The sequence below is a fragment of the Hibiscus syriacus genome, unplaced genomic scaffold (assembly GCF_006381635.1).
Source record: "Hibiscus syriacus cultivar Baekdansim isolate YM2019G1 unplaced genomic scaffold, ASM638163v2 tig00116962_pilon, whole genome shotgun sequence".
In the NCBI taxonomy this organism is placed as follows: domain Eukaryota; kingdom Viridiplantae; phylum Streptophyta; class Magnoliopsida; order Malvales; family Malvaceae; genus Hibiscus; species Hibiscus syriacus.
The window spans coordinates 6,904,795-6,971,263 of record NW_024063488.1 but is presented as its reverse complement, the minus strand read 5'-3'; the positions used below and the strand labels follow the sequence as shown (position 1 = coordinate 6,971,263).

Sequence of the window (66,469 nt, the reverse complement as noted above, 5' to 3'; positions counted from 1 at the left end):
GTTGGGTTCGGGTTTAGGGTGAAAAAAACCGGACCGACCCGAAAATATATATAATTCGGGTCGGGTCGGATTAAGTCACTGTTTTTATTAAATAAAAATAAATTTTTATTATTTCGGGTCGAGTGGGATTTCTAATTCATATATTCGGGTTGGATCGGATGAAACTTTATTTTGTTTGGGTCGGGTTTTTTAAGCGTGATATTCAGGTCGAGTCGGGTCGGTTTTTTTAAGTGTGATATTTGGGTCAGGTCGGGTCGGTTCGGGTTTAAGGTGAAAAAAATCGGACCGACCCGAAAAATATATATAATTTTACCTTATATATTTAGGAATAATTACAATAATACCCCTCTCTATATATATATTTTTCAATTAAGTCAATGTTTTTAATGAATAAAAATAATTTTTTTATTATTTTGAGTTGTGTCGGGTCAAGTTTCTAATTCATATATTAAATAAAAATAGTTTTTGGTATATTTTTTGGTAACTAATTAACATACTCCGATTGGAATGTATCGAAATATTGCTCTATCTTTTGGTAACTTATTAACATATTTTGATTGCTATGATTTTAACTTATAATGTTTATTAGCATGCTTTTTATAATTTATTGAAATGAATAATCAATCAATAAAATAAAAATTTAATTTTTTTTAAATTTTTTTATAATATATTACTACATGTAAGTGGTAAAATAAACTAAAATAAAGCAAAAAAACAAGAAGGGCAATTATGTCATTTTATATTACTGAAACCAAATTCATCTGATATGTCTACGAACCAAACAGAATATGGAATTGGATTCCAATTCCATTTCCTGCCAACCAAACAAAATATGAAATTGGATTTCAATTCCTACAGATTTCAATTCCTTCACATATTCCAATTCTCTCATAAACATTCCAGCGAACCAAACGCCACCTAAGAGTAGATTGATATCGTTTGGTATGAACATTAATAATATGAGTGTCCCATATTTAAATGAGATTGAATCTAGGTATCACTTATTCTTTGATTGTTATTATTCTAGACGGGTTTGTAGGAGCATCTTATCGGCTTGTAATGTGACGAGGCAGGTCATGGATTAGAGGCATTATCACATGAGGTCGGTTGGGCTTGTTGCAATGCTAAAGGGAAAACTATCTCTGTTTATATGTTCCGTTTGGCTTGAAACTGTGTCATTGCGTTGATTTGGAAGGAAAGGAATGCCAGTATTTTTCAGGGAAAGCAATGCTCGGAGGAAGTATTGATAGACAGTTTAATGGAGATGGTTCGGGTAAAAGTTGAAGGTATGTGTAGACACAATTTTTCGTCCATAGTATATAATATATATATATATTATGTTCATACTATATTATATATTACAAGTATATATTAATTTATTTATTATTTTATTTACAGGGGCAGATCTTAGGCCCAAATGTAAATAAAAATACAAGTTACACCCCACGTGACCCAAGGCTAGGGTTTCCAGATCGCCTTATCTCGTCCAAACGTCACGTAGTCGCCTCCAGCACATCTCATGCCCGAGTTTCACGGCTGAGTCCCTCGGTCCAACACCCGAATCCTCCGACGCAAGTACCAGCACACCAACAAACACATAACATTAGTGTTTCATTCGGAGTAAAACTCCAAAAAATAGGCATTGTAAACCTTATAAATAAGCATGTAATCAATGATATTGTACACACAGTTGAGACGAAATACAAGCAAATTTTTTCGAGATACACAGAGTTTCGAATCATCCAAACTCAGAGCAACCAAAGTATTTTTTTCCCGATGTTTTGAAAAGGATAAAGGTAAAAAGTTTGTACCTTTTCTTTGTTGTGCATGCGTGTAACCTTGTGGGGTTTCGATTTTGGTTGTTTGGTCATCCAATAAACCCAAAAAATAGAGTCTGGTCGATGAACGGGGGGTCAAGATAGTTTTTCATAGATCTAGCCCCCCGAGGCACCTTTTTATAAAATTCGTTTTGATTTTTGAAAGTAAGGTTTAAAAAGCTTTCGAGATTTTAAAAAAATAAAAATAAATTTTTTGCTAATGATTGGCGGCGCGAAGACCGTGTTCTGGGAATCATGGTGCCTGTTCATCATTTGGATGAACAAGGCAGAGAAAAAGATTTGGGGGGGAGGGCTTCAACGAGAGAGAAGAGAACAAATGAATGTTTTAAAAATAATAATTTTTATAGTGCACCCGTGGACCCTTGGTGACCCGTGCATGGACCCAACCCGCTTTGCTGGATTCGCGTGTTTTCAACGTTTAGGTGGCAAATCCCATTTCGGTCCTTTGTGGTGTAAAAACTTCCATTTTGCTCCTTCAATTGATTTCAAACCCAGATTTTCTTCTGAATTTGACCCCCCCAATTTGGTTTTCATTTCAATTTGGTCTCATTCTGAGTATTTTTACTTTTTTTATTTTTTATTATTGTAACTATTAGTATTATTTTTTTATATTATTATTTTTTCCTGATATATATATATATGTATCTTTTTATTTTGATCCTAATGTTTATTCATATATGTATATATTTATTTATTTTCATATATATATTTATTATTTTTTCGTATTTTACTAAATACTATAACTTACTATATATCTATATTATTTATATTTTATTATTATTATTATTCTTTTACCTTTTTATTTTTATTTTTGTTTACGTTTCTTTTCTATTTTCTTTTTAGCTTTATTTTTTGTCTTCTTATTTTTTTATTTTATTCTTTTTCTTCATTTTTTTCTGTTTTATTTTATGTATGTTTGCTTTATCTTTTCATTTGTTTTCATTATATTATTTATGTCCTTATCATTTTCATTTTTTCGTGTTTTTTTTATTATTTTTTAAGCATTTTATGTCATAATCCAATTCGACTTCTCATTTCAAACTTAACATTTGATTCTTTCTAAGGATTTACGTTCGGTCAATCAGAGGTAAGCAATTCGGATCATATTTTTACCTTTTAATTAAACTTACAATTTTCTTAATTAAAGACAACTGGAAATTACGTAGTACCAAAAGAGCAGTTCAAGGGTGCTAACCCTTCCTTGACTGTAACCGACTCTCGAATCCGACATGTCTTTGGTAAAACGCAGATCAGGTAAGAAATAAGGTATCCGATCAACCCATTTACTTTGAAATAAATGATCGGTGGCGACTCCAAATCATTTTTCCTAAGTCGAAGCCCAATTCCGGGCCAACCCGAAAGACGGTTCTGACAGCTTGGTGACTCTGTTGGGGACATGTAAGTGAGTCAGACTAAGGTAGTTTCCAGTTGTCTTTTTAACGAAAAGGGTAAGTTTAAATTTTAAGTTAACATTTCGATCCTTATTGCTTACTTTTTATTATATTTTCAAGTAAATAGTTGTATTAACCGTTTTCTAATGATTTCAGCCTTCCAAACTTGTTTTTCATCTAAGGCTCCATACCGAGCTCTGAACCCTATTTAAGTGGGGGTAAAAGTGACACCTTCGTGTGAATTTATTCACCGCATAGGCCTAGCAAATAGCCTTCGGGATTCATATATCTTATGTCTTCATGTGAATTTATTCACCACATACATAAGGGAATGTGTCCTATCGAGTTTAACTTAGTTCACACAAGCTTGTAATAGGCTTAAGACTAAGGGTCTGACAAGCCCAAGGGGGCAACAGCAAGGAAAACTTGGGTACCTTTTTTAGAACTTAAACCGACAAAGTACAGGGAATTAGAGCCCACCCCAAAACCTCATTTCAAGCCCTAGGATGCATGAGTTATTTCCTGCTTTACTTTTTGTTCAAAGCATGAGAACTAGACAAATATGCAGTTAGGATTTGTTTGAAATTAGCATGCGGGATAGAGATCATGTCCGGGCAGGAATAATAAGCATGTGGGGTAGGATTTTTTTATTTTATTATTGTTTTGATTTACCTCACTAACTTTTTTTATTTTTGTCCTCTGTTATTTTGTTTTCATCATTCGCATCATTTAAAAGAGGTGTTGGTCCACCAAAAACATGTTTGCTAAACTTGAATAGTCTACATTAATGGACAAAGGGGTTATAATACAAAAGATGTAAAACTCAGATGTCCAACTATGGTCAGATAATACTCAAGATCGACCAGGATGAGCTGACAAATGTTGCAGGTGCAAGACGGTCCTTTCAAAAACTTTGAGAACAATATGACGAAACCCTAGCTAAGCTGGAGACCATTATTGAGGAATTCAAGAAACAAGCCGATAAACTTCGGATGGAGGGCTGCAATAGCACTTTCATTAGAAACAAGCCCGACAGAGAGTGAAAGTCGAAAATGCAGTCCTTCGAGACCTTTTTTGGGGTAAGCAACTTGTCACTTGTACAACTTAGCTAGAGGAGCCGAAACAACTCGACAAGGTGTTCAACCGGTGACAGAAATGACAGAAGATGAATCAACTTGTTAGAGGCTGTTCAGAGTCTATACTATCAAAAAGTTTTTTTGTCTTTTCATACGTAATACTTTTTCCCCCAATGAGGATTGTTTATAATAACAGATACATTTTTGGATCAATGCATCGAACATTTCATGCATCATGCATTTAGACATATTTTGCATTTTTGTTATTTTTCTTTACGTTCGCGTTAACTAATAAGAAGCATGTCTCATCGAAAGAAACACATACTGGATACACCACCTCAAACATTGCACACACCCCATCCGCATAATACCTGTCTGAAAAAGAAGAAGATGGAAGCAAAAATTGCTCAACTCGAGGAAATTATGATGAAGTTACATAGAGAGCTAGAAGATAAGATAAACCATAGCACTTTGAGCCATATGGATACAATCACGAAGAACCAAGAGTCCTTGGTCGATCAGATTGTTACCAAGCTAGCTGTCCTATGTCAAACAAGTGCACCTGGGGCAGGTTCATTGGGAGAGGTAACTATGCCACCTACCCCGCAAGTGGTTGTCTCATCTAGAATCTCACCAAAACTTCAAGAGGACTTATCCACTGCAAAAACAAAGACCCCATATACTACAAAGATACAAACTACTGTATCTAACCCTGAGAATAATCCGAGTTATTACCATATACCGGATTTGGACGAAAAGGACAAAGAAAAGAAGATGAAAGAAAAAATTAAGCGATTGGAGGACCAAATGAAGGTAGTTAAATGATACTATGACTACCATGAAGTCGATGTTGCAGAACTTAGTCTAGTCCCAAACTTGGTTCTTCCTCCGAAATTCAAGTCCCCGGAGTTTAAGAAGTTTGATGGAAATAGCTGCCCATTTGCCCACATTACCATGTTCTACCGAAAGATGACAGGATATAGAGGAAATGATCAACTCCTAATCCATTGCTTCCAGGAGCGTCTGTCGGGCTTAGTCATCCGATGGTATAATCAGCTAAGCTGATCCCATATCAGGACTTGTAAGAACTTAGCCCAGTTATTTCTAGAACAATACAAACACATCAATAACATGAGACCCGATCGAGTTATGCTACAAAGTATGGAAAAGAAGCATAACGATAGTTTCAGACAATACGCACAGAAATGTAGGGATTTAACTATGCAAGTTCATCCACCCATAGATGAGAAAGAAACCAGGAAGCTTTTTATGCAGACGCTAAAGGCTCCTTATTTCAGACACCTGATCGCAATCACATCTTGAAATTTCGCTGACATAGTAATTGCCGGAGAAATGATAGAAATGACCATAAAGCAAAGAAAAATCGAAGGAGTGGATGTTGCTCAGAATCCTTTGCCTAACCACCAAGAAGGCAGGGTCAATGTGATTATTGAGAAAATAGCTGAGATCAACCTAAGGGGATCGCACCTAACTAATATATGGGGATAAGACCTCTAATGTCTTCTATAAAAAGACTCGCATCAATCTAATCCCAATGACATATGAAGAGTTGATCCTAACTCTAGTTGAGAAAAATCTTGTGACTCTAGTTCAATCCAATCCTAGAGAGGCCCCATGTCATGAAGGCCATGATATTAACGTCATATGCAACTATCATATTGGGAGCTCATGACACACCACTAAGAACTGTGGGGCATTGAAATGTAAGGTCCAAGATCTGATCGATTCAGGGGCATTGATTTTCAATGTGTAATGGGGCATTCTGATCGAGAGTCGGATGGGGCATTCATCAGGAATTTTGTTGCATTCTCAAGCATATCATCTTGTTTAAAATTGTTTTTCTTTTGTGCTTCTTATGTTTAAAAGTCACTTGATGTTCAAACATTTTAAATAAAATACTTCCTTATGAGGAAATGAACAAATTTTAATATTGAATTCCTTGAATATCACCTTAATTAAAAGCTTTTTAATAATTGAGGTTATAAATCTTTGATAAATGACAAGATTGAACCCTGCAAAACAAAGACCTCTTGATCCTAATTTAAAAGATTCACCAGACTATATGCTCTTCTCTTACGGGGACCGAGCTAGTTTTCTCTTCTCATGAAGAGTCCATCAAGGGTTTGACATTCGGACATGTATTAGAAACGGATAAAATGGGGCATCTAGTACCTGAAATTGAAAAGCTAATTGGTTTATACTTCTGTTAATGACATTCAATGATGATCATAATCTTCTCAGATGGAATGGTCAAGTAGGTGAATCTAGTTTAGGCCAGTTGCTTGGGAATTGAACTCTAACGATGAGATTTTTTGACATTCAACAAACACTTAGACTATAACAGGTTCTCCTTAACAAACTTAAGAAATTGGACCCGTATACCCATTTTATAATATTATATATATACAATAAAGCTTGAGCTGTCTCTCTAAAGCAATTAGTTAAACTCCCCGACTTTATGGATAATATTCAGCTAGCCTGATAAAGGTGATTATAATGTACGATAAAGCTTGAGTTATCCCTCTAGAGTAATTGGTTAAATGCCCCGGCTTTATGGATAATATTCAGCTAGCCTGATAAAGATGATTATAATATATATACAATGATATTAAGTTGTCCCTCTAGAGCAATTGGCCAAACGCCCCGGCTTTATGGATTCAGCTAGTTAGCCAATGGCAAAATTAAATAAGGAGTTTCGGTAAAAAAATGGACTAAGGGAGTTAAGGAACACCTGTTATAGTCAATTTCATACGAGCACTCAAGAATTTCATTTTTAGACCGATATTTCTGCACTGCCTTTGTTAGATGAGCCTACGAAGCTTGAACAAATGGAAGATATCAGAGAACTGAAACAGAAGTATTCTGAAAGGTCTAGCCATTTATTTTGCTAGTTGTTTCATTTTGTTCGCCTCCGATTAAAATATAAAACCAAGAAAGAGGGGCGAACCATGACTGAATTGAGGAAAAAAACCTTAGGATTTAGGTAGCCCACCTCTAAACCAACTTTTTGATCTTGATATTTGTCAAAGATTTGCAGCTATCAAAGCTTAAAAGGGAATTTGATTCTTTTAATAACCAATGAACTCCTGTTTTATGATGCTTCAATTGTGAAACCTAGAATGAGGAAATATTTTTCACAATTCCTTTTGATATTTTTCCAAAATTTTGAAAATTCAAAGGAAGAAAAACATTTTAAAAAAAGATAAGTTCTCTGGAAGCATATCTTGGAATTCAACAAAGATCTCTCCGAAGCTCAAGATCGAAGTTGAGGCAAAGAAAGCCATTTTTAGGGGTAAAATTTGATAGTGGAAGAAAAACAAAATGTCTTAGGTTTAGGTTTGCAAGAGTACACCCTAGTGGAAATGAAGACAAACTGAGTCAGGGATAGATTGAAGACTGATCACGCAATTATTTCCTTCACAGGTCAGCATTTTTAAGCATATTGAAGAATCCAAGATCAACAATCAGAAATTCAAGATTTCATAATCGAATTTCTGATTCAAGAAGACTGACAATCAGATATTAAAATTTCTCTCCAAATCGTATATACATTTTAGGCACACATAAGAGCATTGCATCCATAGCATCGCATATGTGCATAATTTTGCAGATTCATGCTAGAGTCAATTTCAACTTCACTGCGAAATATATTGAACTTAAAAGAGATGCAATTTACAAGTGTTGATTTTAACTTCACAATGAATGACGTCCAATTAAAAGCTCAATTTCACAGCGAATGAGACATCCATGATTTCAACTTTACGAATAAGGATATCGTAACCGATGAAATGATTTAGCGTCTCAGCAAACATGTCATCCACAGATTTGAGTTCCTTAAAGTCAACGATTAGAATTTCTGAAAAGATTTCTTTAACATGCATGAACAAGTAGATTATTGATCGCCTTTGAGATTGTTTCTCTTGAAACAAGGGGTCGTCTCGCTTTAGACTAAATTACTTAAAATAAAGTTTTGTCTCTGTTTAGACAGTTCCTCTTGAAACAAATTTTGTCACTCTTGAGATAGTTTCCCTTAAAACAAATTTTGTCTCTCTTGAGGCAGTTTCTGTAAAATCCTCAACATCGGGCTAGTGACTTAAAGGTGAATTTTGAAAGTATTGTGTTCAATTTCGAAATAAGTTAAAAAGTTCAGAATTTTAATTGGAGAATTTTGAGGTTGGATTTAATAGTAAAGTTTGAAAGTAATAAGGGTATTATGGTCTTTTCAAAGAGAAGATTTTTTTTCTCTTTTGAGGGATATAAAAAAGTGGGAATGAGGGGAAATGAGTTTCCAGAGTTTTCTTCTTCTCATTTCTTCTTCACGCATGGAAGCCAAGAGCTAAGGTGAGAATTTTTATTAGTTGATTATTATTTGAATTCTAAGTTGGTTTTAGTTCTTTGGAAAGTAAGAAAGCTTAAGGAAGTCTAAAGATAAGTAAAAACTCAAAGATGAAGATGTTAGAAGAGATTAAAGAATATGGGGTTTTAAGTGAAATTTTGAATAAGAAGGTTTAAACAAATTTGGAGGATGAATTTGACTTGTCATCTATAAGAATAAGAAGTTAGAAGTGTTATAATTAAGTTTGGATAACATGGAAACTTTGGTGATTATTGATTTCCATAAGAAAGATGGAATTTTTAGGTTAAAGATGAGATAAATGAATATTAATGAGTTTAAGTATGTATATGTAAGTTAAGAATATGAAAGGGGATGAAAGATAAAGCGTTTGAATTGAATCAAGTGGATTTTCGAGCTCAAAAATGATTTATGGGCTAGGGGGAATCGGTACCCATTCAAAGGGGTACCGATACCCTCTCAAACGAGCAGAATTCCAGAATTCCATGAGGGTATCGATACCCCCAGTAGGGTATCGATACCCCCTAAATGAAAATGGAAATGTTGATTTCTTAAAGTCATTTAAGCTATTAGTATCAAGTTATAAGGTTAGATTTTGATAGATTGCCTTAAATTGTATATTTGTGTAGATACCGAGCATAAATCAGTTCCGAAACATTTGGAAAATAAGATCGATCAAGAGAAATATGAGAGATCGGTATTAACTTAGTGAGGCCCAGGTGAGTGCATCTTATTTTATAGGATTATAAGGAAATTGGACTTGTGATAAGTCTATTTCTGATAGATGTTTTATTATGCATGAAGGGTTGATTATAAGTAGGTGAATGACATGAAATGTATGTATGATTGATTATATGAGCTGATATGTTCTTGTATGTGTTATAATTTAAGTAAGTATAAAGAATAAGTCATATGATAAGATCTACGTAATATATAGAATGAAAAATATATGTTTATGAAGAGTTATAAGAGAACCTACATAAATCATATGATAAAGGGAGTATAGGATTATGAAATAAAATATGCAAAAATAAAAGAATATGATGAAAGTGAATCCACGAGAAACGATAGAAACTAGGTAATTATGTGGAAAAGTTATATGAATAATGGGATTATGAGTGTACATAGTGGTATAATTAATTATGAGAATTTAATATAATAGCGTTATATGATTTAATGTGAATTGAAAGAAACTAAATAAGATTGAGTTATAGAATGAAAGGAGAATAATGTATAAATTAGGAAACTTGAATATGGAGTGATATGAGAAAATTATAGGAGTTATATGAAATTGAATTAAGTAAATTGATTAATTTGTATATAAAAGAAATAATAGAAGTAATATATATGTTTATCAGTATAATATAGGTTATGTAATATAAGTGCATACCAAGAAATAAAGAATAAGATAGATGATGCGATGTAAATTATATTATGAATTAGTGATATATGAATGTGATATAAATATGTAATAAAACTTATGTGTTGTATGATAAATATGAACATATGAGAAGAAGAGATAAGATAAGTGACTTGTGATAGGAACTATATGACCATAAATTATGTAAATAGGAATAATTTAAGTGATATGTATCTATGAATATTTGGATATGTATATATAATTGATGTGATATATGAGGTCATATGAAATATTATATTCTATGACTATGTGAGTATATGAAAAATAATATAAGTACATGTGAATTATATAGAAATGATTTATGTAAACATGTTTGATATGTATTACATGTATGTGAATATAAGAGAATAGAACATAAACCATATGAAAAGATATAAGTCCTATGATATTACCTATGTGAATATATGAGAAAGTATAGAAGTTATATGTATTACATGATATGTTTTGATTTCACAAGAAATGACATGAGCTATGTGATTACATAATTATAAGAGATCAGACATGCGATAAGAGATAAGTAATATGAATGTGTGAATATGAAATGAAATAAATGATAATGCCCATGTTATGTGTCATGAGAGCTAGGGGTATAGTTGGCATGCCAAGAGTCGAGGGTGTCTACGCGGTCCTTCGGGACATATATGTATTATTTGGAATATGTATGGGGTCTGTTGAGACACCTATGTGATCCTTGGCATATGTATATGGTTCTTAAGGAATGATATGTGGTCCTTATGGACATTATTATATGGCACTACGGTGCAATTCTACGTGGCACTACGGTGTAATTCTACGCGGTACTTCGATGCATTTATACGAGCTGTGGTGACAGTATTTGTGCACAACCTCAATGCACTCAAATATCTTTAGTTCTCACTAGTGTATCATGGGCTAATAAAGAAACAATAACAAATACAATATATATATATATATATATATATATATATATATATATAGATTTTTGATTATACGAAATGTTATATGAATTGTATGATGTTATGGGTGTTTCTAGGTGAAATGATATATATTTTATATGATATGCAGAAATGATAAATACAAGATCATGTGATAAATAATTTGATGATAATGATATAAATAATGATAATAATATATATAATAATGCTAAGAAAGTAGATGATGATATATGTACATGAGTGTATTTGTTATATAAAAAGATGTGTGATTTTGTATGAAATTGTTATATGATTTTGTATGATAAGTTAGTATTAAATGTTCATGTGTTTTGTTATATGGAATATTTTATGATTTCTATTATATGTTTTATTTGTCTCACTAAGTCATCGACTTAGCGTGTGATTGTTTCACACGTAGGTTCGAAAAGAATATAGAGAGCAATGTGGAGCTAGACAGGTCAGTATCTCCTTTACAAAGTTCAGATCAGAAAATATATGTAATTGGTATATAGAGGTAGTTGGCATGTAAATAAAGTTTTAGAATTTGATATGCTCTAATTGGTTTGTAAAATCATATGATACTAATTTATGTAAACTAGTCAATTGTATTTAGTAAAAGTTTTAAAATTATTTAATATTTTGTTCAAGTAAAGGTTTTGAAAAGTCAATGTGACATCTCAGATTCGTAGCCGGATCGGGTACGGGTTGGGGGTGTTACATTTAATGGTATCAGAGCTACGCTTTAGCCGATTCTAGGCTTAAATCGAAGTCAACAGTATTTGTTTTAAAAAAAATGTACATGCTAACACGAAGTGAAAAAGTTTATGGTCTGAACGGTAAGGAGTGTGCTGTCTTGTTAATAGAGTTCAATAGTTATATTATATTAGATGTGTGATATTGAGAGCTTCAAAAGTGAAGCACAATGCGATAGACCTGAAGGTAATAGCATTCACCTGCCCTGGCCAGGCAGGGAGAAGAACGAAAATCCTCAGGGAATGCCTGTACAAGATTAGAAAATGTCTTCATGATGTTGAATAATATTTTGATGTGTTTTCAATTTTCCACTTCTTTAACTCATAGAATGAATGTATCGAATTAGTTGAAAGAGTTAAGAGCACCCGAGTTTAAGGGTGGATTTGAGGAAGATTTTGTTGTTACAGACCTTTGGGTTAAATGATATGAAGATAATGATTAGAAGGTTTCCATTTCTGAAAATGGAGAAGTTAAATTGAGTAGTTTCGTTACTAAGTGGACAAGTTAGAATATGGTGAACAAGTGTCACCATAAGAACGTTAAAGGATCGAATGATGTGGTTAGAGTTGTAAAAGAGTTCAAGAATAAGTGTATCAGTGATATGTTTATAAGATGAATAAAATCAGAGTTATGGATTTGAATCAAATGGGTAGTATTGTGTATAAGTAAGATTGTGGATATGATAAAGGTTTGTATTCCAGATGGAAAGAGTTAGCGTTGACTAACAAGATTGTGTGATGAAATATATTGGAGTTATAAGATTTTAAGATATTGTCAGGATATGATAACTAAATATGAAGTGAATCTGGATACAGTTGTATACTGTGATCATAGTAAAGTGATATAGTGAAGGAAGTGAGGATTTGTATGTTTGAGTAAAGCTAAGGATTGATAAGAAGAATTTAAGAATGGATACATCATTAATCAGTTTATAAGATAAAGAAGTTAGAATGTTAAGTATGAATAATGAAAATTGCATGGTGTATGAGAATAAAGGTGGATTTATAAGTTAAGTAAATTATTGTTGAGATAATTTCGAATAGAAATGATGTATATAATTGATTGATTGATTAGGGCTTGTGCCCTAGATTGAACAGTTGCTATTGATGAGTTGTAATAGTAAAAGTGATAGAGTTGTAAGATTTGGAAAAGATGTAAGGTTAAGTCAATCAAGTCCGATGTGGATTTAGATATGGTAGTATATTTTGATAATGTAAATGTGGTATAGTTAAGAAGATACGGATTTGTGTATCTAAAGGAAGCTAGAAGAGTATGAGAGTCTGAAGAAAAGATATGACCTATGCTATAAGAAGATTTTAAATTAGGGAAAAGTAATTGAATAAGGAAATGAAATGATTGAGTTTAAAGGATCAGATATGATAAAGGTTATGTTGAAGTATAAATTATAAGTTGATTAGAAGTAAGAAAGGTTTGTCAGATGATGTGAAAGATTGTTTGATTCTGCAAGATGTATGTTTTAATTATCTATGATGAAGATTTAAAGTTATGTTTCTTGGTCAAGTAGAAGTAGTCAGAGAAACAAAGAATGATTTATATGATTAAAGAAGTTAAGAGACAGTAAAGTGATGATAGAATGAAGTTGGAGTATGATTGCAAGGCAATTAGAGATTGATGAGTAAATTGATTGATTTATTATTTGAAGTAATAAGAACTGAAAGTTAGTGTATACTTGATAAGTGATATGATATGGATGTATAAGGGAAGAAGGTAGATGAAGAACTAAAGGAATGAAAAGTAAGTTTTCTGATGGCGACAGGAAAGATTAAGTAAATGAAGCAACATGAAAACATTAGAACATATGTTCTTATCAAGATGTATAGTGAAAATTCGAGGACGATTTATCTTTAAAGGGGGGGAGATTTGTAACATCCTCAATATCGGGCTAGTGACTTAAAGGTGAATTTTGAAAGTATTGTGTTCAATTTCGAAATAAGTTAAAAAGTTCAGAATTTTAATTGGAGAATTTTGAGGTTGGATTTAATAGTAAAGTTTGAAAGTAATAAGGGTATTATGGTCTTTTCTAAGAGAAGATTTTTATTTCTCTTTTAAGGGATATAAAAAAAAGTGGGAATGAGGGGAAATGAGTTTCCAGAGTTTTCTTCTTCTCCTTTCTTCTTCACGCATGGAAGCCAAGAGCTAAGGTGAGAATTTTTATTAGTTGATTATTATTTGAATTCTAAGTTAGTTTTGATTCTTTGGAAAGTAAGAAAGCTTAAGGAAGTCTAAAGATAAGTAAAAACTCAAAGATGAAGATGTTAGAAGAGATTAAAGAATATGGGGTTTTAAGTGAAATTTTGAATAAGAAGGTTTAAACAAATTTGGAGGATGAATTTGACTTGTCATCTATAAGAATAAGAAGATAGAAGTGTTATAATTAAGTTTGGATAACATGGAAACTTTGGTATGATTATTGATTTCCATAAGAAAGATGGAATTTTGAGGTTAAAGATGAGATAAATGAATATTAATGAGTTTAAGTTGTATATGTAAGTTAGGAATATGAAAGGGGATGAAAGATGAAGCGTTTGAATTGAATCAAGTGGATTTTCGAGCTCAAACATGATTTCTGGGCTAGGGGGAATCGATACCCATTCAAAGGGGTACCGATACCCTATCAAACGAGCAGAATTCCAGAATGTCATGAGGGTATCGATACCCCCAGTAGGGTATCGATACCCCTTAAAGGAAAATGGAAATGTTGATTTCTTAAAGTCGTTTAAGCTATTAGTATCAAGTTATAAGGTTAGATTTTGATAGATTGCCTTAAATTGTATATTTGTGTAGATACCGATCATAAATCAGTTCCGGAACATTTGGAAAATAAGATCGATCAAGGGAAATATGAGAGATCGGTATTAACTTAGTGAGGCCCATGTGAGTGCATCTTATTTTATAGGACTATAAGGAAATTGGACTTGTGATAAGTCTATTTCTGATAGTTGTTTTATTATGCATGAAGTGTTGATTATAAGTAGGCGATTGACATGAAATGTATGTATGATTGATTATATGAGCTGATATGTTCTTGTATGTGTTATAATTTAAGTAAGTATAAAGAATAAGTCATATGATAAGATCTACGTAATATATAGAATGGAAAATATATGTTTATGAAGAGTTATAAGAGAACCTACATAAATCATATGATAAAGGGAGTATAGGATTATGAAATAAAATATGCAAAAATAAAAGAATATGATGAAAGTGAATCCACGAGAAACAATAGAAACTAGGTAATTATGTGGAAAAGTTATATGAATAATGGGATTATGAGTGTACATAGTGGTATAATTAATTATGAGAATTTAATATAATAGCGTTATATGATTTAATGTGAATTGAAAGAAACTAAATAAGATTGAGTTATAGAATGAAAGGAGAATAATGTATCAATTAAGAAACTTGAATATGGAGTGATATGAGAAAATTATAGGAGTTATATGAAATTGAATTAAGTAAATTGATTAATTTGTATATAAAAGAAATAATAGAAGTAATATATATGTTTATCAGTATAATATAGGTTATGTAATATAAGTGCATACCAAGAAATAAAGAATAAGATAGATGATGCGATGTAAATTATATTATGAATTAGTGATATATGAATGTGATATAAATATGTAATAAAACTTATGTGTTGTATGATAAATATGAACATATGAGAAGAAGAGATAAGATAAGTGACTTGTGATAGGAACTATATGACCATAAATTATGTAAATAGGAATAATTTAAGTGATATGTATATAAGTGATGTGATATATGAGGTCATATGAAATATTATATTATATGACTATGTGAGTATATGAAAAAGAATATAAGTACATGTGAATTATATAGAAATGATTTATGTAAACATGTTTGATATACATTACATGTATGTGAATATAAGAGAATAGAACATAAACCATATGAAAAGATATAAGTCCTATGATATTACCTATGTGAATATATGAGAAAGTATAGAAGTTATATGTATTACATGATATGTGTGATTTCACAAGAAATGACATGAGCTATGTGATTACATGATTATAAGAGATCAGACATGCGATAAGAGATAAGTAACATGAATGTGTGAATATGAAATGAAATAAATGATAATGCCCATGTTATGTGTCATGAGAGCTAGGGGTATAGTTGGCATGCCAATAGTCGAGGGTCTACGCGGTTCTTCGGGACATATATGTATTATTTGGAACATGTATGGGGTCTGTTGAGACACCTATGTGATCCTTGGCATATGTATATGGTTCTTAAGGAATGATATGTGGTCCTTATGGACATTATTATATGACACTACGGTGTAATTCTACGTGGCACTACGGTGCAATTCTACGCGGCACTTCGGTGCATTTATACGAGATGTGGTGACAGCATTTGTGCACAACCTCAATGCACTCAAATATCTTTAGTTCTCACTAGTGTATCATGGGCTAATAAAGAAACAATAACAAATACAATATATATATATGATGGATATGTTTTTGATTATACGAAATGCGTTATATGAATTGCATGATGTTATGGGTGTTTCTAGGTGAAATGATATATGTTTTATATGATATGCAGAAATGATAAATACAAGATCATGTGATAAATAATTTGATGATAATGATATAAATAATGATAATAATATATATAATAATGCTAAGAAAGTATATGATGATATATGTACATGAGTATTTGTTATATAAAAAGATGTGTGATTTTGTATGAAATTGTTATATGATTTTGTATGATAAGTTAGTATTAAATGTTCACGTGTTTTGTTATATGGAATGTTTTATGATTTCTATTATATGTTTTATTTGCCTCACTAAGTCATCAACTTAGCGTGTGATTGTTTCACACGTAGGTTCGAAAAGAATATAGAGAGCAATGTGGAGCTAGACAGGTCAGTATCTCCTTTACAAAGTTTAGATCAGAAAATATATGTAATTGGTATATAGATGTAGTTGGCATGTAAATAAAGTTTTGGAATTTGATATGCTCTAATTGGTTTGTAAAATCATATGATACTAATTTATGAAAATTAGTCAATTGTATTTAGTAAAAGTTTTAAAATTATTTACTATTTTGTTCAAGTAAAGGTTTTGAAAAGTCAATGTGACATCTCGGACTCGTAGCCGGATCGGGTATGGGTTGGGGGTGTTACAGTTTCCCTTGAAACAAATTTTGTCTATCTTGAGACAGTTTCCCTTGAAACAAAATCTTTGAATATGTTTTACATTAAACAAATTTCGTCTCCCTTGAGACAGTTTCTTTTGGTACTAAGTTTTGTCTCTCTTGAGACAGTTTCTCTTTAAACAAATTTTATCTTTGTCTCTCTTGAGACAGTTTCTCTTGAAACAAATTTTGTCTCTCTTGATCCAGTTTCCCTTAAAACAAATTTTGTCTCTCTTGAGATAGATTCCCTTGAAACAAAATCTTTGAATATGTTTTCCTTGAAATAAATTTCGTCTCCCTTGAGACAGTTTCTTTTGGAAGTAAGTTTTGTATCTCTTGAGACAGTTTCTCTTGAAACAAATTTTGTCTCTCTTGAGACAGTTTCCCTTGAAACAAATTTTGTCTCTCTTGAGACAGTTTCCCTTGAAACAAAATCTTTGAATATGTTTTACATTAAACAAATTTCGTCTCCCTTGAGACTGTTTCTTTTGGATCTAAGTTTTGTCTCTCTTAAGACAGTTTCTCTTGAAATAAATTTTGTCTCTCTTGAGACAGTTTCCCTTTAAACAAATTTTGTCTCTCTTGAGAGAGTTTCCCTTGAAACAAAGTTTTGTCTCCCTTGAGACAATTTCTCTTGAAACACAAAAAAACCTTTGAAATTGTTTCTCTTGAAACACAAAGACCTTCGAGTTTGACTACGCTCAGCTCCAAGGCACATCATGTGCAGCATAACTCAAGGCTAGAAGGGTTATCTGTCAACAAAGACCTTTGAGTTCGATTTCATTCAGCTAGAGGGCCTATCAACGACATGGTGGAGTCGAAGAATTATTTTCTAGTCGAATTTTTAAATCAAGGTCTTTAAATCCAAAAGAAGACCGAAGTGGACTACAATTTGGCAATAGGAAGCCATATTCTGATCCAAATTCTGAACTGCGACTTTAATTCCATATTATTTTGAGATGGACTCGACTTTGCGCCGGAAGAGCCATCCATATCTCAATTCGACAGGGAGTTATTCTTATACCAAAGTCAATTTTTAACCCATGAGCAAAAATTTGTGTCATTTTATCTTTGTCCTATTTTTCGTTCCACGAAAAAATATAAAGAGGGGCAGCTGTAGACACAATTTTTCATCCATAGTATAATATATATATATATATATATATATATTATGTTCATACTATATTATATATTACAAGTATATATTAATTTATTTATTATTTTATTTACAGGGGCAGACCTTAGGCCCAAATGCAAATAAAAATACAAGTTACACCCCACGTGACCCAAGGCTAGGGTTTACAGATTGCCTCATCTCATCCAAATGTCACGTAGCCGCCTCCAGCACATCTCATGCCCGAGTTTCACGGCCGAGTCCCTCGGTCCAACGCCCTAATCCTCCGACGCAAGTACCAGCACACCAACAAACACATAACATTAGTGTTTCATCCGGAGTAAAACTCCCAAAAATAGGCATTGTAAACCTTATAAATAAGCATGTAATCAATGATATTGTACACACAGTTGAGACAAAATACAAGCAAATTTTTACGAGATACGCAGAGTTTCGAATCATCCAAACTTATAGCAACCAAAGTATTTTTTTTCGATGTTTTGAAAAGGATAAAGGTAAAACGTTCGTACATTTTCTTTGTTGTGCATGCGTGTAACCTTGTGGGGTTTCGATTTTGGTTGTTTGGTCATCCAATAAACCCAAAAAATAGAGTTCGACCGATGAACGGGAGGGGTAAAGGGGCGGTCAAGATCGTTTTTCGTAGATCTAGCCCCCAGAGGCTCCTTTTTATAAAAATCATTTTGATTTTTGAAAATAAGGTTTAAAAAGCTTTCGAGATTTAAAAAATATAAAAATAAAATTTTTGCTGTCGATGACCGGAAACCGACACCGATCAACGGCGCAGCGACCGTGTTCTGGGAATCACGGCGCCTGTTCATCATTTGGATGAACAAGGCAGAGAAAAAGATTTGATGGTGGCTTCAGCGAGAGAGAAGAGAACAAATGAATGTTTTAAAAAAAAATTAATTTTTATAGTGCGCCCGTGGACCCTTGGTGACCCGCGCCTGGACCCGACCCGCTTTGCTGGATCCGCGTGTTTTCAACGTTTAGTGGGAAAATCCCATTTCGGTCCTTTATGGTGTAAAAACTTCCATTTTGCTACTTCAATTGAATTCAAACCCCGATTTTCTTTCGAATTTGACCCCCCAATTTGGTCTCGTTCTGATTATTTTTACTTTTTTTTATATATTATTATTGTAACTATTAGTATTATTTTTTATATTATTATTATTATTTCCTTATATATATATATGTATTTTTTTATTTTCATCCTAATGTTTATTCATACATGTATATGTATATATTTATTCATTTTCATATATATTTATTACTTTTTCTTATTTTACTAAATACTATACCTTACTATATATCTATATTATTTATATTTTTTTATTATTATTCTTTTACCTTCTTATTTTAATTTTTGTTTTTGTTTACGTTTTTTTTCTATTTTCTTTTTAGCTTTATTTTTTTGTCTCTTTATTTTTTTATTTTATTCTTTTTCTTCATTTTTTTCGTTTTATTTTATGTATGTTTGTTTTATCTTTTCATTTGTTTTCATTATATTATTTATGTCGTTATCATTTTCATTTTTTCCTTGTTTTGTTTATTATTTTTTTAGCATTTTATGTCATAATCCAATTCGACTTCTCATTTCAAACTTAACATTTGATTCTTTCTAAGGATTTACGTTCGGTCAATAAGTGGTAAGCAATTTGAGTCATATTTTTATCTTTTAATTAAACTTACATTTTTCTTAATTAAAGACAACTGAAAATTACATAGTACCGAAAGGGCAGTTCAAGGGTGTTAACCCTTCCTTGACTGTAACCGACTCCCGAATCCGACTCGTCTTTGGTAAAAAGCAGACCAGGTAAGAAATAAGGCATCCGATCAACCCATTTGCTTTAAAATAAATGATCGGTGGCGACTCCAAATCATTTTCCTAAGTCAAAGCCCAATTCCGGGCATACCCGAAAGACAGTTCCGACAGTATGAAATCTTGTAAAGTGAGTCAATTAGATAATCATAGTCGTGGAGTGTGGGATTTGAATGTATAGGTGGCGGTGATTTATTCTTCGTTTGTATAGGTTGATTGTTTTTTTTTTTTACAATAAAATTCATGTTCACCTAATAATAAAAACTACTAAATTGGGCCAGCTTTTGTTATTATATATCAATGGACCTCCAACTTGGTTCTGAAGCCATTAAAAATTACAACTAAATTCCAATTCATAAAGAATCAGATGTTTAAAGATAGCAAAGCAAAGTGTGTAGTGCAGTTTTGCTCGTGTTCGTGGAGTCTTTTGTATTAAACCTGTGATATGGGGAGGAAGTGAACCTCTGACCTCAGTCTTGTTTTGTGGTGCCTTATTAGCATCCCCTTTCAATAATAATCCGTATTCCAACTTCCATAATGGAATGCCTCTTTTCCCCCCATATCTTCCACTCAAAAAAATATTCTTCCATCCACCATAGAATACAAGCAAAAAAAGGAGTCAGGTATGGATCATTCTCAAACTTTATTCAAAAAACAGGAAATTAATGTACGAGTCGCATGATAATTTGTCGAGCGTGAACCCACCACGTGGAATGTGGAAACACGATGTCAAAACCCTCCATAATCCTTGCTACTTTTGGCCAGCTTTGCTAAATGACGACCCAAAATCATGCTACAAGACAACAATGCAAATGCAAAACATCCCTCGGGCCTCGGCCATATGCATGCACCCTATAATTAAAAGATCCGATCACATATATGCCAACAGGGTACAATAACAAAACGGGTTTTATTTTTTATATATTATCAATGCCCCAACCTACTCCCACTAAAACTAAAAGGCTTTTCGAATATAGCGAAAATTTGATCGATCCATATTGTGCACAAAGTGTGGGGTAAAATACATTGGTTAGTTATATATTACAAACTAAAGTTTCCTAGGTTTTCGGGTGAATCTGAAATGCACCATTGTGGTTGTAAATTTTACTACCTCTCTCTAGTTATAGACAAGACTTGGCAGGGACAAAAGTTAAAGTGTAGAAAAATATTTCCATCCTTTATGATTTTAATATCGTGAATAAATTATTAATTGGATTTAATCTTGTTGGAATCGATGATGATTCAATGAATTGACCTAAATCGGGTGAGAAAAGCATTAAAATATTATTAATAGTTGGTGAGCAATTAAAAATCCTAACAACCCACGACACGAGACAATGAGAAAACAAGGAAACAGCTTGGAAGGAAGCAATAGAAACTTTCAAATGTACTGGTTGCCTCTCTGTCGTTGTTGTTGCGAAGCTTTGTAGTAGTAGGCATAGTTATAGGAGTATGTGCAATTTTACGTCACTGCTTGCGATAAAATAAGTGAAGCCCATTCTACTCAAATAATATGATTTTTTAAATTATTTTACGTTATGACATCTAAAAGAAAATTACAATATTGACATTCAGTTTTTTAAAATTCAGACAGTTAAATAGATGAAGACGTGTTTAATTAACAATACTTTTGAAAGTTGTGTCTAATTAGAATGGCTTTTTACATACGTGAATTATCGAATTAGAGGTGACATTTAATTTAGTGAATCTATAAATATTTTGTAAAGTGAACATATATATATATATATTAATAATATAAATTTTTCATATGCGATGAATAATAAATAAAATTTTATTGTGAACATCAATAACGAAAATAAAGCATAAAAACCCCAAGTAGACAGTTATATTACAAATCTAAATTAAAACAAAGGCCCAAAAACATCCCTGATCTGGTAAAATATGAAAATAATACTTTTTTTTAAATAAAATTAAATTAAATTAAAGAAAACCAAACAAAATTTCAGTTAGTGTCGATCCTTAATCATTCTTATGTCGTATACGTAAAAAGATATTTGATTTTACGAGTACGGATGATAAAACTACGTGGCTGTCTTGATTCTATGAAGTTTCATTGCTACTTTTTGAAGCGATGAACGGTCGTTATTAATGACGGTTTGGCCTTTTCAATATCACCCGCTATTCGGAATTTTGGATTTTACTCCCCGGAGGAATTGGACGAATATAGCCAAAGCCAGGAAAGCGACTCCTGGTTATGTTTCATTATTCGGTGATACACTATCTGATTCAATGAAGAATAGCCTGTGGATAAAAGAGATAATCTTGGGGGAAAACGTCAATTCCTTTAAAAAAAAATTTGGAACCATTAAAAAAAATTTAAAAGAGAGAACAGAGTATGCAGGTGGAACCCATCTTACTCCTTGTCTGTGTTATTCCTCAATATATTCCACATATCGCAAAAAGTCAAACAAGTTCAGTAAAATCCCCCCATTACCCTTTGTGAGAATTTGCATTTTTACGTTTATTTTTGTTGTTGTTGCTAAATTATGCTTTTCAAAATCCAAACGTATGGGTGCGGTGAGAATATTGTTTCCTTTTGTATATTTTGGTTTCCCGTAGGAGATGGGACTTCTCATTATATTTGGCCACGTTCTGGCGCTCAATGCTGAGCCTACCTGGCAGACTGTACCCTGACTCGCTGAAGATTCACAAACTGCGATCCTTTAAACAATCTAAACTTTTATCAAGGCATGTAATGAAACCATAGCTTAGGTCGATATGCTGTCTTGCCTGTAATCCTGTCTTTTATGGTTGTCCCTATTAGCCCCAATCTTTAAAACATTTAAAGGCGTCGCTACCACTTTCGAACAATCCATTATTGCTATAAATACTATGCCCAAATGCATAAAAAATTAACATAAAAGTTTAAGCTACAAAAGATTATAAGGGGTCCAATTTAAACAGATGAAATAATGTGGTTTTCTTAGGTAACTTTTGTTTGGATTACACATGGCTCATCATTTTGGTCACAAACAAAAGCCATTAACAAGGGAGAGAAAAATCCTTGGTAAAAAATCTCAACTTTTCTCTTATTCTTTCCCACACTTCACTCCTTTTAGATCCATAGTCCCCACACTTTTTCACCATTATACTACAACCCAACCACTTACCCATCAACGTTGGGGTCCAGTCTTAGTTATGATTTTGCTTACTTTCAACCGTTCGATCTTTCTTCCTCTTTCTCGTATATACCCATTTGACTTATGTTCATCACATGGTTCAGATTCATTGTTTATTGTTTTTCCTTTTGGGTTTCTCCCTTGTGGGCTCTACTAAACTCCAATGTTCCTTTTATCCAGTAGAGTATATTGGTGAATTCTTTTTTGCTTTCATCTCCATTTTTGCATTATGTTATGCTTTTCTCCAACCCTTTTGGTTAAATATCACTTTACTTCTCATTTATTATACACTTCACCAACATAAAGGCTGGAAACTTTACTTTCAAGTTTCCAGTATTGACATTCTTGTAAAAAGGAACATAAATGAAAGACTTTCCTTTTCTTTCATTCACACCCAACACATTTTTTTAAATTCAATAGTTCATTGGGTTTTAATACCTTAAGTATTAGTATTTTATTAAGACATTATACACATTTTTTTAAGTTTTTATTTGTAACCCAAATGCATACTTGTGTTCATAAAGGGCTGGATCTTATGCTCTCTTTTTACACCATGTAATGAAGAAGACATGAATGTGAGCACATACACTTGTGTTCCCCACATCACATGGCATCATGAGTCTCACTTTTGGGAGGAATGGACTTAATTCCTTATAGCACTTAGGTCAACCCACTTGCATTATATTTCTCTCGTATACTCAAGTTAAAATCATTTTATCTTTTGGGATGTATATATATATTAATCATCAAGAATCTAGCACATCAACTTCCTAGGTTTAGTCAAACGGCCAAGATATTGTAAAAACAAACCCTTTTAAACAGAATTTTTCCTACAAATTTCAATTTATAATATATGATGCCACAATTGATCATGATTCATGACAAGTATATGTGTACCATAGGTAACTGTGATGTACCGTTTTACAGTACTTGATTTAAATTACAACAAGAGCTCGTTGATTAAGAATATAATTGTTATTTTTCTTGCTCACTCGTATTATTATTGAATTTTTTTATTAATATGAAAACATTTATTTGCCAAGATCCTATTAGTTATTATTATTACTTTATTGCTAAACAAATCTAATCTACATTTTTTCTTTTCAATTTTTTTAATTATTTTTTAAAATAATTAGAAAATAAAATAAAAACTGAAATTTTTCTATTCAATTAAAAAATATTTAAGAAGTTAAGTCAAAATTATAATAACGTTAAAATCATCAACGTCTCATATTAACTTTAGACAAAATCGTTGTTTGCTTTATAATCAAATGATGTTTCTTAAATTATCAAAGTCATTAATAACTATTTACGATTTTAATAAAATAAAAAATAATCACCAACGACTCTATCAAAATCATTTAAGATTTTATAATCAAATCATAAATTTAATCATTTTTATTTACTTTTATCATTGTTTTCATATGATATTAATATCAGTGATAATTATTTTTAAAAATATTTTTTAATTATTACCACCCATGATAATTTTATTTAAAATTATTATCTATTGAAAATGACTTTATATAATAATACTTATTTTAAAGTAAAAAAAATATAAAATCTATTTTTTAAAAAAATAAGGTTCCTAAAAACGCCCTTCTCATATTCTAATAGCAAAAGATCTCAATCGTAATCAAACCTCATTAATCACTCGTAATTTGAATCAACAATAACAATTTCCCATGCCCTTTACCTCTTTTTTATGTGGAATCAGAATTTCTCTTTCCTAAGAGCCCATAACTTTCTTTTTATTTTATTTTCATTGTATAAAATAATTTTATTTAATTTTTTAAAAAATTAAAATATATTTGATTAAAAGTTTATGGAAAAAATAAACAAACAATTATTAAATAGCAAAATTAAAATATACTTATTAGAAAATTTTTATTATAATAACAAAGAATACCATTACACTAAAATTATTTTAAACAGAATTTGAATTGTATAAATTAAATTAAAACTCAAATTTCATGTTTTATATTGTTTGAATTTCTAAAATAATTTCAATAAAAATAATAGAAAAATCTTTTTATGTTTAATTTTTATTTATTTTTAATTTTACAACCAAATGTTTTTTTTCAATATTTTAATTTTTTTTAAAATATTTATTTTTTAGAAACAAACTCTAATTTCTTTCATGATATGTTTAAGAAATTTCTCTTTTTTTCTTTTTTGTTCCCTCTTTCTGGTATTCACTAAAAAACAAAATCTCACCTTCCTTTTAAAATAACATAATAAATTCTGAATTTTTTCCTCTCAAACTTTCTTTTTCTTCTACCAAAGAAAAATGGAGAGCCAAACCACTGTAAACAAAGAATCCAAAAATCTATCACCATGCAGCAGTGGAAGAAGAAGCAGTACAAGCAGCCATTCAAGTTCACCCGAATTCGAGTTTTGGATGGTCCGGAATCCTTCATTTCCTCCGCCTGATCTTATCTCCGCCGATGAACTCTTCGTTAATGGCGTTCTCCGTCCTCTCCATCTCCTACCCAACAATCAACCTGAAGAGAACCCACAGACCGAACAGAATCCACCCGCAGCAGAACCATCTGTACCCGACCCAGAGCCTAGCCCTCTTATAGCATCTGAGTCTGCTCCTGTCTTATCAGTTTCGAAGCGGTGGAGAGATATTTTCAAGAAAGAAAAGGGCAAGATAGGAGCCAAAAACCAACAAGACAAGGATTCAGAGAAAGAGAGGAAGAAAGAAAAGAAGACTCAGAATCAAAGCGGAGGGAGTCCGGCTGAGTTGAACATAAATATCTGGCCTTTTTCAAGGAGTAGATCCGCATGTACGAGTAGGACCCGACCCAGAATGACCGCCTCCGCGGCGGGTGCCCGGAAAGTAAGTAGCGCTCCATGTTCTCGCAGCAACTCAGCCGGTGAATCCAAATCTAGAAAATGGCCGAGTAGTCCCAGTAGGGCAGGGGTTCACTTGGGGCGAAGCAGCCCGGTTTGGCAGGTTCGTCGTAGTGGTTCCGCTGTTAAGAACTTCGATGCTTTGGCTCGAACCGCTGACAAGGGTAGCGGTAAAAAGGAAGTTACCAAAACTCGTCGCGGTAAAACTGGTAACTGTGGCAACAATAATAACAAAGCCAAAGTTTTGAATTTAAACGTGCCAATGTGTATGGGGTATAAGCATCATTTGAATTGTAGAATGGACGATAATAGTGCCGCAGTTTCCGGTTACACTACCAACCGAAGTGGCGGCAGCGGCGGAAACGTTGGAAGCGGTAATAATTTTTTTAATTTGCGAAGTCTTTTCACTAAAAAAGTTTATTAAGTGTGTAAATCATTATTAAGTATTAACCCTCTTTTTTCTATTATGTTGGATTTTTTTACACAGTAATTTTCTTGTTTATCCTACAGTTTTCAAGTATTTCAATTAGAGATTAGATCTTTTCCCCCTTTCTGCACATATCACATATGTAATGTCTATGAGCGCTATTTTGACACGCTTTCATTTGACACGCTTTCATTGATTGGAACAAATTATAAATCATCATATAAATGTTTATGACAACCGAAAAATACTATAGAGGAGAAAAATAAATTGCCAAATATTGAAAAACTAAAACTAATTAGATATATTGAAAAATGTTTAATATAAGATGCTTAAATTATTTTTATTATCAATTCAAATAACTAACGTTACAAATATTATTATTTTAAGTGTTTCGACTATAACGATCAATTAAAAAATTTATCTAATTTTACAAACGTTATTATTTTAAGTATTTCGATTATAATGACAGTTAAAAAAGTATGTTAAATAACATGCGTTAAAAAAAATTAAAAAATATATATTTTTGTTTGAAAAAACTCTCCAAGTTTTTCTTAAATCTCAAAGATACCCTAAAACATTGAAAACTGGTCTTTACAATTTGGGAATTGCAGGGCGAGGGCACTACAGCAAAATGGTTAAATAGCGGCATTTGTAGCGGCATTTTTAGAATAAACGCCGCTAAAAACTAGTACTATAGCGACACTTTTATAAAAATGCCGTTAAAGAATGTACTTTAGTGTATTTTTTATATAAACGACGTTAAAGACTGTCATTTAGTGGCGTTTTTGTATAAACGCCGATATAGAGTCGTACTTTAGTGACGCTTTTATTGCAAACGCCGCTATAGACTCGTGATTTAGTGGCGTTTTTATACAAACACCGCTAAAAACTCATATTTCAGTGGCGTTTATATAAAAATGCCGCTAAAGACTCGTACTTTAGTGGCGTTTATATAAAAACGCCGCTAAAGACTCGTACTTTAGTGTCATTTATATACAAATGCTGCTAAAGACTCATACTTTAGTGGTGTTTTTATATAAACGCCGCTAAATACTCATACTTTAACGGCGCTTTTATATAAACGCCGCTAAATATTGTAAGGCATTTTAAGTACAAACACTGCTAAATAAACATTCTTTAGTAGTTTTTATACAAACGCTATATATATATACCACATTTAACTAAATTTAGCAAACCCTAGCCCTAAACTTAACTCTCAATGGCCTCATGCTTTTGAGAACCCGAACAGTCTCTTCAAGAAAGCTAATGAGCTCACCGTTCTCTGTGATGCGAGGGTTTCCATCATCGTGATTTCCAGTTCTGGAAAAATCCACGAGTTCATCAGTCCTTCCACTTCGTATCACTTTCAAAACCCCTAGATTTCTACTTTTCTTTTTCTTTTTTGAAAAACTTGAATTGAAACCTTATATTTCTTCTAATTTTTGTTTTAATGTATATAAATAATATTAATTTTATTTTATTTGTGTACATTTGATGGGATCGATGGCAGGCAAAACATGGGTGAATGTTTGAACGATGCAAGCATAGAGGATCTTCGAGGACTGGAGCAGGAAATGGCTCTTCTATTATCTTTCATTTTGGGTTTTTAGTGGTAGTTGAATCTTGCTCTTTTTTTCTTGCTATATTTTGTCATGTTTTAATTTACTGCATTTGATGTTATGTTTGCTCCATTTTGCTAATATTTTAGTTCACGAGGTGGGCTTTAATTTATTTTTTATTTTGTGAGGTTTGGTTTGAAAGATGGAATAAATAGCTTCATTCGAATCCTATTATGCAGAAGAAAAATTGTTAAGCTCAAGGGGTGTTAATTTTTGTTGAAAAAATGGATCTTGTTGGGTGCAGATATTGAGCAGATACTCATGGAAGCGCAGCACAGGTGGCTACGACTGGCTAATATTGATTACCTAGAATTTATTCATTTTGGTTTGAAAAGAATGAAGAAATTGCAACCAGGGGAATGAAATTCTTGAACCGGTGAGTGGTCCCTTTGTATCTGCTTTAACTATATGGGAGTATGGTCCTCCAAACATATGGATTTTTTTAGAAAAAAGTGAGCATACATATCAAACCCATATTTTGACCCTGTATTAATCTGAATGAAAGAAATGGCTAGTTTACAGTTCGAAGTAAAATTACTTCGTTCGATGTTTATTTCATATCCTCCCAACCTTTTCTTTTACTATATCCATTTATCATTTGTGGCAGGCTGTGGACACGAGAAGAGAGGGAAATTACCATTTTTAGTCACAACAGCTTCTTGCACCAAACCTTTGGTGTTTTTGGACATGATCTTCATCCATCTGTGAAGAGTGAAATATGCACACAGTGAGTTGTGCAAATTTTCAATTGTTAATTAATTTTTTCTTGATAGACCAAACTAGTTTTCTTTGAAAGTTGAAAACACTGATAACCTAAAATCTTGAGTCCAAAGTCCATGTCCTCTCTATAATGGATTGCAATTCACTACTGTACTGAATGGCATAGTTTTATGAGCTGAATTTTGATCTGTTAAGTACTTGAATCTAAGCTTTCCAGTAGTTATTATATTTATAAGTATAGGTAATAGGCTACAAGCTTTCATCACTGCAGGTATTGCAGATATCCGAGGGTCGAAGACAAGTTGCCGGTGACTCGGAGAACAACTTTGAGGAAGGTCACTCGTCGGAGTCGGTGACCAACGTTTGTACTTCCAACGGTAATCGACACGACTACGAAAGCTCCAATACATTTTTGAAACTAGGGTAAATTCAATTGCGCAAACAAATACCAAATTTACTGTTAAAAAGCATCGGCCGACTCCCTTTTTATTCTTCCTCGAATGTTTTGTAGGTTACCGTATGTTACAAATAATGTTGGGTAATGCTAATAGTCTCTGCTCTGCAACATGCCATTGGATAGAATTGTATATTTCTCACTTGTTATACATCAGGCCATTCACAGTGGTATGTACTTTCCTTGTATTACATATCTCGTTTATTTATTTTCTTCTGTTAGGGGTTAGAAAGCATGTACAGTTTGGCACAGAAAAGCATTCAATTGAAACCAATGGCCTCTGCACATAAGTTGATGGGGCTTATAATTGAAATTATTGGGGAAAATACTGAGGTGACAAATGGGGATAAAATATTAATTTACAATCTCCGTTAAATTCTCTTTTTGCTTCCTTATCTTTAAGTTAGATTATGCTTTTGTCTGTTCTTAGGTTGTTTTAGCAGAATGCTTGAAAGGATTTGGTCCTTGGTAAGCTGTCATATTTCCATCTTTATATCTTTCTGTTTGTTAGGAATGCAGTTTTGGAGCCTTTTTCTGGGTGCTATTGATTTAAAATATGTTTGGTCCGATAAGCTGTTAGAAGTTATCATGAAATTCAAGCTTGGATGTTTCTGCACAATTATTAAGATCTATCTCTATATTTTGCTTATCATCATGATAGTTGCCCATGCCATAGAGTTGTTGACTGCTGGGACTGACCATGCAGAAATGTGTTGTTAACTTTTTTAACGTAAGATATAATGGATTTTCATATAAACTGATGTTTTATTTGGATATGAAACTAGAGATCAGGTTTGCATTGCCATGGATGGGGCCTTTTCAAGTGGCATGCCAATTGGAGTAAGACCTCATGAAGCAAAATATCTGTGCAAGAAATTACAGGACGATACTAGCTCTGCATCATTGTTTTCCCATATAAACTGGATTTATCTCTTTGAATTTAAGCGCCTCATTGTGACGAAGAGTTTTGAAGAATGTGTAAGATTAGAAGCAAAATATCTTAGATATTATTGTTTATTATAGTTAATAATGTTGAACTACATTATATTTTACGTTAATGTAAACTTTGATTTATTATTATGGATTTCATTTTTCTTGTTATGGATTTTAAGTTTGTTGTTATGGATGTCAAGTTTATTGGAAAATGCTACAGGTTAAATTTGAGTAATAAAAGAGTAGAAAACAACATTTGACAAATTAGTTTTAATTTGCAAAATCAATTTCTTTTATCTATAGAGAGGTAATTAGCGGCGTTTGTATCTTAAAACGCCGCTATATATATGACCTTTTACGGCGTTTGTTCTAAAAAACGCCTCTATATACCAGATCTTTTGCGATGTTTGTGGGAAAAACGCCACTAAATCTCAACACCTATTGCGGCGTTTGTGGGAAAAACGCCGCTAAATCTCAACACCTATTGCGGCGTTTGTGGGAAAAACGCCGCTAAATATCAACACCTATATAGCGTTACCTATTGCGGCGTTTTTTGTTACCAAACGCCGCGAACTTTAGCGACGCTATTTTCAGCGGCGCTTTTTGCGACGTTTGTCATAGCACCACAGGTGTTTTTTGCAGCGCTTAAAAACGCCGCTATACGTAAAAAAACGCCGCAAATGTACAGTTTTACTGTAGTGGGGGGAGGGAAGAGGGTTGAGCACATGGGGAATTGATTTTTATATTTTTAAATAATACTTTTATTTTTTAATAAAATTTTAAAAAAAACTTGAATGTGACATGTGTTATTTAACAGATTTTTTGAACAGATGTAACAACCAAGGCACTTAAAATAATAACATTTGCAATTTTAGGTACCTAGATTGATAGAAAAATAGTTTAAGCACCAAAATGAGAAAAAAAATATAATTTAGACACTTATTTTTGTATTAAACCTAAAAAAATACTGAATTCAGTATTAAAAAGATGTTTTTTTTCATTTTTATTAACATTGATTTAATTTAAAATATTAAAATTATGGATTTATAACTTATTTATAATTATAAATTTAGTGTGTAATTTATAATATATAGATTTAAATATACATAAAGGTGGAGTGGAGACAACATGGAAAAAGCATTTACACTAAACACATGTAACACATCTGCTTATGTTAAATGATCGCTCTTTTCATTTAAGTAAAGAAATACATGGTGTTGAGCTGTGCTGGGATTGCCTGGCCTCGTATCATAATCGTGTTACAGGCATCAACGAACAGCTTAGCAGGTTGGTTCATTATATTCGCTACTGTTTGTTGGTATTTATTGAGATATGAAAGCCATAGAAAGCAGACGATTTTTGTGCATTAATTCTTACGTAAACCGTTCCAGGTCGCAGCAAAACGTCGTATCAGGTATCAGATTCAAAAGAAAACAGGGCATCCATTCTTAATGAAATGCACCATCAAATCATTATCGCTTTGAAAAACTTGGTTGAAGGTGAATTACAAACGTGGTTTTCAATCAATAATCTATGTGCGGATTCAATTTCTTTTGAGGAACCAACCGAGTACCAGTTCCATCAACATTATATAGAATTACCAGTAAAAAGAAAACAGTAAGTGCATTGAAGAACTTCCAGGTTTGCTTTTCGACCCTAAAATAAATATTGAAAACGCAACTTTAAACTGGTTCGTTATTGCTGTTATAGTTGGCACGGTAAGGGTCTCGCCCGATTTTCTTGGCAAAGCCGTGGATTGAGCCCAGGTGATATGGACCGAATCAGTTACTTGGGCTTTGGTTTGACGATTGAAGATAGAATCCCGCCACCGACAATAATATAATTTAGGCTCAAGGGCACATACCAAGATCGGTCGGTTATAGTTGCAGCGAAGAAAATATCAAGGGTGTGTTTGGTTCACGGAATGTAAGATTATCAGTAGGAATATAAGATTACTAGGGAATAGAATTACTGGGAATGTTGTATTTTGTGTTTAGTTGGCTTAGCAGGAATGTAAGAATACCATATTTGGTTAAAGGAATAAAAGATTATTAGAATGTATATTTAACCAAATTATCCTTATTATTTATTTATTTTTTTAACAAGTTAGAAAATATTTATATATTTTCTTTAAAAAATTTAAATTCATAAAATTTATATAATTTTTTTAACAAAATTAAAATATAAAAGGTTTAATGAAATGATAAAATTTTATTTTAACCCCTGAACTTCATATAAAATTTTAATTATATACATTTTTTTGTAAATCTAAAATAGTTTAAGGATAAATTTATAATTTAACATTCATAAAATTTTTATTATTCAATGACAGAAGAATGATATTTTTGAAAGAAAAAAAAATTTAAGGGCATTTTAATCTAAAACGCTGGTAATCCAATAATACCTAAGGAAATGAAGTAATGACATTTCCGGTAATATACTAAAAAAATCTACTATTAATAATCTTACTGTCATACCCCATAATTGCCACAATAATATATATATATATATATATATATATATATATATATATATATATATATATATATATATATATATATATATATATATATATATATATATATATATTATAGCAATATAAATAAATAATTAGCACTATAAATAAAATATTAACACTAAGAATAAAATAAAATGAAGTGGGACACAATGGCATGTCCACTATGCTATGTTTTGTTTTTTTATTGGAAACAATAAAAGGTGAAGTTATTTTATATTTTGGGTGATAACCATTTTCCTGCAAAAACTCCCTATTCGTGCATTGAATAAAAACTAAAAATTTTCATTAAGCTCACTCTTGATATCATTCGGCCTTTCTCCTCCGATCGGTGGTGTGGTGCACCGTCGTGTCCTTCAGTCTCAGCAGCGACCATCGGTCCAACCCCGACTAATCCGATTCCGAAATCGGTCACAAATAGGTTGAATCGAGAAGGGAAATCGACACTTAAAACCCCGATCATCGTTTTAAGTTTTGTCGATTCCGGCCATTCCAACAACCGTCTTGTTTCGTCCATCCACCGTAGGTAAAGTCAGATCGTTTAATTTGGATAATATTTCAGTGTTTAGATTGAAAACATATTATAGTTGGTGTTGGTTTAGATGGGTGATAAATACGTAATTAATTTTGGTTATGGTGTTATTCTAGAAATAGTTTGAAAAGAGTGACTAATATGTAATTAATTTCGGTTATGGTGGTATTTTGTAAATATTGTTAAAAAAATGTTAGTTTCGTAAATATTGTTAAAATATGATAGTTTCGTAAATATTGTTAAGGGTGTTAGTTTTGTAAATTTTTTGAGAAAAAGTGATATTTTGATAATTATTTTGAAAAAGTGATATTTTTGGTAATTATTTTTAAAAAAGGTGATATTTTTGTAATTATTAAAAATTGTTATTTTCATAATAGTTGAATGTGGACTTTTGAGCACGTTTGACTATAACTTTGACTGGCTTTAAACGACCTTTGATTTTGTTCGAGTATACTTATTATGATATTTTTCGACGTCCCGAATCCGTTTCCGAAGTCCGTTTCTCCAAATTCGAACCTGAAGGCCTCCAAATCGCCAGTCAAACCCGTTGACTTTGACTTTGACCAATAATTCGAATTTTCAAAAAAGTCATATTTTATGTTTTTCGATATACTGATTCTGATTCCGCAATCAGTTTGGTCAAATTTAGACTCGAAAGCCTCCGAATTAACCCGTAAACCTGAAAAATTCATATTTATCTAAGTGCTTTAATTTAGTTAATTGAACAGAATGGTGAAGGACTAATTATAGTTATGTTAAAGGTACTCGGGGATCTCCAGACTGTTTCATTACTCGACCCGGTTCCTCCCGATCCGCTTGTCCACGAGAAGCCGTGAATACTCGTATATTTCTGAAACACTGTTAGTTATTCTATTTAGAATATTATTCCAAATATAACCCTGTTCTGATATGACTTAGGCTCACGTTCAGTCGAAGAGCCTAGTGAAGCTGGTACTCGATAGATTTTTTTGGACTGATCATGTTATTGAGGTGTGTTCCTTATGTGCATAATAAATGTTTTAAATATTTGTTTGAAATCTCATGTGCACATGATTGTTTTCTCTGATTTGAAATACAATATTTGATCTGATTTGTCTACTGAATGATTTATCTGATTCTAGATTTACTGAAATGTAAAGTATGATTGCCCGACTTATGATTTCTGGATACTGATTTACTGAACTGATGATCTGTCTGAACTCTAAATTACTGTTACTACTGGTTACCGTCTGAAAAATGTTTTCTACGGGGGTACTATGGGTTCTGGTATGAAGACTCTGGCAGGTTCAGTCGCTGTTGGTAATTCCTCTACTAGGTTCAGCACCGATTGGTAATTCCTTATGGACCTAAGTCGAGCCTTGGGTAGGCTATGCGGCCCTGAGATTTTCTTGGGTAAGCCTTTGTGGACCCGAGAATTATCTTGGGTAGGCTCGCAGGCCCCAAGGTACTCCCTTAAGTTGTGCATTTCTGGGGATCTGCACATGGCGTTCGGTTAGAGGACGATGCGGAGTTTTTAAATTAAAAACTCCTATGATGTTTCTAAATTAAAAACTCCTATGATGTTTCAATGATTGTGATCTGCACTGATTTTGAAAATCATAACTATATATTTTTATTTATGCACTGTTGGGACACACTGAGCCTCTAGCTCACTTTTCAAATTGTTTTACCCCTTTCAGATACATTCTGATAGGCACTCTGTATCAGGCACTTGGAGGATTGATACATTTAGCTCAGAGTGTTTTATTGTAATGTTCTGTTTCCCGAACTGTTTTTAATTATGGCGACATGTACCTTATTTCTTAAGTATTTATCGTTTTATGACGTTTTCTGTTGGTGTTACTGATATTTGATTTTTAATACTCCATATTTATTTTATGTAATATTTTACCTGGTATCTTTCATGTTTTATATTTACGAATTTAATTTTTATCGTTAATTATAATATAATTTTATATAAAAATCATTTGTAACATGAATTTAAATTATCGAATAATATTTTTAAAAAAATGTCTCTCAAAATCTTTAATATAATATGCTAGACTTAATCAAATCGTATAGGTCGAATTTAAGGAGTTACACTTACATTCCTGAACTAACCAAACAAAAACAAAAAAATATATGGATTTCCACATTTCCCCGACCAAACAATCCCAAACAAATATTAAATCATAATGCATACTTACGTTCGCTCTCAGAAGTCTAGCCAAGCCAAGCTTTAGCCTAAGGGGAGCTACAGAGAAACAGAATTTCCTCTTCTCGAGCTCCCTACAAACTTTCTTCTCAATCAGGCGAAATCAATGGCCTCCGGTGACAAGAAACATGCGAAGCCATCGAGCAGACGTGCCGGTGGTATACGCACGCTCTCGGATCTGAACCGCCCCTCTGTACACGATTCCGATAACCCCCTGGAGTTTTACGCCGGTGGCGAGAAAAAGTATTCTTCTTTTCTTTTTCTTTTTAAAAAATTTTCTTTAATTTAATTGATTATTTTTTATCATAAATCATCCAAACGTTTGCTTGATTGTTGAGGAAATTTAAAGGTTAAGGAAGGATGTCATTTATTGACGAGTTGCTAATGTTTCAATCTTAGTTGATTTTCTATGGCGTTTGAGGATGAATTTGAATTTTACAAAATGAAAAAGAAGAAAAAAACTTAATAGTGGATTAGAACTTGAGTGAGAACTTACCGGGGAGTTTGCTAGAGTATATAAAATTTTCGCTTGGTACTCCAGGATTGGAAAGGTAATGGTTCAAAACTATTACCACTGCTTTTCACATTGAAATTAGATTTAGTGCTTGGTAAGCTTTCTCGGTTTGAAATTGAGTTTGCTAGAGCAGGTCAAGTTGAATTTATCATTTAAGTTTGACGGATTTACTTTAGCATCAGGTGGGATAAATAATCTTATTGAATTTCAAGGGATCTCAATAACTGGAAAATATCGTCTCGCTTTCTTTGATGACGCCACTTTTGATCTTATGTGCATGGAGTGCAAGTTGAATCATTTCTGGGATATGCATTCAGCATAATTATTGTTTTATTCGAATAAAAACATGCAATCCAGTATCTTGTCTAGTCACAGACACATACTATTTTCTGGGTATTTTTTTGCCTTCTCCTGCCATAAAAACTCAGTGCAAACAAATTTTAACCATTCTTGATTCAGTGCCTGCATACTTCATCCGAGAAAACAAAAAAAAGAAGATTTTTTTAGACAATATTGATCTGTCTTCATTCAAAAGTTTATGTTGTTTGCTTTACATTAGATGCTGTATAATTATTTTCTCATTTCATAGAATTGGAATGTATTACTGTATAGTGTTGGATATTTGGATTAGTTCCTGTTTAGGTACGAGCTGTTAGGTTTTAACCTGCACATCCCTGAGCAGGTTGATTTATAAACACACAATCATCATTCTATATCTTTGATGAAGCCATTTTTTATTTATTTATTCATTTTCAGCATTCTATATCATTATTGACCCTGCAGTTCATTGTATTATAATGACATGCTAAAGGAAGAGCTACAACTCTGTTTTTTTGCGGTGGCATGCTTGTTCAAGATCCTTCCAAGAATAATGATGTAGATGAAATTTTCAATCAAGCAACTGGGAGCCATAGAAGGTCCTCCAGAGCATCCTCATCCATCATCAAGTTCAACAAGTTTTACTGGAACTGGTAGATTACTCTCAGGGGAAACCGTTCCTTCTGCACCTCAGCATCCTGATTCTGTTATTCACAACATAGTTTTCTGGACCAATGGTTTCTCTGTAGATGCTGGCCCTCTGAGAAGGTTGGATGATCCCGAAAATGCACCATTTTTAGAGGTAATGACGAGTTGGATTGAACACCACATTTTAAGTAATGGAGTTAAAAAAATGATAGATAGTGACAGATGTTATTGAGTTTACCCTTGCACATTATTTTCTTTCCCATTTTATGTATCTTACAAATAGGCGTTCTATTCTATATGTTTTCAGTTCTTTTACGAGTGTGTTAATTTTTATGTTTCAGAATGCTGGTTCTTGTTTATTCACAACTTGATTGCATCTCGATGCAGAGCATAAGAAAATCTGAGTGTCCTAAAGGGCTTGAGCCTGCTGATAGAAGGACTTCAGTTCATGTCAATCTGATAAAGGACGAGAAATTCCCTGTGAGTCTCTTGCTCTTGTTAGCGTTGCCTTTGCCCAGAAGGTTGAAGTGCATTCGAGGATATAACTCAACTTTTTTCTCCTTGCAGGAACCAGAGAAGAAACGCCAGGTAGCATTTCAGGGTGTTGGAAGAACTATTGGTAGCAGCAGCAGTTCAGAATCTCCAGAGCCAACTCTCAGTTCCAGCTATCTCAACTCAGCTCCAAACCTTTCTTCAGGATTAGTTGTGGACGAAAGTTTACCATCAACCTCAATTCAGCTTAGGTTGGCTGATGGGACTCGAATGATAACCCGCTTCAATCTCCACCGCACGGTTGATGACATCTGTTCCTTCATCAATGCATCTAGACCTCGAAGCGCCACAAACTATCAATTGCAGATAATGGGTTTCCCTCCCAAACTTCTTACTGATCCAACCCATACCGTAGAGCAGGCAGGTCTTGCCAATTCCGTGGTGATCCAGAAGTTCTAGGCCGGGCTGGCATGGAAACTGTCTATCTAGTTATCTCTACAGGGTTCTTTTTGTAGTTCTATTTACTTAAAACGATCATGAGTCACTACAATACACTGGAAGCAGGTTTTTGATGGTTGTTTGTGGATGAATGAGATTGAATTGTTTGAATGCCCTAGTTCCTTCTTTCATTCATTTTTCTTAATTATATTTTAATCTAATAATCATCATTATAGCACTTCTTATGCGGCCAGTTACAGGATGAGTGATATATATATAATATATAGACATGCTCGAAGTTGTCACCATAAGCACTCCATTCTTAAGCTCTCCATTTTCATGCAAGCTCTGATAACGAAGGGAAAGGTTAGGCCGGGGTGGGGAATCTCACCAACAAGTTTATTTTTATCTTGGTAACTAATAATGTTAAAGCCTGATTGAAGCCACATATGCCCCCACTCTTCCCTTGTTGAGCATTTAGGATTTATTGTTCTTAACCTCCTAGAAAAATTATTTAATTTCAAGGTCCCTTGTCCGTGATGTGTGCGTCTAAATTAAACCCAGACAATGGGTCCGATCTCAAATTTGAAGCCCAGATCATGTAGTTTGGGCATTCAATTGAAGCCCTATCCTGAAATTTCTTTCGGCCCAAACAGTAATAATACCGGGAATTAGCGAGGTGAGGTTTTTCATTTTCATTACGACTGGCTCTACTCCCACACTTTCTTCACACTTTTGCCTCCATTCTCTAATAACCGGCGCTCTCAACCGCCACGGTACAACGTCAACGTTCTCCGGTCTCGTCTCAGCGTCCGGGTTCCCGCCGCGTCCACCCTCATTGTACCTTCTCTTTTCAGTTCTCGTTTGCTTTGTTCGTTCATATATTAAATTAAGAATTGATTGCTGTTACTCTTGAAGTAGTTATGATCTGATTAGCAGCTATATTGATATATGCACTGTGTAGCTTTTGTTTTTGTCTCAATACGGTTTCATGGAAACTATTTTTGGGGGGCGATTGCTGTTACTCTTGAAGTAGTTATGATCTGATTAGCAGCTATATTGATATATGCACTGTGTAGCTTTTGTTTTTGTCTCAATACGGTTTCATGGAAACTATTTTTGGGGGGCATTTATTTTCTTATTCCCAGTTTCTTTATTGTGGAATTTTATCAAATACTTTGCGCTCACAGTGTTGGATGCAAATGTTTGATTTTAACATACTTTATAGATACATGATTAAAATTCTCCGCTAAAGTTGTAATCTTTAATCTTAAGTTTGGAGTGTAGATGAGCAGGCGACTTTGTCTTGTTCTGCAGGTGAATTGTCTTGATGCTATTGAACTAGTACCTTGTTATTCAGAGTATGGCTTTGTCGATCGCGAGACAGATTGCATGTTATTTTGGTTCACTGTCTGCCTTGAGCTTACGCTCATCTCCAACTGTCGCAGCTCGTTCATTTCAAACCTCTGTTAAGAGTAATATACTAAATGTCAACATTGTTTGTTTGCTGCTTATCTGTGACTGTAATGTACTTTGCTTCTTTTTATTCTGTCTAATTAGAACTGAGTGGTCGTATTACTGGGGATAACTTGCCTCTTGCAGAATCTTTTAGCCTTTCCAAGGTATGTTTTCATTTTGTTTTCCTTTTAAATACACTATACACAAATATATGGATGCATTAGGTTTTGAATCAATTCTTGGAAAGAGGATGGGGGGTTATCTAGGTTAATGGGTTCACTACTGTCATTATCCTTAATTTTTAGTTTAGAAGTATTCAATAAGGATACTTATCCATTAGGGTTTGAATCAATTCTTGGAAAGTGGATTGGGGGGCTATCTAGGTTAATGGGTTCGCTACTGTCATTATCCTTCATTTATAGTTTAGAAGTATTCAATAAGGGTACTTATAATAGGTTTCTTGTTTCTGCAAATAGTAGAGGTGCCACTTCTACAATACCAATTATAGACATCGTAAGATTCTGTATTGTTTGTTTCAATCTTAACATCCCTTCTAATCTCTTTATGTTTTGGTCTAGCCATTTTGCTTGTACATGCACCTTCCTTTTGTTTTCTTCTCTGTCATGGCCTTTCTTTGTATTTTATTTGTCTATGCTACATTTTATTTTATGTAGGGCGGTCCATCTTTCCTTGGTTTTCGAAGGTTTTCAACTACAATTTTGACTCCTGATTCGAACGGAGGTGCTTTTCCATCTGATTTACTCTCTTCAAGGACCGTACTAACACCAGAGCGCACTATTGGTATGAGAATATTAAACCACATATCTTGTTTAGCTATTTGCCTTTAAAATTTTTAATATTCATAATATGGATGCGTTTTAGTGTTTGAAGGCAATATGCACTCATAGGAAACACTGGGATTTTCTTAGGCTTTCTAAAAGATATAAAGATATTGGAGGCATGTTAATGTTTCCAGGCCGCTTTATTAGTCGTTTCTGAGCTAAAACTTGCCTCCAGAAATCATCTTGACATTGGCATATGCCAACATGTGAAGCTGAACCTCCACTGTGGGTTTTATATTGCCTTCCATTTTGCATTTGGTTAAACTGAGTTCAGCTTTTAAGCATTTCAATTATCACAGGAATAGGCCAATGGTATTTTGTAGTTTAAATGAGCAGTGCTCTATTGGATTAAATATACCATTTATGGTGCAGGACTTTATGAGGACCTTGTAGTTCCCGTGACAAATTTTCATAATGAAGACCGTGGCTTCATGGTTTTGGCTGGTGATGTTTTTGATGTACCTATTAGAAAGGATATTATCCACCGTGTTGTACGATGGCAGCTTGCAAAACGACAACAGGTGCCATTTCATCCTTCTTTATGGATACTGGAAGCACATACTTTTAGGATTTTCTTGATGTTAATCTGAAATTCTACAAGACTATGACCATATTGTTTTTCAGCTTAATACTAGTTCCTATTTTCCACATAAATTGCATTAAACAGTTCTTCTCCCTTGTGCAATCAAAATACGCTAATCATGAATATCAGTGATAATTGAATGGTTGACAGGGAACACATTCAACAAAAACTATTAGTGAGGTTAGTGGGACTGGTAGGAAGCCCTGGCGACAGAAGGGTACTGGTCGAGCTAGGCATGGAACACTGCGTGGTCCACAGGTGACTCCTTTTTGTTTTCTTTGAATTTAAGAAGTTTTAGAGCTAAACAACTATTTTTCTATGGCATTTTAATTGATTTTATGGATTGATAACAGTTTCGAGGTGGTGCTACTATGCATGGCCCCAAGCCTAGAAGTCATGCTTTTAAATTGAATAAGAAGGTCCGACGTCTTGGACTGAAGATTACACTGTCTGCACGTGCTGCTGAAGGAAAGGTAAGTCATTGTTGTCTGGCATGCGTATGGATTCTTTGTACTACTATTTTGCATTTCACAATGCAGTTTTACTGATCTACTAATAAATGCAGAACAAAGCTTTTTAGTGCTAATCGAGTTTTGAGTCCTAACCAATGACTATTGCACAATTGACCAGCTTCTTGTCTTTGAGGATTTGGAGGTCCCTACACACAAAACCAAAAATATAGTGAACTATGTAAACCAAATGGAGAATGCCAAGAAATTTCTGCTGGTGGATGGTGGCCCCATAAATGAAAAGTTGAAGCTAGCTACACAAAATCTACATTACGTCAATGTATTGCCCTCAATTGTAAGTGTAGTTCTAACTGTAATATTACAATGTCTGCAATTATTAGCAAAATATAGTCGATCGATTGGCTTGCCTTCGTCATTAGATACATGGTAACACAATATGGTTAACTTTTCATTATCAGTCGTCATGATCTTTGATTGCTTTAATATGTTTCCGAGGTTGAATTGTAAGATATTTTTCTTGATTAAGTTTTACTTTTTTTTAATGCTTAGACTGTTGTGTATGTTTTTGCAGGGCTTGAATGTGTACAGCATCTTGCAGCATGACACATTAGTGATGTCCCGTGATGCTGTTAACAGGATTGTCGAGCGAATGCACACTCCAATCAACCGTTGAACTAGAATTGTGTCTCTTGGTCTTTTAGTTTTCTCTTCGAAATAGGAAGTTCTTTATTTTGCTCGAAGCAGCTGGGAGATAAAAGAGAGAAATCTCAAACGATTCGTGTGTTGTCTATGGACTGATATTTTCAAATGCATGGTTGGTCCGTTGGATATACATTTGTATCAAACATGTCCAGCTTTGATTTTTGTAGTTCAGATTTTTGTCTTGGAACATGAAAGAGTATTTGTCGAAGCTTTCAAAGTTTCTTTTATAAGAGGCTGTTTTTTTTAAACCTCAAATTCTCTGATTAGGATTGAGAATTGTGTTTAAATTCTATCAATAGAATGGATTAAATTTATATCTAATTTATAAAATGTACAAATAATATGAATTGATATGTGGATTATAACTTTTATACTGTGATATTTGATCTTATGGTTTACGAAAATTTAAAAATTAATAATTTAATTAACATCAAAATAAATTAATAATTTAATTGATAAAAAAATTGGTCACTACTTAGATTAAAATCGTTTGATGGTTTTTTTTTGAACTTTTTCTGATGATATCAAATTAAAAAAATGTATTATAGTGGCAGGACTATCTGGTAGTTTAACCTAAATTAAAATGACTGTTACTCCAGTACTTGACTGTATTGTCTCCACCATACTACTTTCTTCTTGTATGAGTTGTCTCCACTCTTCCTCTTCCACGAGGGAAAATTAGGGTTTTGTCTTTCTTCAGTACCCCCCTTATTTTTTCAAAGCTTTCTATTTTCACTCTTTCAAAGAAAAAGATTTGAACTTTCCTCCTCTAAACCTTAGCTTCCATGGCAAAAACAAGACCAGGGATTTCTGGGACCAGGCCCAAACAAGGGACGAAGGACATCAACTCTTACACCATCAGAGGCACCAACAAAGTTGTTAGAGGTACAGTATTTTTCATGTAGATATATACGTCTATGAATACGTGTACGCCGTAAAAAATTTGCGGATTTGGTGATGTCGGAAATCATTTTTTGGGAATTTTTGGATCTCGGCATTTGGTGTTTTGCAATTTTAAAATTTTCGAACATGTCATCTAGCATTAGTTTTGATGATTAAGAAGTGAATGCTTGGTTGTTTTGTAATCGGGTTTTACTTTTTGCTGGGTTTATTGGATGCATATATATATTCGTGTTGAAATATGCGAGTTTGTTTGCAGAAGGGGTTGAATATGCATCTATCATTTTAACTCCAATGTATATACGTATGGGTGTGTTTTACTGGCGTATATAGATGTTAAGATATTGTAGTTTGTGATGGCTGCTTGTGATAGTTCGATTTATTTTAATTTATTATTATTTCTTGCAGTTGGGGATTTTGTTCTGATGCGTCCTTCCGACAGTGGTAAGCCTCCGTATGTGGCACGAATTGAGAAAGTGGAAGCAGATAGCAGGAACAATGTAAAGGTTCGAGTACGGTGGTATTATCGTCCTGAGGAGTCGCTTGGAGGAAGGAGGCAGTTCCATGGTGCAAAGGAGTTGTTTTTGTCAGACCACTATGATGTGCAGAGTGCTCATACCATTGAAGGAAAGTGCATTGTTCATTCTTTCAAGAACTACACTAAGCTGGAGGATGTTGGGGCCGAAGATTACTATTGTAGGTTTGAGTATAAAGCTGCTACTGGGGCCTTTACACCTGATCGAGTTGCTGTGTGAGTGTCGTGATCTATTGGTTTATGAAAAATGGATTTTGGTTTACTTGTTGGCAATTTGGTATTAAATCTTTGGTGCCCCTGTTTTTTTTTTTAATGTTTTGAAGGTACTGTAAATGCGAGATGCCATACAACCCTGATGATCTCATGGTCCAATGTGAGGGCTGCAAGGACTGGTATGGTGTTCTATATTTCCTTTGATAATTTCCTGGTGCCAACGGCCCAGTAATTTTTAAGATATATTTAACGTTTTCATTACCATTACTATAGGTACCATCCTGCTTGTGTGAGCATGACAATTGAAGAAGCAAAAATGTTGGATCACTTTATTTGTTCTGAATGTGCTGAGGAGGATGTCAAAAGATCACAGAACGGGTTTCATCCACCACCAGTATCTGACATAACGGTAAGATCTCTTTTGGCCAAATCCACATGATGCTTGGTCAGTTTTCTCTTTCTTCTTTAATCCATTTTATATTTACTACACCTCTCATATACAATTTACCAGATCTGTTTTTGGTATCCTGCTAGGAAATTTGTTCATGAATTTAAGGGGATCAAAGAGACTTTCTCATCCTCTGCTAATAATAATAATGACATGTATAGCATACATACACTGAAGTCACTTGAAACCCTTAATTTAATATTGGTTCTTTGTTACAATTGATGATAAATGGATAGAAAGTTTATTTAGTGGGGGAACATGCTTTACCCTTGGATGCAAGTTCTTATTTCTGTGAAGTGCCATGAGGCCAGATCTTTGAGCACCTACCATATCTCGCGAAATATAGTTGAATCATATTTATACGTCCAAATGCATGATTGTTGATTGGATTTATTTCTTTATCCAGCTGTCTGCATATGTATTTCCTTGTCATTACATTTTTAAGATTAACAGTGATTTTGGTGGTCAAATCCATAATTGCTGTTACTACTTACTAACATGTAGCCAATCATTTTTACCTAACAAATTAAGAGGTACTCGTTTTTTTTTTCCTAATTGGGATTGTGGAACAGTATGGAGAAGGTTTAGGCAATTATATTGTGCTAGATATGAATTTTAGAGTGAGTGTTTCGATAGAAAAATGCTACCTTATATAGAGGAAAGTTCAATTATCTGAATTCTTTGCGTACAAAACAATTATCTGTGTTTCAAGGCCTCTTGTAAGAGAAAAGTCTTTTATCTGAATTCTTAGGTTACAAAACAATTGTTTGTGTTTCGAAGTTGTGCTCCGATTTCTCATTTTTGTGTTCTTTTCCAGGTGGAGGCCAAACGGCAAAAGAGATAAATTTTTGTTGCATGAGGGGAGAGATTCCTTATGCAGATTTAGCTCGTCGGCTGCTGTTGTGTGAGTTGTATAGGGTAGAAGTTGTGTTTTATCCAAACTTGTGGCTGTTTGTAACTTAATGTGTTGGCGTGGAGACATTTGTGCCTGTGGTAGGTTAAGGAGATTAAGTCTGTGCAGGAGAATTCATCTGTAGTTTCTCTGATGTTGAACCGATATTTACGATACAACATCTTAACACATCTTCATCTTGTCTTTCTATCCATTACACACGATCTTGGTTATGCATTTTCATCTCACTCAAATTCAATTATCTGCAAAACTAATGTTGGATGACCCAAGGTTGCTTTGACACTAGGCTGTACTGAAATTATATATGTTTCAAGAAATGCACCCAGCCTTATGAGTTTCAACCTTTATCGCCAACAGCATTATATTTACTTATAATCTTAGAAGCAGCAGCAATTATTCTTCTGGCTACGACTGTTATTATATTTTGCTTAAGAGAGCAATATATTTACTTCTAATGGAAGGAGAAGCAGCAGCATTCATGGTTATCCTCTACCTTAACTTGGGTTGGCCCAAAGTGGGTTTTTTAACCATATTAACCGATAGAGTTTCGCATATATCAATGACAATTGAATTTGATAGTTACACGGCCAAAATCTACCAAAAAATACAATTTCCTAAGTCATTTTTAACATTCTACTCGAACAAGGTTCCAAGGAGGACAAGTTTGCCCAACATTGAACACCAATCTATAAATAATCACAACAGTTTGATTTGGGCTAAAAATTAAACAACAAAGAATGTTACACGTTCTAATTATATCATCTTTAAAAGTTATAAAGTCAATCTGTACGACGCATATACTCTTTAGTTTTCCTAACTGCCTTTCTCACTTTCTGCTCAAACACTTTCCACTCTACAGTATTGTTCTTTACTAAGATAACAGCTAGTATTGCGTAGGCATCCACCCTCCACCATAGTATATTCGAAAACCAGACACCAGAGATGACAACTAGCTACCCGAATCCGTCATGGCAAATGCATCAGCTGCAGTGCAGGCAATAAAGTCCAGTGCTGTCAGGTACAGATGAAAGGTCATAATATGTGATTGCACTCATGCCAAGGATGATAGTAATCCGACATCATGAAGAGCATATAAAACCATTTATCCAAATCTTACTGGTTTCAAATTGCCGTTTTAGATAGTAATTTTCAAATATCTAACTTGGTTATTCCATAACTTACATCACCGATCAGTGATCATTAATGCAGTGAATTCATGAAAACAACCTGCAAACAAGCATTAGCAACTTGTGCATGATGAAAAGAGCTAATCCCAAAGTAATTGTTCCTTCGGGAAGGACCAGCAGCCAAAGAGCCTACAACTCATAAATGCAAAAATAGCAAACCCTATGTTATTCAGACTCAGGTATAAGTGCCAGACACAAGTATATACCATCGACGAGTATAGTCGAAGCATATCCATGTGTTGGACATGCGTGCTTCAAGAAAAATGAAGAGTCGAAGCAATATGGGCAAAACCTACAATTTTCGTCAAACAAGAGGTGAATATGCCACTTCATTACCTGAGATGAGAAATTCATAAATGGTTCAAGTTCTACGGGTGAAGCAAATTCTCTTTGGTGACTAGATTAGGATACAATTTACAAACTTGTCAAAGCAGCTAATCTAGATGTCCCTGCAACATATTTTTTAGTCTTACGTTTGAAACCTAGAGCAGCAAGCATAAGTACTGCTTCTTCTGGTGTTAATGGACATAACCCTTCAGATCTGAGCATGGCAGGGGAAGGTAACCTGAAACAAGTAAAACAGTCGTCTCAATATAAAACACTACTTTGGATGCTTCTCAAATTCAAAAGGAACAGCATGGCATAAGTTTGACAAGAGACGAAGAAATATACAAAATTATCCATACTTTCCTGTCTTTTCGAGCTCCATTAATGCTGGAAAATGGATTTGTCGAAATGCTTCCAGTTCTTGTCTCTGTTCTTCACCTCCACCAAACTCACATAATGAGTGAGCTACCATGTCCATCTCAAATCTCAAATGCAAAGCCTGATATCTGGAAGGTTTTGTGGCGCGGTTATTCCTTGTCTGATACTGCATGTAGGCCAACAATATTAATGATCTAATAGTGCTGGCTGAGCTGAATGCTTGTGCAAGCTTTCAAGGAGTAAAGCAGCAGTTTCTTCCATCTTCGGGACAAATTTAAGAGCATGAAAACTACGTCTCTAGATGAAGCTCCCCAATTAGGAAAAGCAAAGTAGGAAAGAAAAGGCATAGCCATAAATTTTATTAACAAGAACCGATTATAACATTCATCCAATGAATAAAGCTAGGAACTAAAAGGAACATGCTATGGCCTCATATATTAAGGTCAAATTACTTGCAACTGAAATGGTATTGGGTCAAATGCCAAACGATTCCCAAATCCAACAAAATGGACGACTTTTTTCTGGAGTAGGATAGGGCGAATGTTTTTCAGATAGAAGCTTGGTTTAGATTCCTTCATGACATCTACGTCTGTCACCTGGAAATTCAAATGATGAAATGAACAATTACTATAAGATAAAACACCCTAAGACAAAAGCTGCAAGCAAAAACCATTCAGAACTTGGTTTTGAAGAAGAAACAACACTACCAGATACCTCCAGATCTAGAGACATTAGCTCGTCAGGAACTTCTTTCACTATTGGACTTGGTTTTAAAAGGTGCAAGGCGCACTGATGCGCAAAAGTTCAAACAACAATAAACTTGAATTTTTCCCCCGAAAAGAAATGTTTTAATGCAATAAAACATCCATTTTCCAAGGGGAAGAAACATGAAAATTAAGAGCAAAAGAAAAGAAAGGAGCGAAAAGCTGCATCACTTACATCTTTCCAGACACTACTGTACATAAATTTGGGAACAACAGGAGTTACATTAAGTAAGTAAGCAACAATTACAGCATTGCAGACCAACAGTAACATTTAGCCATCAAAAGCTACATCTACTAAACTCAAAAGGAGAGGAAACGTGAAAGAAGAAGATTCAAGAGCTGGGAACACATGCTAGAATTTCTGTCATTGGAACCACTTACAGCTACGCGCTGCTGATTTATTCCAGCATCTGCAGTGATCATAATGTATCCATTCTTACCCTCTACCAAATAACAAAAAAATGTAATGTGAGAGCTGAGCCTGAGAGCTAGTCTAAATTTACACTGTGAAGTAAACATATAGAAGTCAAAGAGAGATACCATCAGGTTCCCAGTTACGTTGATCAGCACATGGGTCTCCAAGCAGAAGCAGCAACTACAGTTTCCTGCCATAAATCTTTTGGTTCACGTTTATTTTGTCCCTATGCATCGTAACAAAATTTGGTTAATCGTTTCATAATTTTCATTACTGTTTCTGTTGGGTTCTCTCAATAAATCCAAGCCCAGCGAATGACCAAACTGCAGAAAATAGCAGCCTATAAATTTGTTTCAACATTATTTAAAGAGAAAATAACCTCAGTGACCAAAAATGTCTTATAATATACGATTTTAATTAATTTTTTTTTGATTTGCCAAAATGACCAACTAAATCGCAATGCGATCGATAATTCGCAAAGCGATCTCCGGTATCGCAAATCAGTTTCCAGATTCGCAACGCGAACTTCGACTATCGCAATTGCGATTTACATATTCGCATTGCGATAGTCCAAGTTCGCGTTGCGATTTATTCCAAGTTCGTTGCAATAGTCGAAGTTCGCATTGCGATTTATTCCAAATTCGTTGCGATAGTCCAAGTTCGCGTTGCGATTTATTCCAAGTTCGTTGCGATAGTCGAAGTTCGCGTTGCGATTTATTCCAAATTCGTTGCGATAGTTCAAGTTTGCGTTGCGATTTATTCCAAGTTCGTTGCGATAGTCCAAGTTCGCGTTGCGATTTATTCCAAGTTTTTTGCGATTTATTCCAAATTCGTTGCGATAGTCCAAGTTCGCGTTGCGATTTATTCCAAGTTCGTTGCGATAGTCCAAAATCGCAACGACGGTATTACATTTGTTTCTTAAGAATTTTCTCTAAAAAGATAGTATTCGCGCGGACGTGTCGAAGACACGTATTACCACGACCCGAGACGGACGGCGGCGACGCCGCCCGAGAATCCCCTTGTTCTCTATCACTCAATAAGGAAGTGGGAAAGCCAAGCCTTAAATACCATTCCCAATAGTGTTTGCAATACTATGTGGGATTGAGCATTACCAACACTTGTTCCCAATACTATGTGGAATTGAGCCTTAAATAGTGATATTATTTTTGAATGTTTTGCTTAAAATTGCAATAATCGCGATTGATTATAGATTGACTTTTAATTATGACATATTTAATCGTATAATACTAATGTAATTGGTTGCTGATTCAGTTGTTTTAAGGTGCATGATTGTTAATTGTTTCCTAATAATCACATTGTATTGGAAACAAGTGTTGGTAATGCTCAATCCCACATAGTATTGGAAACACTATTGAGAATGATATTTAAGGCTTGGCTTTCCCTTTCCTTGTTGAGTGATAGAGAACAAGGAGGACTCTCGCGCGCCGCCGCCGTCTGTCTCATGTCATGTCGTGTCGTGTCGTGATAATACGTGTCTTCGACACATCCGTGCGAATACTATCTTTTTAGAGAAAATTCTTAAGAAACAAATTCTCATGAAATGTCATCTATATATGATGGTTGGCTTTCGCTATTTGCAAAAAACTAGCCGTTGTAACACTCACGTGGCAGGATGCCGGCGTTGACAGCACCCTTAAACCTTAAGTATTTTAATTAAGGGTAAATTATGCTTTTCACCACTCAAATTTAATCATATTCTAATTTCGATCATCAACTTCAAATATTTTTATTTGATCATTCAACTTTGAATATTGAATTTTTATTCATTCCACGGCCATCTGTATAATTATGTGATGATATGACTTGTTTTATGAATATTTGACTACATAGAATCAACTAATATTTTATTAATATTAATTTCTTCTTATTTTTTATTAAATTAAAATTTTTATTAATCACTTCCTACCTCGCTTATCACTTTTATTCCCTGTTTTGTCATATTTTATCTCAAAACAATCACTTTTATTACCATCACATTCGCCACTCTTATCATTTTCACCTACTAATGAATGACCACGAAGTTTGCACCCACCTTCATTCCTTTACCATCTAAAAAATTATCCGTAAACACTGTACTCGGCCATCATCTCCAAAATTTTCAACCATCTCACTTGACAAACCAACAAAAAAACAGCCATCCACAACAACGAGAGGAAAACAATAAAAACAATCAAAAATAAAAATAAAAAACACCTTCAATTTTTGTTGATCTCTGATGATCAAATCTTCCGTTTGAAGATTCTAATGTTGAAGAGATCCCATTTGGGGTAGAGGGGTAACATATCTTCGTTCATACTCCATCAAATGACAGATGGCGGAGATCATAGAATAAGAAATCTAAGCGTTTAGATTTGTGGGGTTTGAGATGTTTTATGATTAAACGCGCACTAATTCACACTTAAAAGAGCATCGAGAAATATTAATACTTATTAGCTGCTATCGATGGCAGCTGATAGTAACTGTTTTGCATCGAGTAGTGGCTAAAATATGGTTTGGTTTGGTAGAAGAAGAAAATGAAGGAAAAAATTAAAGAAAATTAACTTTTAAAGATCCAAAATTAGAGATTTAAAATGATACCATTTTGATACAGATTGTTGTGTAGCTACAACATTTGTGATTTAATGGTGAGGATATAAAAAGTTAATCTTCAAAGTTGAATGATCAATTTGGAAAACCTAAAAGTTGAGAGATTAAAACAAAAATAATGTCAAACCTGAGTGATTAAAACAATAATAATGTTAAAAATGAGTGATTAAAACAAGAATAATGTCAAAATTGAGTGATTAAAACAAGAATAATGTCAAAATTGAGTGATTAAAAGCACATTGAATAAAGTTAAAGTTGAATGATTAAAAACATAGTTTACCCATGAATTAACTAAAAAACAAACTTATATCCGTTGATTTGAAAAGACATAAGAAAGAAGACCCTACCAAAACGTAACATCAACCCAACTGCCATAAACCATATTCCCACATCTTTACAATACCAACAAAATCATTGTAAGAGAAAAATCATGTCCCCGCGAAATTATTAGACATATTCTACCGCCTCTTTGTTTGCCTTTTTTTGGTTTTAACTTCTAATATCAACAAGAACCAAGGATTTTCCTTCTTCTGGGATTTCGGTTCTCAGTTGCGTGCGTTTCACTTTCCCGTCTAAGTAGTGGAGGGATGTTCTTGCTTTTATCGAGTTCTTGAAACAAATCCAAACGCTCCCCCCTCCCCTAGTTCAGCTTCCCATGCGCATCATTCAAAAGCCAAAGATAAAAAAGTATCGTCTTTGTGACTGGTTTTTTTGTTACTAGTTCTTCAATGTTTTGATTGTGGTTGAAGTTAATTTATGTTGAGAGAACTTGGAAAGATCATTTTTCCCTCTTCTTTATGTTTTTATGGAAAGTAAAGATTTTTCTGTGAGTTTTTAAGTTTAAAGAAGTCGATTTTCCTTTGGGGTTTCTGTTTATTGCAGGGATATATTGCAACCTTGAGAGTTTGATCGTTTAATCACGGTAGATTTTCTGATTTAGGAATTATATGTGTATGCAGAGGATATTTTTTCATAGATGGCGACACTAAGTGATATAGGGGTTGCAGCAGGCATTAATCTTCTAAGTGCTTTTATATTCTTCATAGCGTTTGACATATTGAGGCTTCAACCTTTCAACGATAGGGTTTATTTTCCGAAATGGTATCTCAAGGGTTTAAGAAGCAGTCCTTCGAGGTCTGGTTCATTTGTGAAGAAATTTGTCAATTTGGATTTCCGTTCCTACTCGAGGTTCTTGAATTGGATGCCGGAAGCTCTCAAAATGCCAGAACTTGAGCTTATCGATCATGCCGGATTGGATTCAGCAGTTTACTTGCGCATTTACTTGATAGGGTATGCTGCAGGCCATCTCAATTTCCTATTTGTTCATTTTTTTCTCTGTTATTGCTTTGTTGCTTATGCGCTAGAAGTCTTACTTTTTCTGTATATGTTTTTGGGTTTCTTTTAACCCTTTTTCTTTTCATGGTTAAGATGTAGTTTTTATGAAATGCGTTAGCTTATGTTAAGCAAATGAATCACATTTTTAGTTCTCTGCTGATCAAGTTTGTTTATAAGCTCTGAAAGGCATTTAATCTCTTATCAATTTTCATTTCATCCGTTATTTTGTTCTAATTGCTCTCTTATTGTTTTGTATGCAGCCTAAAGATTTTTGTCCCTATCACATTCCTTGCATGGGCAATCCTAGTGCCTGTTAATTACACTAATAAAGCATTGGAGTTGCAACTGAAGAATTTTACTTCAAGTGACATTGATAAGCTCTCAATTTCAAACATTCCAGATGGATCAGACAGGTAGGAGATCTTCTATCACTGCCGACTTATTTTGTACGAGTCTGTCATTCAGGTTACGGTGGAACAATATTTAATCCTATACTGTAGGTTTTGGACTCATATTGTAATGGCTTATGCTTTTACCTTCTGGACATGCTTTGTGTAGCTCAAGGAGTATGAGAAAGTTGCGAATTTGTGGTTGCATTTTCTTGCGTCGGAGAAACGCCGGCCAGATCAGTTTACCGTAAGATGTGTTCTTTGCATTATTATCGAAGTGATTTTGAATTTACTCTTTTAATTCTGTATATCATTTTCATGTGATCGTTGGTCTTTATCATAATCCAAGGAGATATGATTTCTTGTTGATATTCTATTTATGAAATTTATTTAACCTTTTAAGTTCGTTACCATCAATTTCAAACTTGTTGACAAAAGTGAGTTATTGAGAGAATTGGGAACATCATATTATCCATTGCATTTTTATGTCTGTTCATCTATTAGTTTTTTGCATTCTACTGTATATTTTGAAGAAAGTCATGAATTTTGTTTTATTTTATCACACACACATTTTTATGTCTGTTCATCTATTAGTTTTTTTCCTCTCTGCAGAAAATTTATTAAATCAGTTATCCAAGGATTTATACCTGGTATTGCATTGAAGCTCTTTCTCATTTTTCTGCCAACTATTTTGATGATCATGTCCAAGTTCGAAGGATTCACATCAATATCATCTTTAGAAAGGAGATCAGCAACTAGATACTACCTTTTCAATCTGGTGAATGTATTCCTTGGCAGTGTAATTGCTGGCAGTGCAATGGAACAGCTAGACACATTCATTAAGCAGTCAGCAAATGAGTATGTATTCCTTCCATTTTCTTCTTTGTATATCTTCTTTTAGTGATTCAATTGCTGTTTATTCATGGGGGGTGTGCTTTTGATGTAGATTCTTAGTTACAACCAGTGGTATTAAGTTTGGTTTCTCTGTCAAATTAGATATGTTTAATTGGATTGCATTTTTGGTTATGATTTTGGTTTCTAAATTTGCCTTCATTTCAATCTAAACATTTTTTTCCTTTTCTTTGCAGAATTCCTAAAACAATTGGTGTAGCTGTACCAATGAGAGCGACTTTTTTTTTTATTACTTATATCATGGTTGATGAATGGGCTGGAATAGCTGCAGAGATTTTGATGCTGAAACCGCTTATATTTTATCACTTGAAGATTTTTTCTTGGTGAAAACAGAAAAGGACAGGGAGGAGGCAATGGGTCCGGGAAGTTTGGGCTTCAACACCGGAGAACCTCGTATACAACTCTATTTTCTACTTGCCATGGTTTATGCTACTGTGACACCTGCTGCACTTCCTTTCATTGTAGTTTTCTTTGGGCTAGCATATGTTGTCTTCCGTCATCAGGTAAGACCTTTGATACATAATATTCAAGTGTTCTAGTAAATGAATCTTTGTTTAGCTTTGTCTAATTTTATCTTCTTCTTTTTTGTTGTTGATAAATATAGATCATTAATGTTTACAATCAAGAGTATGAAAGTGCTGCAGCATTCTGGCCTGATGTCCACGGACGCATTATAATTGCTTTGCTTGTATCACATGTCGCCCTCATTGGATTGTTGAGTACAAAGCATTTAGCTCAGTCTGCACCGCTTCTCGTTGCTCTTGCTGTCCTCACAATCTGGTTTTACACATTCTGCAAAGCCCGATATGAACCTGCTTTTGTCAGATACCCTTTGCAGGTTTGTTGGTGTTTGGGCATTTAGCTGATGGTTTCCTTTGTGTCTTCAGTGATTCATTCATGCATAAAGCTTTGATCGTAACTGTTACTTTGTCGTTTATTTCAGGAAGCAATGATGAAAGACACTTTGGAACGTGCAAGGGAGCCAAACTTCAATTTGAAACCCTATCTTCAAAATGCATACATCCATCTGGTTTTCAAAGACAACGATGATGAAGTGGAGGAGCAATTTAGCAATAAGTTAGAAGACGAGAGTGTGCTAGTACCAACAAAACGCCAATCTCGAAGGAACACACCAGTCCCTAGCAAAATTAGTGGTGCGTCCTCACCATCCTTTCCGGAGGCTGTTCCTGAATGTTCGGTGTCCTAAATTAGGTAACAACTTTGAACCGGTTTTGTCACTATACTGTTAGGTTTGACCCTGAGCAAAACCATGCAGTGTAAAGAAGAAAGACGACATGCAGTGTAAATTAAACGAACGAACTCTACGTCTGATGTATGCATTTTGTGTTTGCGAAGTTCTTGTGCAGGGGATTGGTATCCCATTACACCTCATGAAAATCTCAAGCTTTTAGTTCAAAACAAAATACAGATAACGTTGTTTGACTAAGAAGATGAGGTTTGGCAATGTATCTTGACCAAATTGAATGACAAGAAGAAAGTGAAAATGAACATAATTCTCCAACTTTATTAATTTACTTGGTTGCATTTCCTTCTAACTTCCCCTTCATCATCGGTAAGAACATTTGATGAAGATAGCTTCACGAATGCAGAAGAAAATACCTGGAAAAATAGGTACTTGTTGGCAGCGAACTCTGTGACTATGGGTGCAGTTCGTCGATCTATTGACATCCTTGAATCAATAGTGAAGAGGCCTTTCCCCATTAAAACATCTTTATAGTAGTGGTTATCAAAAGCCAAGGAAGTCTTATCGTTTGGCACAATGGTGAGGTTCGTCAGTGGTTTTTGGGTAGGGCAAAGTAATCTGAGCATGGCTTTAAAGCTAGGATTCATTGGGTCGTCAGGCTGCCTATCAAATAACCTGTCCACTATGTTTATGCAGTGTCCACCTCCTAATGTGTGAGCTCCTGCAAGAGTAACAACTCCATTAACAAACGAGAAACTTTTCAAAACCTTGGGGGATGGCTGATTAATTGGATTACCCATGATTGCAACCGATTCCTCGAGGTTTAGGCCTTTCGATGCGAAGACATCGAGTAATGTATCGACTGTTATGTTGGGTGGAGGAATCTTCACATTAGCTGCTTGGAGACTAGAAGTGATGGAATCCTTTCTTCCAAGAGGGATCTGAATATTGGGTCCTCCGGACAGTGCAACTGATACCTTGGCTGCTAAGGCAATGATATCTGCACATGAGACCCGCCCTGGACACTCGGCTTCTAGTTTGTATTTAATAAGGTGAATAGTTTCCAGCTTTCTAATGCCAAAATTCATTCCTGAAGCTTATCCAACAGGATGGATGCATCACATCCCTGTATCATAAAAACAAGTAAAAAAATATATAACATGCCCCCAAAAAAAGAGAGGAAAAAAAACTCTGGGTCTGAGAGAGGAATACATGCACTTGGCAATCGTGAAAAAATAGCCTAAGAAAAGCAGCCAGTGCAGTAGGATCAGTGAAGACAACGCCAAGCACAGCATTTCTCACAGTGCTCTCCACGTTGGGACATGAAAACTTATAATAGTCATAAGCGAGCTGAGCCCCACAAGCTCCGACTAAGATCCCCATCCCTAGTGCTGCCCTTAAAATCAACATAAAACAAGTACGGTTTCTCATTCTCTCCCTTAATCTTACCTTATCGGCCTCTTACAAGTACCTAAAGCAATGCGGATGAACATCATAAATATAGCAAATGCAGAACGATAGTAGAGGGATTGTGTCTTACTCATCTTCCAAGAAAGCAACGACTCAAGAAATTATTGAAGTTGGACCCCCGAACTGAACTTCATAGCAATAACTGTCCTATTCCAACGTCGTCCTCGTCACAGGATCTTAAATATATAGCATCTAAAAACCTCAAGGAACAAGAAGGTAAACAAACTTGCACCCAAACATTTTGTATCAACCAATTAGTTTCCCATCATTTGTTTCAAAAATATTTTATATTATCTCTTAACTTACAAATATTTGGTCGATTGAGTCTTAACTTGTTTGACACCGTTGTTGTCATAACAATAAACTTGAATATATTTAAATATGTAATTTTTTTAATCAGAAATATGAGAATCATAGGTGATTCATAAATTGTATTAAAAAATATGGCCAATTATCATAATGGATGAAAAAAATAGATCTAATTAGTGTGTTATCTTCACTTGAGTTTAACAAAAATAATGCATTGAACATGAAAATATTGTTTGAAATAATCCTGCCATTTCGTGGAAGAGGGTAAAATTTCATGTACAGTTAAGCATGGCTCTGAATTGGGCCTACCATTCTGGAATTGAATCTCAACTCAGAATCAATTATGACTCAACATAGCTGCGTTTTCATTGGCATTTATAGTCCAATCTATGACCCCCTCAATTAACTCTTTTTTCTGCTATACTTGTTCGGGCATTTATTATTGTACTTTGAAGCATTTACCAACTAGTTGGTGACAATTGGCTGAATAAGGAGATAGTTAAACTAAAAAGGTAAAAATCCTTTTTTTTAAAGGTTGGATTTGATGTTACACCTAATCAAGATGACACTTATTTGTTATATGATGATTTTTCCTACTTTGAACCCTCAGATTGGATTTAGATACGTGATCTGCAATCGTGAATAGTTTTCTCATGTCGCTCGATTCTGATTTATTGTTTATTGGTGGTCTTTCGATAGCTTGATCCCTTTTATAGTTCGTTTGTCGATGCGGTTAAAACTGTTTGTATCTATCTTGATTGTAATTTAAATATTTTCTATTTTTAATATATCTTATAAAAAATGATTTTGTGGGAATGCTTATAGTTTTAAATTTGTTGTGAAGCATATATTTCCAAGGCCACAGCTGTTAAAAGCTAACTATAAGCATTCCAACATAAACCCACCTCCATATGTCGGCAGCAAAGCTTCGGATATTGCTGATCCTTCATCTATGCAAGCTATGCTAAGAACAGTCACTGCATACCCTAAAACAATGTGGTAAATCCACCACAACTTGCGGCAGTCTCTTCTTTCTCCGGTGGCAACCACATCTGAACCCCACAAAACAGAACTCTAATTGAGCTTATGTAATCTTGTTGCCTGGCTATACAATCAACGGAAGGAAACAAACAAAGGCACTCTAGGTGGAGCCCTGAGTTAGAGCTTATGTTGCTCCCTATGAGCCGGCTCTGACTATGAGGGACTCCTTCATTTATTCTAGGAAGAGGCTCAACAACTATGAACTGAAACTCTGATGTCAATTACACAAAAAAGGGAAGAAAACCCATGTGAGGTAAAAGGGAAGAATACATTAGCAGCGGCTGCACTTTGGGAAGAATTCAATGTCAATACGATACAATGTAGACGTATCAATCCAAGTGCTTCTTTAAAAAATTCAATTTAGAATACAAAAGCAATCTGAGTATTGGATTAAATGACATACATTTCTGAGAATTATAGAGTCGAAAAGGTTGACACACCTTCTCATAATTATATATGAATTAATTTTAACAAAAGTGCGTATTTCAATTGGGTACAAATGTTGGATTGCTAACAAGGCCAAATCTCTATATATGTTGATGAAGATTAGATATATAAAAGTCAATGCAATCAAGCGCACAGACTCTATGCATGAAATTAACCTAATATTTTGGTATAAATTTTCTTGGGGACGCCTAACTCAGTTTACTTAAATATCTTAAAACACATGTTGAATTGGACCATCCCACTAACGGCAAGAACGAAACCATGCAGAAATTTATTTTCTACTTTAAAACCAACTCCTGTACCTTTATTACATGTAATGTCAACCTCTATTCTTGTCTATAAATACCTCTACATCACACCCAGTTTATCCAAAGCAGCATATCATTTTGGGACAACTCTCAAACATGAAAGCTCTCAAAATCTTCACAGTCATTGCCTTGTTCATGGCCTTGGCCAACACCAATCTCTCCGCCACACCATCTCAAGACGAGGAAGACCGTAGCCAGGTCGAACCACCTTTCGTAAGGATTACGAGCCGGTTTCTTGCTCAAAAACCTCGAGGAGCAAGGACGTGTAACAAATACCCCAGAGTGTGTCGTGTCGCCGGCAGCCCGGGGCCTGATTGCTGCAAGAAAAAATGTGTGAACGTAACAGTGGACAGGGTCAACTGTGGTAAGTGTGGTAGGAAGTGCAAGCACTCGGAGATTTGCTGCAAAGGGAAGTGTGTGAATCCAATGTCCAACAAATGGCACTGTGGTGGTTGCAACAATGGCTGCGACAAAGGAAGTAAATGTTTGTACGGGATGTGCAGCTATGCATAATAAACCCTGGCAGACCTCTCTCGCTCTTTCTGAGACATTTCATTAAATATTCAAATGATTAGCAGCCAGCATAAATTTATGTCATAATAAATAAAGGAGACTCATCAGAACTTGGTGTGTGCTTCGCTAGATGTAGTTGATTTTTTTAAGAATTTAATTATTGCTTCAATGATTTCATGTAACTATTTGTAAACTTTCATGATGTTTGTGATACATAAAACTTATTTTTATTGATGGTTATAATGAATGTAATATATTCTCTGGTTCAAATAGAATGAACTTTGTAGTTCTAATTGACCAGTTACTATGTGATTCTTGACGATCATGATCAATAAAACTCAACTCTCGATTTGATTACATTTAACCGTAATGATCATCATCACTGTTAAATAGTTATCGTCAAAAAAGACAAAGGGTTAAGGAGCCTTACAAATATCTAAAGATTACAATATCAACTTTTACTCATAATACGAGAATGATAAGATTTACTTGCCGATTAATAATATCTAATCAAAGATAGAATATTACTTATTAATCTTTTAAATGGAGCCTTAATATGAAAACTTCAATTGAGTTTCCTCCTGGTGTGATAACTTCTTATGATTACCTAAGAAGAACAGGGATTAGCATTTACGACAGAAAAAATGATTAAAGTAACATTATAAGGACATAATTACTTACAAAACAAGCATTACCCTTTAGTTTTAAAACTAAACTTAAAAGGTGACAGTGATGATTAAATTCGAAATTTAAGCTAAACAATCTTTAATTGGATATTTATCCATATATCCTTTAATAACATAAAATCCAAGGTGCTGGAAAGTGTAAATTACTATCAAATTGATGAGAAAGAGGTTATTTGCCTACCTGCATCTAAAATTTTCAACTATGATTTCTTCATTAATTCAGGAGGCCTAATTTCAGTTCCTTGTATTTCTTGTACTCCTTGAATTCAAGAGGTATAGTTGTGGCCCAGAAACCTCGTCCTGCCTTCACATGCGACCGACACCCTCAAAATTTGCAGCATGAGGGGCAGCCAGGGCCCGTTTTGCTGCAACAAAAAATGCGTAGACATCAAGACGGATAAACTCAAGGAAGTGTGGGAAGAAGTGTAACTATTCCAAGATTTGCCGTGAAGGGAAGTGTGTGAGCCCATTGTCCAACCAGAAGCACTGTGGAGGATGCAGCAATAGATGTGGTAAAGGAAACCCATGTGTTTATGGGATGTGCAGTTATGCATAAAAATTGGATGCTCCACGTTTTAAGCTCACCTAGATGTAACGAGCTATGTGTTGCCGAAGCTGAAATGAATCGAATTTTCTTCTATTGTAGCTAAGGAATACTATGTGTACCACTAATAAAGTAATAAATAAAGGCCGAAGCATCGTTGATGTGGTCACATATGTTTAAATATGTTATTGGTTTTATCTGTCTATAATCTAGGTAAAATTATATATTTTCAGAAACTTTCATATCGGTAAAATATTTTTATGGTTATGGTTATGGTTATGGTTAATATATTATTGGGTACATCATACAAATGGTCACCCGACTATATGATGTTATTTTGTTGAGTCATTCGACTGTTAAAAGTTACAAAATGCTCCCATAATTATAAGACAATATTTTGTTCAGTCCCCATATTATTAAAAGTTTTAAATGGTCATCTGACTATGCAAATGTTCAAAATTCATCATTATTCGTTAAAAAAATTGACTACCGTTTTAGTTAAACGTTAATATCATGAATAGAGTATGATAAAATCATATTTTAATGATATTTACTTGCATCACCATTGCTTTCAAACACTGGCTTGAAGATATAATGTTTCAAGAACTAGCACGACGACATAATATAAACAAAGAGTCGATCCACAAAATACAACTCAAACGGTTTTGGGATCAAATTTTATCATATATCAGTCAACATGTTAACATCCAGCTCAGACGACCACTAATTTTTAACGGAATAAGATGAGTTTGTAACATATGAATAATTAGGTGATCATTTTATAACTTTTAATAGTCGTAGAACTCAACAAAACAACACTCTATAAGCATTTTATATATGTTAATAGTTTGCTCATCTAAAGTCTAAACATAATTGAGCTGTTTAGGAGCATCCTCCCGGATGCAGCTGGACTATTCCTTCTGGTGGTTCATAGTAGAAACACTCTTTTATATATGTTAATTTTTTTAATCAATTTTGAAAGAAAAATATCATTTATCATTAATCCTAAAATTTTAAAAATATTAGAATAAATCAGATTGAAACCAATTATATATTTTCTAATTATTAAGCTTAAATATAAAATAAACAAATTAATTTTTAATTTAAATCAATCAAGACCAAATTTAAATTAAATATTAAATCATATTCAAAGAAGAAGAAAATATGACCGATGCTCAGAGACGAAACTACTATATGCATGGGTGGACTGTGACCAGGGGCGGAGATTAGTGAGGGCCCTGTCCCTGTTAAAATTTGTATATTCGATATAATTTTGGTTTAATAATATTTTGATTCATGTAAAAATAAATATTTAAATTAAAAAATATAAGAATTTATTAAATATTTAATCAAGTAAGAAACGAACTAAAGAAGAAGAATCTCGTGTTTTCAAAATTTTTGGTTTAATAACAATTTAGGTTATTGTAAGTTTAAATATTAGACAAATTAGGTGTTATCTTGTGAATTTTGAGTTTCTTTTTAAATCTAGGGTGAATACAGGGTAATATTTGTACAAAGACTCTCAACTATTTGACAATGAACACTCATATTCCTACATGCGCAGTGCTCGAACTCGAGACCTCAAGAATAATAATAATCTCTTAATCACTAAGGTCATTTGATTTGTGCTGAATTTTGAGTTTAAACACCCAATAAGTCTTTACATTTTTCTTAAATATTCTAATATTTCGGGCTCTGTCAATATTTAGTTCTGATTTCGTCCATAGACGTGACCCCCACAACCCTCCAGCCAGGGAAATTTTTTTACACTAAATATATGTATATATATATAATTTAAAATATTTATAAAATAATTATAAATTATCTTATACTTTAAAAAAATTATACTTTATTCTTTCAAGTGAAATCTTGATTCCATCTCTACCTATACCATCCATATATGAATTCTAAGTCGCAGGCTGTAAGTTGAGAAAAGGAGAGTAAGAAATAATGAAACAGTACGAGAAATTGTACGGCGGATGCGATACGGTGCGACCCAATCATATCCGGCGGTGTTACACATTGGGGGTCCCTACCTCCTAAAGTCAACATTCGTATCTCACTCGTCCAATAAAAATAAATTCTTCCCCACGAAACAACTACTCACCATCTTCTTGATTGAACAAATTTGACCTCTAAACAACCCCAAAAAGACAAAAATAAAATAAAATAAAAACATTAATGATAATCCCAAGCGCACGTTGTTGCCTGAAGTCTCGTTCTAAACTTCTCATTACAAATAAATTACGTGTCAAACGGTGGTTGCCGTATTTCCTTGACTGTTCAGAACAAAATAGAAGAATATTACACGTTTATTGAGAAATTGTTTCTCTTCTGGGAATTTTACTTGCACGTTACTTGTAATTCTTTTTTATTCTTCGGGATTTATCTCTCGTCTTCTTGTAAGTGTTGCATTCAATCCTCTTATCTTGTCGTGAAGATATGGTTCTTGAAACGTAAGTTCAAAAGTTGGCTCAAACAAGATGTGCATTGGAAAAAGATAATTATGCTCTTGGTTTTCTGTGTATTTAATTTAATTGGAAATTATGAATAGAATTATCCAAGTGAAACAACATTAACAAAAGAGTGAAGTTACCCTCCCCCACAAGAAATTTATAAACATGTAATCTCCATCGCATCCCCCAATTAAAGAACATTAAAAACAAAAAGGAGGGGGAAATGGGTTTAACAAAAAAGTCGTTTCTAAGTAATATCCGGGGGGGGGGGAACCTACTGATCTATCTTATGCTGCTTGTGGTGAAAGGTGAATGGTGGTGGACTGTTGGCATTACTTTTTATTGTTGTTGGTGTTGCTGCTACTATTATTTGGGTGAGCACCACCAATGATGGAGGTGATGGCAGCTGCGAGGGCGGCAGTGAAGCTCGGATCATTCGTGATGGCAGCCGTGGCGGCGCTTACTTTGTCAGCAAGCGTGGGATGCTGAGGCTGCTGCGGTTGTGGATGAAGAACTTGGTGGCCTAACTGTGAAGACAACTGTAGGCCTGAGAATTTTGACTGATTATCAGGTGCTTGACCAAAAACTTGAGGCAATCGAGGGGCTGAAATTGACGCTAAGTTTTGGGGAGGTGGTCTTTGGAGTTGTAGAGGGCTTGGTGATTGAGTAAGGTCCAATGTTACAGTTGGGAATGGAGCCGAAGCTGAAATCGTTGCCATGCTCGAAGAGCATGATGGAAGGATTGTCCTCGCTAGCAAATTTGAGTTCATGATCCCATCTACACTAGGCATTGACCCGGAAAGCAACATGCTAGCAGCTGCTGATGTTATTGACGCCATTGCCATGGCAGCAGGTGGAAGTGGGTGATTGTGGTTGCCCTCGTAAGTTGTTATCAAGATTGTTCTATCTTCAGCGCAACGTTGAACCTGATCATCACCATTTATACTACTAATCAATTCCAGGCTCTCAAAATTCAAAAATGAATTATAGGCAAGTTAAAAATAAGACATTAACATACTTGTTTTCGGACAGGACAACCAACTGACATGGTGCATCGATAATAAGCTCGAGGGCAGGGGTTTCCTTTTGCCATTTTTTGTCCGTATTTTCTCCATTGGCATCCATCACTGATCTGTATCAATTCCACTAAACAAGTTAAAAATAATTTCATATCGATCCAATGATCTTCACAATTTGTGATTGAAGCAGTAACATACCATGGCAGCTTCGGATCGAGCTCGAACAGAAACACGAGCTTTCCTCATGGTAGCATCCGTAGATTGTTCAATAGGCTTTTCAGGATTCATCTTTTGGGCTTTGTTAGGACCCCGGTTATCAGATTCCGGACTTTCTTCTCTATCAATTGTCTTGCCATCCCGCAAACCAGAACCCTCCAGGTTAAACTCAAAAATCCCATTTTTTCCTTTGATATAATTCTTGGATGCAACTTCCAGGTTGTTTGGAGGAGACCCTGAACGCATTCTTTCTTCTGATGAAGGATGTGACTTCTCATCTGCTTCGTTGGTGCCAGAATATGGGACTAGATCCAGAAATTGTCTAGACACCATCACCTCATCTTTCTTCACTTCCGACTTTACTTCTTGAATCTGAATCCATTGAACATATTTATGTCACTGATTCGAATAAAATTAATAGATATTATACAGTTCCAATAATATATAAATATATATAAGAAGAATAAAATTACCTCATGTTCATGGGTGGTTTTGACTCCCTGATTTCTTTGCTGTTTCATTAAGGTCACAAGGTGCATCTGGAGAGCAGTGTAGTTGTTGCTGACATGACTGATCATGTTTCTTAACTTCTGGTTTTCAGCAAGCATACTTTTGAACTTCACTTGTAATTCCGCCAGCTGAATTCAAGTGAAAAACATTAATCAGTGGGCAAAGGTTCCTTGTGCATATATGCTAGCTTGCCGATTCGAAAAGACCCAAAGCAATAAGAACTTTTTCACTTTTAGAATCATCTCCATACCTCATTCTTTGCTCGCTTATCTTCCGTGCCCGATGATTCCCCGCCATCAATCGTGTGAAGATGCAACCCAGTCTACAGAACAAAAACATCATCATCATCATCAATAGTTCAGTCTAACTGTAAAATAATTCAAAGAAAATGTTTTTTCAAGGGCAAAAGAAAAAAAACATTTGCATATACATCCAAATGACCAGAGGCTGGACCGCCTCCACCATGAGAAATTTCCGTCTTGACGGTGACAGTAGTACCGATTTTGTTATCATCAACAACCCTGTGTTTCTTATCGGAGAAAAAATCGACTTCATCAACCACCTGCTGGTTGTCAGCAGAAGCAGGTGAGGAGGTTCCACGGTGGTCCTCCCTGGAGCTAGCAAGGCTAACAGGGAACTGAAACATGTCCGGCTGCTGCTGCTTTAACCTGAAGAAAGGTCCGGCGGAGGCGGAATTGGTTTTGTTGGGGAAGAAACTAGATACAGGGTCAGTATTACCAAGGGTAAGCCCCCATCCTCTGTCCATAAATAAATGAAGAAACTGTGAGAAGACTAAACGAGAGAAGAAGACCAAATTAAAGATGGAGCTTGAAAGAGAAAGGGAGATATGGGAAGGCGTTTGAAATGTATTGTGAAAGTCTTTCTACTCTCTTTTACCGGTGCAATGGGGTCGCTAATAAAAGAACGTAGACCAGATATAGCTACAGCGTATTACAATTTTTGGATTTTATTCTTTTCGTATAATTATTACGTCAGATGATGCGTCAGATTGCCATCTGGCAAATTGACACCTCTGAGAAACTAAATAAGGAAAAGAGTGAAGCAACTTCCTTTTTTGCCCATTAACCTTTTCCAATTGTTTTTGGCAGAAATTAAAACTATATGATAATTTGGAAACAAAGATCATGTAGAATTACTATACTAGTCAACGAGCAAATGTTTTGGATAATAATTTCTCTTGATTTTTTTAAATCATAAAAGAATTTAATTCTCGAGTGTAATTAGTCGATAGTAGTATTTTTTTAACTTTAAATAGTGAGATTTAGACATCGGTCATCAATATTAATAAATACTTAATTAATTGAGTCCGTCTATATTTAATAATAATATTTGAATGTTTTTAAAGTGTCAAAACTAAAAGAAAAGAATAGAGAGACGGTTGCGGTGCGGTTTGAGAGCTATTGGAAGTTGAGAAATAAAAAAACAGGTTGCGTCAAGAAAGGGATTTGACCATGGTTTTCAGAACGGGCCGGTTACCGAACTGGTCATGCTATCGGTTTATTGGTTCAATCGATCGAATCGTTTTGATCGGTTAGAAGAACCGGAGGACGTCATAATTATTTAAAAAATTAAATAAAAATACAAAAAATAATTAATAAAAAATATTTTTTTATATCACAAGTTATATTCAAAGCAAATCATAAGATATATAAGTTAAAAACCACAAAATCAAGTGAAACAAAATAATTCAAATTAACTACAACATAATATTTAAGGTAAAACATATTAAATAATAAATATAATTATATAACTATAATAAAAAAAATTGAGGTTAAAACAATCATAACAAAATGATATTGTTGGTTTAATTTAAAAAAAACAATATCACATAGCTAAGAAACATAGAAGAGCATCCCAACTAACTTTTATAAATAATAGAGGTAATTTGACATTCAAAAACATGGAGCCTTTTGGTGAGCATAGAATGAACTATTCTTTCACTTCAATCAAGCTCGAATTTTAGGCTTCAATCGAACTTCTAATTTTTTTTGAGTTCGAGCCTTTTCGAGTTCAAGTTTCAATATTATATTTCGAGTTCAAGCTCGTGAGTTTGAGTCGAGTTGAGCTTACTTTTAAAGTTTTCAAGTTCGAGTCGAGCTTAGCAATACTCGAGTTCGACTCGGCTCGTTTAAGAAATGACGTCGTTTGATTTAATTTTTTTTAAAAAAATTGGCGGTTCAACCGATTCATGGTCCGGTCCGATTCGAACGGTTCAACGAGTCCGTCCAATTCAGTAGTAGCGGTTTAACCGAATTATAATGAATCGGACCAGACAATAATTCCCGATTGAACCGGCCGGTCCGATTTTTAAAACACTGGATTTGACGTCCCTTGTTTTTTAATTCTAAAGTAAAAGAAACAAATCCACCGCCCGAAGGGTGCGGCGCGTTCCACGTGATTAAAATTACAGGTTAATGTCTTGCGACGGAAAACGAGAGGAGATATGTTCGAGCTTGTTCCAAAATTCAACCAGTGAGACAATAAGGGATGGATTTAAGTTAAACTTTTCAAGAAGAATTAGATTTTACAATCAATTTTCATTTTGTTTAGATTATACGTAGTTGATCACTTATTATAATGATTTTACAATTGTAATGGTGATTGAATCTATTAATTTTTAAAATGAAAAT

The 66,469-nt window shown here is 34.1% G+C and overlaps 5 protein-coding genes and 4 pseudogenes across 10 annotated transcripts; 6 read left to right on the top strand and 3 right to left on the bottom strand.

The window, feature by feature from the left end:
• Window positions 1–25,253: 25,253 nt before the first annotated feature.
• On the top strand, window positions 25,254–26,356 carry LOC120190099. Its single transcript, XM_039193229.1, has one exon. The coding sequence runs from the start codon at window positions 25,345–25,347 to the stop codon at window positions 26,335–26,337; it is 993 nt and encodes a 330-aa protein (XP_039049160.1). The 5' UTR covers window positions 25,254–25,344; the 3' UTR covers window positions 26,338–26,356.
• Window positions 26,357–35,317: 8,961 nt separating this feature from the next.
• LOC120190083 lies at window positions 35,318–37,906 on the top strand (annotated as a pseudogene).
• Window positions 37,907–39,065: 1,159 nt separating this feature from the next.
• LOC120190081 (50S ribosomal protein L4-like) lies at window positions 39,066–41,889 on the top strand. 5 transcript variants are annotated; one of them, XM_039193208.1, is made up of 9 exons: window positions 39,066–39,192; window positions 39,278–39,339; window positions 39,850–39,976; window positions 40,390–40,538; window positions 40,751–40,858; window positions 40,954–41,073; window positions 41,231–41,404; window positions 41,642–41,791; window positions 41,829–41,889. In XM_039193208.1, exons 1-8 carry the CDS (start codon window positions 39,081–39,083, stop codon window positions 41,741–41,743), a joined length of 954 nt encoding a protein of 317 aa, XP_039049139.1. In that variant the 5' UTR covers window positions 39,066–39,080; the 3' UTR covers window positions 41,744–41,791; window positions 41,829–41,889. The 5 variants fall into 5 exon arrangements, with proteins under 5 accessions (XP_039049139.1, XP_039049142.1, XP_039049140.1 ...); XM_039193211.1 differs by having other exon boundaries at window positions 39,066–39,186; window positions 39,877–39,976; window positions 41,642–41,831; XM_039193209.1 differs by having other exon boundaries at window positions 39,066–39,186; window positions 41,642–41,831.
• A 511-nt stretch (window positions 41,890–42,400) lies between these two features.
• Window positions 42,401–44,997, top strand: LOC120190082 (chromatin remodeling protein EBS-like). 2 transcript variants are annotated; one of them, XM_039193212.1, is made up of 5 exons: window positions 42,401–42,657; window positions 43,081–43,423; window positions 43,531–43,599; window positions 43,694–43,829; window positions 44,046–44,349. In XM_039193212.1, the coding sequence occupies exons 1-5, from the start codon at window positions 42,558–42,560 to the stop codon at window positions 44,088–44,090; spliced, it is 693 nt and encodes a 230-aa protein (XP_039049143.1). In that variant the 5' UTR covers window positions 42,401–42,557; the 3' UTR covers window positions 44,091–44,349. The 2 variants fall into 2 exon arrangements, with proteins under 2 accessions (XP_039049143.1, XP_039049144.1); XM_039193213.1 differs by lacking the exon at window positions 44,046–44,349 and adding an exon at window positions 44,686–44,997 and having other exon boundaries at window positions 42,402–42,657.
• Window positions 44,998–45,560: 563 nt separating this feature from the next.
• LOC120190560 lies at window positions 45,561–49,911 on the bottom strand (annotated as a pseudogene).
• Window positions 49,912–51,225: 1,314 nt separating this feature from the next.
• Window positions 51,226–54,397, top strand: LOC120190559 (annotated as a pseudogene).
• A 225-nt stretch (window positions 54,398–54,622) lies between these two features.
• LOC120190557 lies at window positions 54,623–57,367 on the bottom strand (annotated as a pseudogene).
• A 575-nt stretch (window positions 57,368–57,942) lies between these two features.
• LOC120190771 (stigma-specific STIG1-like protein 1) lies at window positions 57,943–58,528 on the top strand. Its single transcript, XM_039193824.1, has one exon. The coding sequence runs from the start codon at window positions 57,971–57,973 to the stop codon at window positions 58,385–58,387; it is 417 nt and encodes a 138-aa protein (XP_039049755.1). The 5' UTR covers window positions 57,943–57,970; the 3' UTR covers window positions 58,388–58,528.
• Window positions 58,529–62,221: 3,693 nt separating this feature from the next.
• On the bottom strand, window positions 62,222–64,676 carry LOC120190770 (probable WRKY transcription factor 31). Its single transcript, XM_039193823.1, has 6 exons — window positions 64,249–64,676; window positions 64,069–64,140; window positions 63,782–63,946; window positions 63,291–63,680; window positions 63,092–63,205; window positions 62,222–62,999 (listed from the first exon to the last, which is right to left on the bottom strand). The coding sequence occupies exons 1-6, from the start codon at window positions 64,582–64,584 to the stop codon at window positions 62,406–62,408; spliced, it is 1,671 nt and encodes a 556-aa protein (XP_039049754.1). The 5' UTR covers window positions 64,585–64,676; the 3' UTR covers window positions 62,222–62,405.
• Between the last annotated feature and the right edge of the window lie 1,793 nt (window positions 64,677–66,469).

What these genes read in the sequence shown, in the direction of transcription:
- LOC120190099 (XM_039193229.1), top strand. Translation starts at nt 25,345, where the DNA reads ATGGAGAGCCAAACCACTGTAAACAAAGAATCCAAAAATCTATCACCA.
- LOC120190081 (XM_039193208.1), top strand. Translation starts at nt 39,081, where the DNA reads ATGGCTTTGTCGATCGCGAGACAGATTGCATGTTATTTTGGTTCACTG. An exon ending in AATCTTTTAGCCTTTCCAAG is followed by an intron (nt 39,340 to 39,849) that starts GTATGTTTTCAT and finishes TATTTTATGTAG; the next exon opens with GGCGGTCCATCTTTCCTTGG. An exon ending in GAACACTGCGTGGTCCACAG is followed by an intron (nt 40,859 to 40,953) that starts GTGACTCCTTTT and finishes GATTGATAACAG; the next exon opens with TTTCGAGGTGGTGCTACTAT.
- LOC120190082 (XM_039193212.1), top strand. Translation starts at nt 42,558, where the DNA reads ATGGCAAAAACAAGACCAGGGATTTCTGGGACCAGGCCCAAACAAGGG. An exon ending in CACCAACAAAGTTGTTAGAG is followed by an intron (nt 42,658 to 43,080) that starts GTACAGTATTTT and finishes TATTTCTTGCAG; the next exon opens with TTGGGGATTTTGTTCTGATG. An exon ending in TGTGAGGGCTGCAAGGACTG is followed by an intron (nt 43,600 to 43,693) that starts GTATGGTGTTCT and finishes CCATTACTATAG; the next exon opens with GTACCATCCTGCTTGTGTGA.
- LOC120190771 (XM_039193824.1), top strand. Translation starts at nt 57,971, where the DNA reads ATGAAAGCTCTCAAAATCTTCACAGTCATTGCCTTGTTCATGGCCTTG.
- LOC120190770 (XM_039193823.1), bottom strand. Translation starts at nt 64,584, where the DNA reads ATGGACAGAGGATGGGGGCTTACCCTTGGTAATACTGACCCTGTATCT. An exon ending in CAGCCTCTGGTCATTTGGAT is followed by an intron (nt 64,141 to 64,248) that starts GTATATGCAAAT and finishes TTTGTTCTGTAG; the next exon opens with ACTGGGTTGCATCTTCACAC. An exon ending in GTTGTCCTGTCCGAAAACAA is followed by an intron (nt 63,000 to 63,091) that starts GTATGTTAATGT and finishes GGTGATGATCAG; the next exon opens with GTTCAACGTTGCGCTGAAGA.